The sequence below is a fragment of the Nicotiana tabacum genome, chromosome 24, assembly GCF_000715075.1.
Source record: "Nicotiana tabacum cultivar K326 chromosome 24, ASM71507v2, whole genome shotgun sequence".
NCBI lineage: Eukaryota > Viridiplantae > Streptophyta > Magnoliopsida > Solanales > Solanaceae > Nicotiana > Nicotiana tabacum.
The window spans coordinates 10115655-10187743 of record NC_134103.1 but is presented as its reverse complement, the minus strand read 5'-3'; the positions used below and the strand labels follow the sequence as shown (position 1 = coordinate 10187743).

Here is a 72089-nt window from a genome sequence, read left to right as displayed (position 1 = left end):
ACAAGGAACTCGTAGTGACCATACCGAGTCCTGAAACAGTCTTCGGTATATCTGGCTCTCTAATCTTCAACTGATGATAGCCTGAACACAAGTCAATCTTGGAAAACACTCTGGCACCCTGTAACTAATCAAATAGTTCATCAATACGAGGCAATGGATACATGTTCTTCAATGTACCTTTGTTCAACTGGCGATAATCAATGCACATACACATTGAACCATCCTTCTTCATCACAAACAAGACTGGGGCACCCCAAGGTGACACACTGGGCTGAATGAAGCCCTTATCAAGCAACTCTGGTAATTGTTCCTTCAACTCCTTCAACTCAGGAGGAGCTATACGATATGGAGGGATAGAGATGGGTTGAGTGCCCGAATACAAATCAATACCAAAGTCGATATCCCTGTCAGGTGGTCTGCCTAGAAGATCAGCTGGAAATACATCTGGATAATCCCTCACTATTGGAACAGACTCAACCGTAGGGGTATCAATACTGACATCTCTCACATAAGCTAGATACGCATCACCCCCCTTCTCAACCATTCTTTGAGCTTTAAGAAATGAAATAACTCTGCTGGGAGTATAATCTAAGGTACCTCTCCATTCTAACCGTGGTAATCCTGGCATAGTCACGGTCTTGGCGTGACAATCAAGAATAGAATAATGGGGCAATAAACAGTCCATGCCCAAAATAATATCAAAGTCTACCATACTAAGAAATAACAAATCGGCTCTGGTCGCAAAATTATTAAGAACAATCAAACATGACCGATACATACGGTCAACAACAATGGAATCACCCACGGGTGTAGATACATAAACAAAAGAACACAAGGAATCATGGGATATGCCAAAATATGGAGCAAAATAAGATGACACATAGGAATAAGTGGAGCCTAGATCAAATAAAACCGATGCATCTCTATGACATACCGGAACAATACCTGTAATGATAGAGTAGGATGCAACTGCCTCTATACGAGCAGGAAGGGCATAATATCTATCTTGGCCTCCCCCTCTAGGGCAACCTCTACCTACCCGACCTCCGCCTCGAGCTGGCTGAGCAGGTGGAGTGGTAGTTGGTGCTATAATCATAGCCTGGGGACCCGGTGGAGCACGCGGTGCCTGAGTAGTCTGTGGAGGTGCACCCCTCCTAAGTCTGGGTCAATCCCTCACCATATGGCGAGTGTCGCCACACTCAAAACAAGCTCTCGGAGGGCGTGGCTGCTGCGGCTGGCTCAGGCCAGGTCGGCTGGACTGACCACTGAAAGCACCCCATGCAGGAGGTACACTAGACACTGGCGGTGCATAATAAGGCTCCTAGGGCCTAGGAGAAGCTGGAATACCACTGGCGGCAGGAAGTGCTGAATGAACAGGGTGGTTGACTCACATAGCCCCTACCATGATGAACTACAGCTGGGGCACGAGCACCACTATAAATGCCAGACTCTCAAGACCTCTTGGCCTCCCTCTCCTATCTCTCCAGAGCAAGCATACCCTCCAATATCCTAGCAATCCCCACAACATACTGGAATACAATATCCATCTCCAACTCCCAGGCCATGCTAAGCCTGATACTGGGGTTGAGCCCCTCGATAAACCGATGTACCCTCTCTCGAACTATAGCAACCAAGGTTGGTGCATGCCTAGCCAAATCACTGAAGCGAACTGCATACTCTAACACAGTCATAGCACCCTGGCGCAACTGCTCAAACTCTGCGCGCCATGCATCTCTGAGACTCTAGGGAACATACTCCCTCAAGAACATATCTGAGAACTGAGTCCATGTGAGTGAAGCTGCCTCAGCCGGACTACCCAACTCATAAGCACTCCACCACTGACAGGTCGCTCCTCTAAGCTTGAACATAGTGAAAGAAACCCCACTCGACTTCGCTACCCCCATAGTACAGAGGATACGGTGGCACTCCTCAAGAAAACCATGGGCATAACGCCAAGCCACTGAAAGTAGAAGGGTGGTACTTCTTGTATCTCTCGAGCCTGAGCTGCTCCTCCTCAGAAACTGCTGCCCTACCCGAACTGGGGCTACAGGCTGCACTATTATGATCTCTAAAATGTGGTCAACCTGAACCCACTGCTCTGGGGTGCGGGCAGCGGGAGTCTGTGCTCCTCCCCCGGCCTGAGATATGGCAGGAGAAAGTGGGATCAACCCTGCCTGAGCTAGAGTACTGAACATTCTCAGGAACTGTGCAAGGGTCTCTTGAAGAGCTGATACAGTAACAGGCATCTCAGGTGCCTGCACTCCGACTGGAGCTATTGGTGGCTCCTCTGTAGTAGCTCGTGGGGGTGCTCTGGCTGCACCACGTAGACGTCCTCGGCCTTTACCCCGGCCCCGGCCTCTCACAGATCTACCAGGGGGCGCTGGTGCCTGGTCATATGATCCGCATGTACGTGTCCTCACCATCTGTGAGAGAATAGAAGACAGAAGTTTAGAATTCCAAATTCAACAATTTTGCACGACAAGGAATCAAAGAAGTGAAATTATTCCTAACAGTTCCATAGCCTCCCGAAGATAAGTACAGACGTCTCCGTACCAATCCGCGAGACTTTACTAAACCTGCTTGTGACTCATAACACCTATGAACCTAGAGCTCTGATACCAACTTATCACGACCCAATTCTCCCTCTGTAAGACGTCGTGACGGCACCTAGTCTCTACGACTAGGTAAGCCTAACAATTGAGGAAAAATCAAAAATAAAGACAAAACCAACAACTAATTTTCATCAGATAACTATATAACAGAAAAATGCCGCTCGGCATGCAAGTAACCAACAACTCGAGTATAACAATATTCCCAAAACCCGATAATCGCAAGTCACAAGCTCTAAGAATTTGTCTAATTGTTTCTATACATCAGTAATTAGAAGAAATAAAGGAGGAACAACATGAAAGGGATAGAGGGGGACTCCGAGGTCTGCGGAAGCTGGCAGATATACCTTGAAGTCTCCGGAGTAGCAGCAAGTACGCGACTAATAGCGAGGCTGGTAGGAGGTACCTGGATTTGCACACAAAACATGTGCAGAAGAGTAGCATGAGTACACCACAATGGAACCCAGTAAGTGCCAAGCCTAACCTCGGTAGAGTAGTGACGAGGTCAGGTCAGGGCCCTACTGGTATATAATAATTTAAGGCAGAAAAATACAGTAATGTAATATGAGATTGGAAATTTAACGAGGAGAAACTACAGAAAGATAACAGCACAGCACAGCACATAGGGATAAATAACGGGGCCACTCCCGATATACCGTCTCGTTGTCCCAAAAGTAAATGCTCAATAGGGGATCTCCCGAGGTACAGCCTCGTAGTCCCAAAAGTAAATATGCGGGGGGATCTCCCGAGGTACCGCCTCATAGTCCCAAAAGTAAATATACGACAGGGGATTTTCCGAGGTATCACCTCGTAGTCCTAAAAGTAAACACACAACTCAAAATTAATGGAAATAACAATTACAGCAAGAAATCCTACAGTTTATGACTAAATACAAGTCAAGAAAAAATAGGAAATCAACTAAGAATATTGTACAGGTTTCAAATAAGCAATTAAGACACGTAGACATGCGATATTAGGCTAACAGGATAACTACACATGCTGGTATAACTCAATTAAGATGTAACAGGCTACTGCTCAGTAAAAACCAAATTTTTCAACAATTAGCCAGTGTACACACTCGTCACCTCTCGTACACGGCGCTCACATATCACAGAAGTATCACAATAGTACCAAATCCTAATGAGATTTCCCCCACACAAGGTTAGGCAAGCCACTTACCTCGAACCAAGCTCAATCAATTAGTAAGAATGCCTTTTCCTCGACTTTCCGACTTCGGATGGCCCAAATCTAGCCAAAATCAATTACATACTATAAATACAAATTATAATAAACTAATCTAATTAATGAAATTAAGATTTTAACAATAATTTAGAAAATCGCCCCAAAAAGTCGACTCGGGCCCACGTCTCGATATCGGGTAAAAGTCACAAAATATGAAAACTCATTCAACCACGAGTTCACTCGTACCAAAATTACTCAAATCCGATACCAAAATCTCAATCAAAACCCAAAAATTTGATTGAAGAACTTTCCCACTTTTTCCCTAATTTTCTCAACCCAAAACCTTAATTAAAAGATGAAATTACCGATAGATTAGTGGAATATAACTATAAATGAGTTAAGAATCATTACCCAAAAGCTTCCTCTGAAAATACCTTAAATTATCGCCTAAATCCGAGCTCTCAAAGTCCCAAAGTGAAAATGAGATCAAACCCTCGTAATTTCCCTTTTTTCTGCTCAGTGATCTCACACCTGCGGACTGATAGTCGCACCTGCGATGCCGCACCTTTGGAAATTCCATCGCAGATACGGACTTGACTTACACACCTCGGTCCGCTTATGCGATCAAATGGTCGCACCAGCGAGTGCGCGCTTGCGAACAAATGTTTGCTTCTGCAGTTCACCCCTCTAGCTCACTCTCCGCATCTGCGGAACTTCAAGCGCATATGCGGGCTTCGCAGATGCGGCATTTTCCTCGCACCTGCTACCCCTAACCAAACCTCCCAACTCCGCTTCTGTGCTCCTCGATTCGCGCATGCGTGTCCGCACCTGCGGCCAACCCCACCGCAGGTGCGATGACACCAGAAGTTGTGATGCTTCAGCAATACTCCCAAGTCAAAATTCTAGATCCGTTAACCATACGAAACCCACCTGAGGCCCCAGGGACCTCAACCAAACCTACTAACAAGTCCTTAAACATCATACAAACTTTGTTTAACCTTCAAATCACATTAAACAATACTAAAAAAATGAATCGTACCCCAATTCAAGCTTAATGAACTTTGAAACTTCAAACTTTTACAACCTCTGCCGGAACCTATCAAATCACGTACGATTGACCTCAAATTTTGTACACAAGTAATATTCGACATTATGGACCTACTCCAACTTTTGGAATCAGAATCCGACCCCAATATCAAAAAGTCCACTTCCGGTCAAACTTCCCAAAAATTTAACATTTGTCATTTCAAGCCTAATTCAGCTACAGACCTCCAATTCACAATCCCAACACGCTTCTGAGTCCAAAATCATTTAACTGAGCTAACGAAACTGACAAATATCCATTTTGGAGTCGTCTTCACACAGTTCCAACTATTGTCAAATTCCTAGAACTTAAGGTTTCATCTTAGGGACTAAGTGTCCCAATTCACTCCGAAACCAAAAATAAAACTTCCCGGCAAGTCACATAAGCATAAAATGATACATGGAAAGCAGTAAATAGGGGATCAGGGCTAATACTCTCAAAACGATCGGCCGGGTCGTTACAATGAGACACAAGTTTAAGAACCTTTATTGGATGTTTTGAAGTTGACAAGGAAGTTGCCATCTTCAACGGTTGAAGTTCAAGAACTAAATGTAGTTCAAGAACATGTTAATGAACCAGTTCCAAACCAAATTGAAGAACAACCAAATCCAACACAAGGTGACCAAGTTGCACAAGCACCTCTTAGAAGGTCTACACGAGAACGTCATGTACCAACTAGATTAAATATAATGGTATAAGATTATGTATCAAATGAGGTTGATCATAATGATGATAACCCTAAGACCAATGAAGAGGATATACAAAGTTCTGACTATGAGAGATGACAAAAGGCCATGGAATACGAAATAGAATCCATGAAGGAAAATAAAGTATGGACTTTAGTTGAACCTTCAAAGGATATAAAACCTATAGGTTGTAAATGGGTTTTTAAGAAAAAGATTGGAGTAGACGGAAAGGTGGAGACCTACAAAGCCCGTCTTGTTTCCAAGGGATATCATCAGAAAGAAGGAGTTGACTATGATGAGACTTTCTCTCCCGTGGCAATGTTCAAATCAATTCGAATTTTGCTTGCTATAGCAGCATACTGCAATTATGAAATATGGCAAATGGATGTGAAAATAGCTTTTCTTAATGGTGAGCTAGAAGAGGATGTGTACATGACACAATCTGAAGGTTTCACATCTCCGCTTGATCATAATAAAATTTGCAAGCTACATAGATCTATTTACGGACTAAAGCAAGCTTCTCGAAGTTGGAATATTCGCTTTAATAAGACAATTGAAAAGTTCAATTTTGTTAGATGCGAAGAAGAGCCTTGTGTGTATAAAAAGGTTAGTGAGAGCACAATCATATTCTTAATACTTTATGTTGATGATTTATTACTCATAGGAAATGATATACCAGCATTGTAAAGTACCAAGAAAAATTCAGACAAGAAAAATAGTTTTTTTGTTCTTTTACTTTTGGGCTGCAATGTTTTGAGAAACAATTTTAGCATAAGTTTTCATTCAATTTATTCGTGGGTTTCATTGATCAAAGAGCTGATAGCAAAGATCGGTCTCGGTGTGGATACACATAGAGTCTTCATACTATCGAAGAAATTTTGAAACGAGACTCTCTTCATCAGGTACGTCTTAGATTCGATCTTTGACATGTAAATAAATTTTAAACACGAAAAGTTCTGCCTAGGATTGTTATTGTCTTCTACTGTGTGTTATGAACACCTATATGCAATCCTACAATTTGTAGTTAACGCTATTATCTAAGTATAATGAGTTTATACTTAGCCATCAAATTGGTTTGTTGCTCGGAGACATTCAGTTTGCCAAAAAAAAAAAAGAGATTCCAAATAAGGAACATTTGGTATATTTATGGGTAATTAAGATACACATTCGAGGAGTAATTCTTCTACTAGGTTCTTGCATGCCGTGAGACAGTCATTAACTTATCTTCAAAATATTATTTAAAAAAAATAAGGTAAAGCTACATCGTCCATTCTATTTAGATTAACACCTTCTTCATTAGCCAGGTCATACTTAACAATGTCTATTGGCTCCACAACGGTTACTTAAAATCCTGCCTTCAGGTTACGATAATCCTACACCTCGACAAGCTTTGAAGCAGGGGGCATTTATAGATAATTAAAATTTTGTTAAATTTTAATTCACAAGTAATTTGAATTTTATCATATATTAAATATATATTAGTCCAAATGATACTATGGGCTAGTATAATTGGGTCGATTATTTAAATCTAAAATAAAATAATTTAAATAAAGGTCCAATGTATTATTGGGCTAGCCCGTCAATTGATCTTCTATCAAATGGGTCGGTCCATAAGCCTCAAGCCCAATGACCCTCTAGGGGCTTTTTGGAGACTACTCCACCCCACACCTATATAACGGGGTCAAAGGAGAAGGCTAGAAGACAATCAAGTAAGCAGAAGAAAAGGTTAAAGAAGCTTTGAAGAATAGTATCAAATTGTCCAACCATATCTGCAATCGTCGTCTGTGGTCAAATACCAAAGGCGAACTCAAATCATAGGCAGACGGTTTCAAATCTTCCGTTCGTGATAACCTAACACCAAATCCTGGTTCGTGACGACCTTTAAATTTTTCGTGACGTACCACAAATCTAAAATTTGTCAAGTTCAAGATCAAGCTCTCAAGCTCTTGAACCATCGTTCGTGAGGAGAAGAATCAGAGGACTACATATCTTTAGATTTGAAATATTTTAGAGATTATAACTCCATCACTTGAAATCGAATAATATTTGTCACTATATTTCTTATCTTGATTATTATTTTTCAGGAACGAAATTTAGTTGTTACAGTAGGAATATAATATGTAGTTTTCCATAACGATATAATCCTAAAGTTTTCAGTTCTAACATTATATTCCACTATGCATGCTTTACCCTTGTGACTACCGAAGAAATAGCTAATTCCATCAATGCAAACTCCTCCATTAACAAAAATCAGAGATAACGAAGCGGGTGCACTTTTAATCTCTCTCCATGATTCAGCTGAGCCTAGTGTGAAAACCCAGTATCGCGGAGGTGCATTATGAACTTGTATAATCATCAAAATTTTGTACTTCTTTTTCTCTGGTTCGAAACCTAACGAACAATAATGAACCTCACATGCAGAACAAACCTTTAACACATAACCAAATCTTGGATATCTAGTTTCATTTATCTCCGCAATACGAAGAAAATAGGCCTAATATATGGTGTATAAATTTTTTCCATACCCTGAACTTGTCAGGAATTTAGTTTTATGAGAACGAGATATAGAGTGCCTTTGATGGATGTCTACAAAAGATGGATCCACTACAAGAGAGTTACAAAATTTGAAAACGCACTAAAACGCATTAAAGACTAACGGGAAGTCAAGAAAATATATGATAGATAGTTTCTTCAGGAATTAAAGAAGCCATTGGGGAAAGTGTTTGTTGACTGAAGTAGATACGTGAGTCTCGGTGTTCCGCAAAACTTTTTCCTACTAGAATTTGTATACCAGCTTGTTCCCTTTTCCTTTTCCTCCTAGTATTTCTATTTACTTATTATACCTAACCAAAATTATAAAGTTGAATTTTATTTTATTTTTAAAAGGAGAAGTTAATTTTAGTTTTATTTTTTTCTGTTTTGTGCGGCAAAACACTATATTCTGTAACATAAGCAAGAACCTTAGAAAAATTATTTTTTATATTTGAAAAAGGTCAATGTAACAACCCGGACGGTCATTTTGAGTATTATAGTCTCGTTCTCCCATGTACTGCTTATTCTATGTTCAATTATTGTTATGTGACTTGTCGGGGTAGTTGATTTGGTTCTGGGAATGTTTCAGAATGAGTTGAGACACTTAGTCTCAAGGTTGGAAGTTTAATTTGAAAAGGTTGACCGGACGTGGACTTGTGTATAAACGACGCCATAATAGAGTTTTGATGATTTCAATAGCTCTGTATAGTGATTTTAGACTTATGAATGTGTCCGGATATTTATTTGGAAGTTCATAGTTAAATTTAGCTTGAAACGGCAAAAGTTGGAAAACTTAGAAGTTTTAGAAATTGAGAAGTTTGACCGAGAATTGACCTTGTAGTTATCGGGCTTGGATTTTGGTTCCGAAAATTATAACATGCATGTTATGTCATTTATGATTTGTGTGCAAAATTTGAGGTCAATCGGACTTGATTTGATAGGTTTCGGCATCGAATGTAGAAGTTGGAATTCGTTAGTTTTTAATAGGCTTAAATTGGGGTGTGATTCGTAGTTTCGATGTTATTAGAGGCAATTTGAGGCTTCGAGCAAGTTCGTATCATGTTTTGTGACTTGTTAGCATATTTGGTTGGGGTCCCATGGGGCTTGGATTAGTTTCGGATGGGTTTGGCTAGTGTCGCGCTCTTACTTGATGTTTCAGCGTCGTTTCTTTTGGCATAAAGAGTACCACATTGTGTAAATGACATTTGATTTATGATTCGAATGAACCATCATATCCGTATCGCAAATGCGGAACCATAGCAACAAGAATCGTCGCATTCCGATGTCGTATGAGACAGTTATGCTCATTTCCGTGTCGAGAAAGAATGTTGTTTTTCTGGAGCAGAGGAAAATTGCAGGTGTAAAATGCAATTTATAAGTCTCATGTGTTAAATGCGACTTGCCTGGAAAGGTTCTAAAACTGGGGGTTTCGCCATTTTTGTTCATTTTTAGAGTTTTAAACCTCAGTGTTTGGCGATTTCAGAGGGATTCTTCACGAGTTTGAGTTGGGTAAGTATTCTTTATCCAAAATTAGTTATATTTCTTGATTTCATACTTATTTACATCATTGATTAGTGAATTGAATGGAAGAAAATGAGATTTTTGTAAAATCTTTCAAAAGTGAAAAATGAGGGTTTAAAGGCCGAATCGGAATCGGAATTTAGTAATTTTGGTATGGTTGGACTCGTGACGGAATGGGTGTTCGAAATTTATAACTTTTATCGGGTTCCAAGATGTGGGCCCCATATTGACTTTTGAGTTAACTTTTCGGCTTTTAATTTGGAAACTTAGCATTTTTATATGGAATTGATTCCTATAGCTTGTGTTGATTGTATCGAACTGTTTGTGGCTGGATTCGAGGCGTTCGGAGGCCAATTCGCGAGGCAATGGCATATTAGAGTAGGGATTTGTACGGTTTGAGGTAAGTAATAGTTCTAAACTTGACTCTGAGGGTATGAATCCCTGAAATACGTGTTATGTGATTGGTGTGAAGGTGACGCACATGTTAGGTGACGGGCGTGTGGGCGTGCACCATAAAAATTATATTCAAATTGATTATGTGGAGCTGTGTAGCTTAGTAATCTTGTCATTCTCAATATATGCTCCATGTATTAGAGCAAATGAGTAGTGATTTATGTTAGAGATCATGCTTAGTCTATATGCAGGTACTGTTGGGACCCACAAAGGTCGTATTGAGGCTAAATTACTTGTTTAATATGAAATTTTGTACTCACTCATATTTATCAATTTCATATCATATCGTAGTCTTTGTTTCCATATATATTAATACATAATATCATCATTGTTTGGGCTGATTATCATGATATTTGTGAGCCTGAGAGACTGGAGAGATTGATGACTGAGTGAGTCCGAGGGCCTGATTGTGAGAATATTTATGGGATCGGGCTGCACGCCGCAACATGTTTATTTGATTCATGCCATGATTGCCTTATTATCGCTTGGGCTGGATCCGCCCCTCCGGAGTTTGTACACCCATAGTGAGCGCGGGTACCTACTAAGTGCGAGTGCCAAGTGCACGTCATGACCCAAAATCCAACTAGTCATGATGGCACTTAACCCATCCCGCTAGATAAGCCAATTAACAACTATCTAATTTAATGAGATAAATAAATAATAAAATAATCAAACCTTTATACACTTTTCAAGGACTGGTAGTACAAATCATGAGCTTCTAAAATTCAGAATTTACAAAGCTGGTATGAAATAAAATACATCATCTGTTTGAAATATACATGAACAGATTAAAATTCTAATGCTACCAAGTTCAGGAGGCAGCTATGACCGAATCGCAGGTACATCTTCAATGCCAGCTCCCACCATACATAGTAACATCAGCATTTGAAAACTGCACGCAAGGTGAAGAAGTGTAGTATGAGTACAACCGACCCCAAGTACTCAATAAATAACAAACCTAACCTTAGGTTGAAAGTAGTGATGAGCTGAGATAAAGGTCAGAGTCCAACACCAATAATCACCAACAGTTCATAACAATATAATGAAAGTAACACAAGTAATAACTTAACAATAAAGATGCTCAGCTTGTTCACAGTTCCAAAAAAATAGACATGTATTTTCAAGTATAATAGTAAAACTCAAATCTTTTGCCGAAATCACCGAAAATATGAGTTCCAACTCCGTATCCTAACTCAGGGCAAATTATCTCTAGATGGCAAAGTAAAATAAGTCTGAAAACTGTGATTTTTCTCAAAACTTTCAACAACATATAAGAAATCATTATCAGATGGCATGAGAAAAAAATACTTCTCTATGCCTACATATCAATTATGCATGTCTAATTCAATGTAGCACAGTGATGAACTCATGTACTCACACTCTCAGAGTACTTAATCTCATTATACAGGGCAGATCCAGCCCAGGGAAGATCCATTCCTCACACTCAATCACTCAGCACGGTTTAGAGCAAATCCAACACAGGGAAGATCCATCCCACATATAAATAAATAATCATTCAGTTACTCAGTACTATATAGGGCAAATCCAGCCCAGGGAAGATCCATCCCAAATATAAATAGTGACTGACATCCAGTCACTCAATACTGTATAGGGAAAATCCAGCCCAGAAAAGATCCATCCCAAATATAAATGTTAAGCGCAAATCCAGCCCAGGGAAGATCCATCTCAAATATAAATGTTTGAGGCAAATCCAGCCCAGGAAAAATCCATTCCAAATATAAATATTAAGTGCGCTCACTGAGGGGTGTGCAAACTTCGGAGGGGCTCCTTTAGCCCAAGCGCTATAATAATCCAAATCCAGGCATAAATCAATAAAACATGTTGTGGCGTGCAGCCCGATCCCATAAATATCACTCACAATTAGGCCCTCGGCCTCACTTAGTAATCAATCTCTCCAGTCTTTTGGGCTCACAATGTCATGAAATTAGCCCAAAATGATGATATGATGTATCAATAAATAGCAACAGAGATTGAGATATGATGTGCAATGAATGAATATGATTGAGTACGAAATTACAATTTAAACATATAATTCAATAGCATAAATGACCTCAGTGGATCCCAATAATACCAGCATTTGCCTAAGCATGATTTCTAATATGAGTCACAGCTCAGTTTCTCTAACACATGGAAAAATACATGGAAAATAACAAGTTAATTGACTACACAACTCTACGGAATCGATTGAGTCATAATTTCTACGGTGCACACCCACATGCCCATCACCTAGCATGTGCGTCACTTCCAAACAAATCACATAACACGTATAATTAGGGATCATACCCTCAGCTCCAAGTTTAGAAGTGTTACTTACCTTGAACAAGCCGAATCCAATGCCGAGCAAGCTAAACAATGCTCCGAAAATTTTATTCTGCGCGTATCAACCTCTGAACGCCTTCCTATATCCTCAATTCAAGCCAAACGACCCGAAACTAGTCAAATAATATACAAATTAATCAAAATATACTCAAATGCTTACAATTTAGCAATTTAAAAAATTCCCAACACCGCTCAAAAAGTCAACCAAAAGTCAATAGTGGGTCCCACTTCTCGAAAATCGATGAAACTCGCAAATCCGACAACCCATTCAATTACAAGTCCAACCATACCAAAATTACTAAATTCTGACCACAACTCGGCCTTCAAATCCTCAATTAAAATTTATGAAATTTTCTACAATTTCCAACCCAAACGCTAATTAAATGACGAAAAAAATGATACATTCATGTATATTAACCAATTCCAAGTTAGAATCACTTACCCCAGCAATTTCCTTGCAAATTCCTCCAAGACTCGCTTTAATCCGAGCTTGAAAATCCGAAAATGAGAATAAAATGTCCAACCTTCGAAATATAGGATCTGCCCAGGTCTGCTCGCACCTGCGATCCAATTAGCTGCTTCTGCGGCATTGCATTTGCGACGTGGTGTCTGTTTCTGCGGAATCGGCAGGAGAAAAGGACCCCCACACCTGCGGCGAATCATTCGTCCCTGCGCAATCGCAAGTGCGCACAAATATCACACAACTGCGCTGCTTCTCATTTCTACGCACCTGGTCCTCGCTTCTACGAAGTCGCAGATGCGACTCCATTTCCGCATATGCGAAGCCCCCAAGTCCAGTAAAAATCCGCTTCTGCAATGCAACCTTCGCTTCTGCGGTCACGCACCTGCGACCAAACCAATCACAGGTGCGGTCGCACCAAAACTTCCAAACCAGCCTTAGCCAATAAAATCTGAACCTCGTCCGAAACCCATTCGAGCCACTCGGGACTTCGTCCGAATAACAAGTCCTATAACATAATACAGACTTACTTATAGCCTCAAATCACGCATAACAACATCAAAACGACGAATCACACCTCAATTCAAACTTAAAACTTTTTAAATCTTTCGATTTCCAAAACTCGTGTCGAACCATATCAATTCAATTTGGAATGAACTCAAATTTAGCACACAAGTTATAAATGGCATAACAAAGCTATTAACATTTTTGGAACCAAAATCCGAACCCAATTTCAAAGTAAATTCCCAGTCAAACTTATGAACATTCCAAACTTTCAAATTTTCCAGGTTTCGCCAATTGGTATCGAAACCTTTTAGAATATCCAAATGAAATTCTGGGAATACGCCCAAGTCCAAAATCACCATCCGGACCTAAAGGAATCATCAAAACTCTGATCCGAGGTCGAATACTAAAAAGTCAAACTTAGTCAACTCTTCCAACTTAAAGCTTCAAACATGAAATGCATTATTCCGAACTAATCCTGAAACACCTGAAAATGAAAACCGACAATTCACATAAGTCATAATACATTATACGAAGATACTCAACACTTCAAATAGCTGAAATGAGCATGAATGCTTAAAACGACCAGCTGTGTCGTTATATTCTCCCCCACTTAAACATACGTTCGTCCTCGAACGTGCCAACGGTTGTTCCTAAGCCTTCAAATCACTGTGCCACATTACCACTCACATACCCTGGGTGATATCACGTCACCCTCTTCCATATAGGCTTGACAATACAACATAACTGAAAATCATCAATTTAACCATAGCCCATAAACCTTGGAACCCAATTTCCAACACCTAGAATTCCTTACAAGTCCCGAATCTCACATCTACACATTATTTGAGTCTGAACCAGCTGTAGTAAGCTTTAACTATAACCCAAGATGTAATCACATGATACACCACACAACTCGCATACTCGCAATAATTTCTAATCATTGTAGCTGCTTAAAAACAAACCTGATATTGTGGTAAACCTCATATCAAATAAAACATCGTTCATAACCTTCGTACATTGTTGATGATGAAAGAAATACGCAAAAACTCATAACCACTCATCAGATCAACTAGTCATGGAGTTCTCTCGCCCTAACCCAAACCATAATCACTTTTTAAGCCGACTTTCGATATTATTCTCCCAAATATACCGTAATTAAATCCGATAGTACTCATTTTAGGTCCAATGACCTCATCTCATCAAACACAACCACTTTATTGACTTGCAACCCCAACATAACCTAATATTTACAACCAACTCCTCAAATTTCATGAAGAGGATAATTGTACGTACATGTGCATAATTTCTCAAATACCCCGTTCAAATAATTTTTATCGTAGAGGAAGGAAAATAATGAAACCAGATAAATTATCAAAGAAATGCAATTCCCACACACTGTACGGATAATTCACGTGCGACACAGGCAACTCACGTGTCAATGATATCAATATATAGATCTGCACGGACAGCTCACGTGCTGCAAGGATAACTCACGTGCCAATAATATCAAACATATGGATCCGTACGGATAACTCATGTGTTGCATAGATAACTCATGTGCCAATAATATAAATCGCCTGCCATGGTCACAGGCCTCCAGTCCAAGCATATCATACAGGAGCAATTAAACAAGTACACATGTATATGATAATGAAATATGATTCGCATGCTCCTAGACTGGTATAAATAACACGGCATAGTGCAGGCATGTGCAAAGTGTGCTATCACAGCTCAAATCGGCAAGTTATCGTAGAAATAGTAGCTACCAAGTTTATTCAGGGAATTAGCCTCTTTGTAAACTCATGTATGGCTCAGATAGTTCTCAACAAAGGTATGAATACGAGAACGTTATAACTGTAAGCTTAACCTTCAACTCTAGGCATATCATAGCCTAAGCATTTTTCCGAGCATAAAACTTGCCCTGGTGCTCGCACATGAGCTTAAACCCCACACATATGCGCACTGATAGTGCGTAGCTATCACAAATAACACACGTAACTAGTGCCTCCATCGAGTTTAAATAAAATACTCACATCAAACAGGCTGCAACCCCGAAACAATATGCTTCTAAGAACACCCAGTCTCCAAATTTATAGAAGACATGAATCACCGTAACTGATCCCAACTCCAGCACTCGAATGAATAACACATATTTCATGCACGATCATCCCACGAGTGATACTTCTATTTAGAAAAATTTGAATATCAGTAGTCGAGCAACCAGGTGAGTAACGCAATACCAATGAAACATCCGTAAGTCAAAACACAGTGTGCCTTCTGAAATGTGCACCCTTCTCAGGCAATACCAAGTAGTAATAGTATTCATCTAGTCATCTAGAACCGCCCATGTTGTCTAAGAATTCATGACCATCTCTTCAAAACTGAACCGTCACCTTATTCATGCAAATCTCAATCCAGATTAGTTAGAAATCTTCTATTTGATCTCATCCAGGAAAGAATCACAATACGCAACATACTCCTCATGCCGGTAGGAAAATATCCATCTCAGTCATGGTAGAAACCATCGAGAACTCTTCGAAATTCATTTGCACATAACCAAGCTACCAGAACTGAATTCCTCTAACTCGACCAAGCCCACAGGTCACCAAACCCAAGAATATTACCACCAAAACATCTGTAGAGCCTCACCACATCATAAGTACCCAAAGAATCGATCATATCCATTACCGTGTCGGTTTAACCTGTTACCAAGCTGTCCTATTTCTCCGAGTTCCTCCGACTTACTCACAAGTTGACACTTTTCCTTGCCGGAACACTACGATTCTTACCCAAAGCTCACTACAAGATATCCTAACATAAACCACACCGCCCTAAGGCCCATAAGTCGATGTATTCTTCTTAAGCATCCCCATAAATACCACAACCGAGACACCGCTCTAAAAGACCTTATGTGAATTTAAAATTGTTCCTTTTTCCTTTCTTATACTGAAGTGTCGAATCCATAGTCATACAGAATTACCGCAAGTCCCGGCACCATCCAGTGTAAATAACCGATTCTAGTGATATACAATTCTGAAAAATTCTCAATTGCTACATATAAATCTTTAACTCTTCAGAAACTTCTTGGGAGTCATCCACTCTGCTCAAATCTAAATTGCGCTACCCAAACGGGCCAAAAGACACGTGCCCCATTAGCACAACAACACTCAAAGAAGTGACCCCTACATTATCGCAACCGAGAAAAATCATACTCCATGCACATTGCATCCTTCACAAATAACAACTCAAATCATTCCATGAATTTCCATGTACTTACAAATTGCGATATAACCCGTATCCAAAAATTTCCTTACTCGAGTCATCCTCGATCTCAACCTCGGCAAGCCATATCTAATTCACAAGTATGCCTCAAACCGAAACCAATACAATACATAACAATGCAATCAAATCATCAATAGCAGACTCCCCTACTTGGCTTAAAGACACAGAACAAAACACTCAATAACCCACAACGACCATACTCTATTATTGCCATAATACCGCAGTGAAATTCAACCAAATCCTTCATAAACTCATATAACACAAACCATATAGTACCCCAAATCATATGTTAAGCTCGCATACATCCTCGTGACGGTCAGGTCAACCTTCTAAACCAATCAAACTCAAATCGCAACACCTATACCCACTGGTAGAAAAGAAAGCCTACATACAACATCGTCAGGATCACACATATGTAGACTACCCCACAGGTGATAGCCCACCTATTTATCCTCACACTTTCATCTTTATATACCCATTCGCATTCACAATTACTACGCAATCACTTAATCTTCCTAAGTTTGAAATCACCAACAAGACATGAGATTTTTCCCATAATTAAACAACATGAAAGATCCTTCAACACACTCATAACTCGAGACTATAATTCGAATTAAGACGGAAATAAAGCACCTGATAGTCCTTTTTACATCTCAAGCAAACTCTTTTCGTCACATTCAAACCATCTAAACACTTTCCGCAATCACATCTTACTCATCAAATAGCCATTCAACCACTCGTCGAGCCACAATTCCACTCATAGGGACACTAATGGACATATAAGTCCAAAAGTACATACTCACACAATGGATACCACCGAACTCAAGCTACGGTCTAAATTGGCCTCAAGTCCTCCAGACTGGCCTATCTCCAAAACACAGAAAACACATCTCGTACCTCCTTCATGGAATCACAAGTCGACAATACACAGCTAATACCGAGCGTTCACGTATGCATACATATAAGTGGAAGAAATTCAAAGATATACGCTTCAAGTTGAATCAATGTCGCACGATAAATAAAAAAAGATGGGAAATTTAACCTAAGTGCCATGTAGCCTCTCGAAGATAGGTATGGACGTCATCATACCAATCCGCAAGACTCTACTAGACACTTGCTCATGACTTGTAGAACCTATGAACCTAGAGCTCTGATAGCAACTTGTCACGACCCAAAATCTAACTAGTCGGGATGGCACCTAACCCAAGCCGCTAAGTAAGCCAATAAACAAATATCTAATTTAATGAGAAAAATAAATAATAAAATAACTAACCTTTATACACTTCCCAAGGACTGGTAGTACAAATCATGAGCTTCTAAGATTCAGAATTTACAAAGTTAGTATAAAACAAAATACATCATCTGTTTGAAATATATATGAACAGATTAAAATTCTAAAGCTACCAAGATCAAGAGGCAGCTATGACCGGATCACAGGTACATCTTCAATGCCAGCTCCCTCATACACAACAACATCAGCATCTGAAATCTGCACGAAAGGTGCAGAAGTGTAGTATGAGTACAACCGATCTCATGTACTCAATAAGTAACAAACCTAACCTTAGGTTGAAAGTAGTGACGACCTGGGATAAAAGTCAGAGTCCAACACCAATAACCAGCAACAGTTCATAATAATATAATGAAAATAACACAAGTAATAACTCAACAATAAAGATGCTCAGCTTGTTCACAGTTCCGAAAAAATAGACATTTATATTCAAGTATAACAATAAAACTCAAATCTTTTGCCGAAATCATCAAAAATATGAGCAAGTCTGAAAACTGTGATTTTTCTCAAAACCTTCAACAACAGATAAGAAATTTATCAGATGGCATGAGGAAAAGAAAATACTTCTCTATGCCTACATATCAAGTATGCATGTCTAATGCAATGCAGCACAGTGATGAACTCATGTACTCACACTCTCAGAGTACTCAATCTCATTGTATAGGGCAGATCCAACCTAGGGAAGATCAATCCCTCACACTGAGTCACTTAGTACGGTTTAGGGAAAATCTAGCCCAGAGAAGATCCATCCACTTCTGCAATGCAACCTTCACTTCTGCGGTCACGCACCTGCGACCAAACCCATCGCAGGTGCAGTCGCACTAGAACCGCCAAACCAGCCTTAGCCAATAAAATCTGAAATCATCTGAACCTCGTCTGAAACCCATCGGGACCTCATCTGAATATACCAACAAGTCCCATAACATAATACAGACTTACTCGAGGCCTCAAATCACGCATAACAATATCGAAACAACGAATCGCACGTCAATTCAAACATAGAAATTTTTAAATCTTTCGATTTTCAAAACTCATACCGAACCATATCAATTCAACTCGGAATGAACTCAAATTTTGCACACAAGTCATAAATGGCATAACGAAGCTATTGAAATTTCTAGAACCAAAATCTAAACCTGATTTCATCAAAGTCAACTCCCGGTCAAACTTAGGAACATTCCAAACTTTCACATTTTTCAACTTTCGCCAATTGGTGTCGAAACCTTCTAGAAATATCCAAATGAAAGTCTGGGCATACGTCCAAGTCTAAAATCATCATACGGACCTAACAAAATCATCAAAATTCTTATCTGAGGTTAAATATTAAAAAGTCAAACTTAGTCAACTCTTCTAACTTAAAGCTTCAAACATGAAATTCATTATTCAGAACTAATTCTGAAACACTTGAAAACCAAAAGCGACAATTCACACAAGTCATAATATATTATACGAAGATACTCAACACTTCAAATAGCTGAAAGGAGCGTGAATTCTCAAAACGACCTGCCGGGTCGTTACAGTGCCAGTGTTGAGCGCGAGTGCTGAGTGATTTGGAAGGATTGAGTGACTATGAGGCATGAATGATTGTGAGGTCTGAGTGACTGTGAGGCATGAGTGACTATGAAGATTGAGTGGATGGGAGGACTGAGTTAATTGATGCTCAGAGAGGATACACTTGATTATTATCACTACATTGCTTTACATTTTGCATGCATAATTAATATGCAGATATAGAGATGTATAATTCCTCATCCTAGTTATACTTGGTACATTTTATCTGTTTTGATCTTAAACTATTTTACTTTAAAGCTTGTCTATATTCCTGCTATGTTATATCCATATTTGGGTTATGCCTATTGAGCTTATCACTACTTTCTGCTCAAGGTTAAGCTTGTTACTCATTGAGTTGGTTATACTTATACTACACCCTACACTTCATGTGCAGATCCAGGTACTTTAGGGTATGGTGTTTGCTGATTTCGGAGCTTTTATCAGTTCAGAGATTCTCGAGGTAGTTTCTTTGGCATCCGCAGACCTTGACTCTCCTTCCTTTCAGTTATTTGTACTGTTCTATATCTCTAGACAGTGTTTTATCAGTTAGACGATGATCCCATTTAGATGCTCATGTACTCAGTGACACCCGAATTTTGGAGAATGTGGTATCACTATTTAGGAATTTTTCTCTTAAACTTATTTTATTATGTTTCCAAATTTAAGGAATTTCGTGTTTTATTGGAATTGTCAGCTTGCCTCGTATTGAGATAGGCGCCATCACGACATGTGCGATTTTGGGTCATGACAGTTGGTATGAGAGCCTAGGTTACATAGGTCTCGCGAGTCATGAGCAGGTATAGTAGAGTTTTGCGAATCGGTACGGAGACATTTGTATTTATCTCTGGGAGGCTACCAAACCCTTAGGAAAACTTCACTTTATTGTATTTTTGTCGTGCAAATTTGTTGATTCCGGAAACTAAACTTATGTTATTCTATTCTCTAACAGATGGTGAGGAGACGTGCAATCAGATCGGACGGTCGGGCATTAGTACCACCAGCTAGGGCCACGAGGGATCGAGGTCGGGGTAGAGGCCGAGATGCAGCTCGTATAGCAGCTAAAGCAGCACCTGTAGACCCACCAGTTGCTCCAGCTCAGGAGAAGACTCGAGATATAGTTGAGTCGGTGGGACCGGCTCAGGTACTAGTTGTGCCTATAGTGATTTCAGGCCTTCAGGAGACTTTGGCCCAAATATTGGTTGTTTGCACTAGCCTTGCTTAGGCGGTTTTAGCTCAGGCTGCACCAACAACTTCTCAGGCCGGGGAAGGTACTCACACTCCCGTTGCCCATACTCCAGAGCAGGAGGTGTAGGGACTTCAGGCACTGGTGGTACCACCAGTCCAGTCGATTGCAGTTGCTCAGGCCCAGGTGGGTCCTATTATGAGTGTTGAGGAGCAAAAGAGGCTAGAGAGGTTTGGGAGGCTCAGGCCTCCATCATTCAGTGGGGCAGACTTAGAGGATGCTCAAGAATTCTTGGATAGGTACCAACGGATTCTTCATACGACAGGTATTTTGGAGACTAGTGGGGTCTCCTTACTACTTTTCAGCTATCAGGGGATACCGTCAAATGGTGGGAGGACTATGAGAGGAGCAGGCCAGTCGATGTTGTACCACTTTCATGGAATGAGTTCTCCGTTCTCTTCTTAGAGAATTTTGTGCCACAAACCCGCATGGAGGAGCTGCACATGCAATTTGAGCAGCTACTTAATGAGGGTATGTCTGTGACCCAGTATGAGATGACGTTTTTAGAGTTGGCTCGTCACGTAGTTTGGTTGGTTCCCACTAAGAGGGAGAGGATTAGGAGGTTCATCGATGGCCTAAACTATCAGTTGTATTTTTTTATGACTTAGGAGAATGTAGAAGGTGTTAAGTTCGACGAGGTGATTGATATTGCTTGGCAGCTAGAGTTTGTCCGCAGTTAGGAGCACGAGGAGAGGGAGGCCAAGAGGTCTCGTGATTCAGGCAGTTTCAGCGGAGTTTTTTTTGGGGGACAGTCCTACCACAACAGGGGCCATCCTTATAAGCCCACTCAGATGACTCTTCAGGGTCATCGTGGTGCATCAGCTAGCCATGGTTCCTACAATGCTCGTCTACGTCAGCCATCTCTTAGTTCTCTCCTAGCTTAGAGTTCATATTGTGCTCCATCAGTTCAGGGTTCATCCGTACCAAGTCATTCTAGTAATTATTTTGGTTCTCGGGGTCTGATTCAGTCCCCTGCCACCAGCGGGGAGTTTGGGCATGTGTGGATACAGTGTCCCCGCCGATTGGGAGGTCAAGTTCAGCAAAGAGGTCAGGTGATGAATTTTGCACTAGTTACTTCACCGCCCGCTCAGCTAGCTCGGGGTCGGGCTCGGGCAGCTAGAGGTCTCCCTAGAAGGGGAGGACGATCAGGTGGTGGTTAGGCTTGATTTTATGTTATTCCTTCCAGGCCAGAGGCCGTTGCTTCAGATGTAATGATCACAGGTATTGTTTCAGTGTGCCACAGAGATGCTTCCACATTATTTGACCCTGATTCTACTTAATCCTATGTGTCATCCTATTTTGCTCATTATTTAGATATGTCATGTGAGTCCTTAGTCTCACTAGTTCATGTATCTACGCCGGTGGGCGATATAATTATTGTGGACCGTGCGTATCAGTCGTGTATTGTGACTATTGGGGGATTGGAGACTAGAGTTGATCTCTTATTGCTTAGTATGGTCATTTTCGATGTGATTTTGGGTATGGATTAGTTGTCCCCGTGTCATTCTATTCTAGATTGTCATGCTAAGACCGCGACATTGGTGATGCCGGGGTTGCCGAGAATCGAGTGGAGAGGTTCTCTAGATTATGTTCCCAGTAGAGTGATTTTATATTTGAAGGTCCAACAGATGGTTGGGAAGGGGTGTCTATTATATTTGGCCTTTGTGAGAGATATTGTTGCTTTCAGTCCTACTATTGATTCTATTACGGTAGTGCGAGACTATCCGAATGTATTTCCTGCAGACCTGCCGGGTATGCCACCCGACAGGGATATTGATTTTGGTATTGACTTGGTGTATGGCACTCAGCCCATCTCTATTCCTCTGTATCGTATGGCACCAGCTGAGTTGAAAGAATTGAAAGAGCAACTTCAGGAACTTCTTGATAAGGGGTTTATTAGGCCTAGTGTGTCGCCTTGGGGCGTACCGGTTCTATAAAAATTATGGTACTATGCATATGTGTAGCGACTACAAGCAGTTGAATAAAGTTACAATCAAGAACAAGTATCCTTTGTTGCGTATCAATGATTTATTCAACCAGCTTCAGGGAGAGAGGGTTTCTATAAGATCGATTTGAGGTCTGGGTATCACCAATTGAAGATTCGGGATTCGGATATTCTAAAGACAGTATTCAGGACCCGATATGGTCACTATGATTTTCTTATGATGTCTTTTGGGTTGACCAACACTCCAACAACATTTATGCATCTCATGAACAATGTATTTCAGCTATATCTTGACTCGTTTGTCATAGTATTTATTGATGATATCCTGATATACTTCTGTAGCCAGGAGGAGCATGCTCAACATTTGAGGATTGTACTACAAAGGCTGAAGGAGAAGAAGCTTTATGCCAAGTTCTCCAAGTGTGTGTTTTGGCTCAGTCCAGTGGCGTTCTTAGGGCACGTGGTGTACAGTGAGGGCATAGAAGTAGATCTGAGGAAGATAGAAGCGGTTCAGAGTTAGCCCAGGCCATCTTTAGCTACTGAGATTCGGGATTTTCTCAGCTTGGCCGGTTATTACCGTCGATTTGTGGTGGGTTTGTCGTCCATTGCAGCGCCTTTGACCAGATTGACCCAAAAGAGTGCTCCATTCAGGTGGTCGGATGAGTGTGAAAAGAGCTTTTAGAAGCTCAAAACTGCCTTGACCACAACTCCAATTCTAGTTTTGCCTTCAGCGTCAGATTCTTTTACAGTGTATTGTGATGCTTCTCGGATTGGTATTGGGTGTGTCTTGATGTAGGAAGGTAGAGTGATTGCTTATCCTTTGCGCCAGTTGAAGCCTAATGAGAAGAACTATCTGGTTCATAACTTGGAATTGGCAGTCATCATTCATGCATTGAAAATTTAGAGGCATTATATCTACGGTGTCTCTTGTGAGGTATTTACGGATCACCGGAGTCTACAACACTTATTCAAATAAAAAGATCTAAATTTGAGGCAGCAGCAATGGTTAGAGCTGCTAAAGGACTATGATATTACCATTTTGTATCACCCCGGGGAAGGCTAGTATGGTGGACGATACCTTGAGTAGAAAGGTAGTGAGTATGGGTAGCATTGCTTTTATTCCTGTTGGTGAGAGACCGCTTGCATCAGATGTTCAGGCCTTAGCCAATCAGTTCGTTAGATTAGATATTTTGGGGCCCAGTCGGGTTCTAGCTTGTGTGATTTCTCGGTCTTCCTTGTATGACCGCATCAGAGAGCGTCAGTATGGATGTTCCCCATTTTCTTATCCTTAAAGACACGGTTCAGCACGGTGATGCCAAGGAGGTTACTATTAGAGATGATTGGGTGTTGAGGATGTAGGGTCGGATCTGTGTACCCAATGTAGATGGGCTATGTGAGTTGATTCTTGAGGAGGCCCATAATTCGCGGTATTCCATTCATCCGGGTGCTGCAAAGATGTATTAGGACTTGAGGCAGCATTATTGGTGGAGTAAGATGAATAAAGACATAGTGGGGTTTGTAGCTTGGTGCCTAAACTGTCAGCAGGTGAAGTACGAGCATCAGAGACATGGCAGATTGCTTCAGAGACTTGAGATTCCAGAGTGGAAATGGGAGCGTATCACCATGTACTTTGTAGTTGGGCTCCCATAAACTTCAAGGAAGTTTGATGCTATTTAGGTGATTGTGGATCGGTTGGCCAAGTCTATGTATTTTATTCCAGTTAGGACTACTTACTCTTCAGAGCAATTGGCTGAGATTTATATCCGCGAGATTGTTTGCCTTCATGGTGTGCCAGTGTCCATCATTTCAGTTCGGGGCACGCAATTTACATCACAGTTTTGGAGAGCAGTGCAACGAGAGTTAGGCACACAAGTTCAGTTGAGTATAGAATTTTACCCTCAAATGGACGGACAGTCTGAGCGCACTATTCAGATATTGGAAGATATGCTACGTGCTTGTGTCATAGATTTCGGGGGTTCTTGGGATCATTTTCTGGTGCTCACAGAGTTTTCCTACAACAACAGCTACCAATCGAGAATTCAGATGGCTCCATATAAGGCTTTGTATGGGAGACGGTGTCGGTCTCCGGTGGGTTAGTTTGAGCCGGGTGAGGCTATGCTATTAGGTACTGACTTAGTTCAGGATGCTTTAGACAAGGTCGAGTTGATTCAGGATCGGCTTTGCACGGCACAGTCTAGCAGAAGAGTTACACTGATCTGAAGGTTCGTGATGTTGCTTACATGGTGGGGGAGAAGGTATTACTTAGAGTTTCACTTATGAAGGGTGTTATGAGGTTCGGGAAGAAAGGCAAGTTGAGCCCTCGGTATATTGGGCCTTTTAAGGTGCTACAGAGGATTGGAGAGGTGGCATATAAACTTGCATTGCCGCCTAGCCTATCGAGTGTGCATCCAGTGTTTCATGTATCCATGCTTCGGAAGTATGTTAGTGACCCGTTTAATGTTCTGGATTTCAATACGGTTCAGCTAGATGGTGATTTGACTTATGATGTGGAGCCGGTGGCCATTTTAGATCGACAGGTTCGGAAGTTAAGGTCAAAGAACATAGCTTCAGTGAAAGTGCAGTGGAGAGGCCAACCAGTCGGGGAGGCTATTTTGGAGACCGAGCGAGAGATGCGGAGCAGATATCAACACCTATTTGAGACTCCAGGTATGATTCTAGACTCATTCGAGGACGAACATTTGTTTAAGAGGGGGAGAATGTAACGACCCGGCCGGTCATTTTGAGTATTATTGCCACGTTCCCCCATTTACTGCTTATTCTATTTTCAATTATTGTTATGTGACTTGACGGGGTAGTTGGTTTGGTTCCGGAAATATTTCGGAATGAGTTGAGACACTTAATCTCAAGGTTGGAAGCTTAATTTGAAAAGGTTGACCGGATGTAGACTTATATGTAAACGATAACAGAATAAAGTTTTGATGATTCCAATAGCTATGTATGATGATTTTGGACTTAGGAGTGTGTCCGGATATTTATTTGGAAGTCCGTAGTTCAATTTGGCTTGAAACGGCGAAAGTTGAAAAACTTAGAAGTTTTAGAAATTGAGAAGTTTGACCGAAAATTAACTTTATGGTTATCGGGCTTGGATTTTGGTTCCGAAAATTATAACAGGTTCGTTATGTCATTTATGACTTGTGTGCAAAATTTGAGGTCAATCGGACTTGATTTGATAGGTTTCGGCATCGAATGCAGAAGTTGAAATTCGTTAGTTTTCAATAGGCTTGAATTGGGGTGTGATTCGTAGTTTCGATATTATTAGAGGCAATTTGAGGCTTCGAACAAGTTCGTATCATATTTTGGGACTTGTTAGTATATTTGGTTGGGGTCCCATAGGGCTCGGGTGAGTTTCGGATGGGTTTGGATTGTGTCGCGCTCTTATTTGATGTTTCGACGTCGTTGCTTTTAGCATAAAGGAATTGTGCAAATGACCTTTGGTTTGTGATTCTGTTGAACCATCAGATCCGTATCGTAATTACGAAACCATAGCAATAAGAATCGTCGCATTCCGAGGTCGTATGAGAGAGTTATGCCCATTTCCGTGTCGGAAAAGAATGTTGTTTTTCTGGAGCAGAGGCGAACCGCAGGTGTCAAATGCAATTTATAAGTCTCATGTGTCAAATGCGACTTGCCCGGAAAGGTTCTAAAATTGGGGTTTCGCCATTTTTGTTCATTTTTAGAGTTTTAGACCTCGGTTTTAGGCGATTTCAGAGTGATTCTTCACGAGTTTGAGTTAGGTAAGTATTCTTTATCCGAAATTAGTTATATTTCTTGATTTCATACTTATTTACATCATTAATTAGTGAATTGAATGGAAGAAAATGGGATTTTTGTAAAATCTTCTCAAAATTAAAAATGAGGGTTCGAAGGCCGAATCAGAGTCGGAATTTAGTAATTTTGGTATGGTTGGACTCGTGACGGAATGGGTGTTCGAAATTTGTAACTTTTGTCGGGTTCAAAGGCGTGGGCCCCAAGTTGATTTTTCGGCTTTTAATTTGGAAAATTAGCATTTTCTTATGGAATTGATTCCTATAGCTTGTGTTTATTGTATCGAACTGTTTGTGGCTAGATTCGAGGCGTTCGGAGGCCAATTCGCGAGTCAAGGGCATATTGGAGTAGGGATTTGTACGGTTTGAGTTAAGTAATAGTTCTAAACTTAATTTTGAGGGTATGAATCCCTGAAATACGTGTTATATGAGTCCGAGAGACCGGAGAGATTGATGACTGAGTGAGGCCGAGGGCCTGATTGTGAGGATATTTATGGGATCGGGCTGCACACCACATCATGTTTATTTGATTCATGCCATGATTGGATTATTATAGCGCTTGGGCTGGATCGGCCCCTCCGGAGTCTGCACACCCACAGTAAGCGCAGATACCTACTGAGTGCGAGTGCCGAGTGATTTGAGAGGATTGAGTGACTGTGAGGCATGAATGACTGTGACGACTAAGTGATTGTGAGGCATTAGTGACCGTGAGGATTGAGTGGATGGGAGGACTGAGTAAATTATTGCTCAGAGAGGATGCACATGAGTTTTATCACTACATTGCATTACAGTTAGCGTGCATAATTGATATGCAGATATAGAGATGTGTAATTCCTCATCCCAGTTATACTTGGCACATTTTACATATTTTGAGCTTAAACTATCCTACTTGAAGCATGTCTACATTCCTGCTCTGTTATATCCATATTTGGGTTATGTCTATTGATCTTGTCACTACTTTCAGCTCAAGGTTATGTTTGTTACTTAATGAGTTGGTTGTACTCATACTATACTCTGCACTTCATGTGCATATCCAAGTACTTTCGGGTACGATGGTTGTTGATTTCAGAGCTTTTATCAATTCGGAGATTCTCGAGGTAGTTGCTTTGGCGTCCACAGACATCGACTCTCCCTCCTTTCAGTTATTTGTATTGTTCTATATCTCTAGACAGTATTTTATCAGTTAGACTATGATCCCATTTAGATGCTCATGTACTTAGTAACACCAGAATTTTGGGGAATGTGGTATCTGTATTTTGGAATTTTTCTCTTAAACATATTTTATTATGTTTCCAAATTTAAGGAATTGCAAGTTTTATTGGGGTTGTCGGCTTGCCTAGTATTGCGATAGACGTCATCACGACATGTGCGATTTTGGATCGTGATAGTCAAAGACGTAAAGATGTATTAGGCTTATAGTAGGGTTGTGATAGGACATACTTTAAAGTCTAGAGCTGTAAAAAGGATAGGGCTAATTAATGACTCAAAAAATAAAAAATAAAAATAATATAAAGTTATTGTTGGAAACCTAAAACTAGAAAACTACACAAACAACCAAGTAATATATAATACAAACCTAAGGTTAAAAATAATTAAATATTAAACTTGTGAGTATTTAAGTATTAAAAAACTTATTAAGCAATTTGGTTTCTAGTTTTGGGGAAGTTCTCGGGGCATACGCCCCAAATAAGTATGCGGAAGGTTAGGATTTTATATGCTTTAGCGAACGCCCGAAAAGTTAGGACTAATACCCATAACACTTTTTTTCTAATTGAACCCACAGTGTTGAAATTTTATTCCAGATAAAACACCGTAATGAGTCCAGTTCCATGATACTTACGCACCGCTAGTCCGCTTTTGTACCTTTTTAGCTCGCCTTGCCCCGGGCTCGCCTTGAGACTCACCGAGAAAATACCCATGAAGACAATCACAATTATAGAAAAACTTTTGCACACATTAAGGAGGAGGCTAGTAAAGTTTTTATTTTAGGCCCCCTAAATTTTGGGGTCCCAAAAATATTTTAAGTTATGGATTTACTATCTTATTTTCGCTTAGACAATATTGAAATTTATAGAAAAAATTAAAAAAAATACTAAATCCTTATAAAAATGGAAAGAAAGACTATTATTTTTTAACAATAGAAATATTTTAGAACTTTGAATTAAGATACTCAAATCTGCATATTGATAAATAACATATTTTACAATATAATCCAAGATAACAAATTGTAAATACGTGACTAATATCTTATTAACTTGAATTTTCTTACCAATGTGAATATTATATTATATTTTATAAGATAACTACACTATAGACAAAAAGAAAGAAAGAAAAAAGGAACTAATGTAATATTAATACTATATTTTGCAAGATAATTATACTATAGAAAAAAATTAAGCCTCTTATTAAAATTTAGCTTTAGGCCACGAGTTTTATTAAGATGCCTTTGAATGAGAATAAGTAGTCTGATCAAATTAATAAAACCTTTTAAGTATAGCGCGTTATGATTTTCAAATAAAAGCAAAATCAATCCAACTATTACCTTCCAAATAAAATTGAATTACTCAAAATTTCTATAGGGAAAGAAAACTAATGTGTTCACTTCAAATTTTGTTGCAAGGAAAAGAAAGTACACAAACTCATGTAAGTAGATCAAGGACCATAAATCATAATAGTTGCACTCTACAAGGAATTCTTCAATTATTTTCTCCTCGGTGCTATCAGATTAAAAAACTTTACAGCTAAACACAATTGTAATGTTGAAATTCTGTTAAATCTTAAATGTAGAACCAAACTTCAAAAGATCAAATTAGTTGGATTTTGAAAATTTTGATCTCTTTTTTTCATGAAAAAAAATATATAGTATTATAGCCCTTTTTCTTGTGGCAAGACATTAAACGATGGTTCAATGGCAATTTCTATAATGAAAAACTTAAAAATGTAGAGTAGTTGTTTTAGCAAAACAATAATACCAATATGGTCCATCTCTTAGCATGCAAGATAGAGACTTTAACCGAATGAATAGGCATCAATCAAATGATAAAAAAACTTTCTTGAGGATGAACGATTTTGTTATTTGTTATTCGCTAATCGGATGTGTACTCGCATGACCATTCGATGGACGAGGAAATTACGTGAATGATGAAACCGGCCTAACCTAAAGTATAAGGCTCTTTCCTCTCTTGATTGACTGAAACTTACCATATACAGTCAAACCTAACAACATCATTTGTCCGGACGTTTCTGGCCACTATATCAAAATATTAATATAACCTAACATGAAAAATCAATTCTAACTTGGCCGTTATAATAAAATATTATTATAAAGGATGACCATTATAGTGAAAAAATATTCATATAACGTAACATGAATAAATTCTCTTTTGCCTCTTCTCCTTGTCTCAATTCTAATTGATTAGTTCCTTTCTTCGTGTGCAAGCCCTTGGTTTGGCCCTTGTTGTATTACATTTTCTAATGTTTATAATGAATTTAAGTCCTACTTGTTTTACATAAATTTTTATCACTTAATCATTGTATAGATTCTTATGGTCCGGCCTTTTTCCGAACCTCGAACATAGCAACTTAGTGTATCGGGCTGCCTAAAATTATTATATAAGTAATATGTATTATCACTTTAAATATAAGATTCTTAAACTTTAGCAAATGTTGAGTGTTAAAGTGGGAAAAATTTTCTTTTTAAATTTATTATTATTACTATTTTTTTTCCCTAGAGAAAGATGAGATGGCCATAACAGCTTGTTTGGATGATTGTTACCCCTTGTATCGTATTATATTGTTAGCCCAAAACAATGTTCGTTTTGATTATTGCTTGTATCATATTGTTAAATCCATTGTTTCGGAGCAACCAAAAGCCCCATTTTATAAAACAACCGATTTGGTGTGGTGGGATCGTTTTCTATTTTCTTTTCTAATTATGCCCTTACTTATTACTCCATAATTTTATTTTATCATTTAATTTTTTTTATTTTAACTCCAAATCTCCAATATATTAACCTACTTTGTCTTTTTTAATCTTTTCTAGAGTTGGTTTGCCCCGTTCTTTTTATTATCTAAGTCTCCGTTCGATTCTTTGTATCTTTTCATCGTTTTATTTTTTTTTTTTCTTGTATTGCTAATATTAGTTAACATTTGTTTTTTCAGGTTTTTGCTCTTGTTTCCAAGCTAGGTGATTAATGATAAATTAATAGAAAAGAGTTTTCTTAAATTAATTTTATGTGTAATTCTTGATAAACTTTATTTAAAATAATTGCGGGTATTTTAGTGAAGTACAATACAGTCAAACCAAATAACAAAAATATTATTTAACAATAGCAAACGATACAATCTATTCAAACGATATATCGATAAAATGATACGCTACAATACAGTATATTATAAAACAATGGTAACAATGATCCAAACATTAAGTAAATGCCCCAAAAACAAAGTCCCAATTTTGTTTCGGACCTTCCAACCTTTTTCTCTTTCGTTTGCCCAAACAACAAACCAGAAAAACAAAACCATCAAAAGATCAAAAACCAATCAAAAGAAGAAAAATTTCCCAAATCTTACAATCTTATTACAATGATGGCAGCAGCTAAAGCCAACCCAAATTCCCTTTTCCTTTCATCTTCATCAACCCCTTACTCTTCTTTCCCACCACTTCACCGGATTTCTTTAAATAAGCTTCCTTTTTTGCCCCGTTCTCAATGTTCAAACCTTATTTCTGCTTGTTCCAAAAAACCCATTTCGGGTTCTGTGAATTTGGATCCGAGTATCACTAGTTTCGGGTCCGGGTCAACAAAGGTTGATTCTTTGGATGAAAGTGCTGAAGTTTCGTCTTCTCCTTCTAATGCCATTGATTTTCTCACTTTGTGTCATAGTCTTAAGGTAAATGTATCATTGCATGTGAATAATTTTGTGCTTTTCATGTACTTTTTAATTTTTTTGAGCTTAAGTTCTGTACATTGACGGTGAAAATATATTTAAGAAATCCGATGCTTACAAGGTAATCACAGGTAACTCTATTTAATAGCATTGGTAATTTCTAATAAATGGTAAGTATCTTGTGATAACATTACACCGATGTGATATATTGTGATCTTTTAGAAATTTTACGTATTAATACACAAATGCGCATATTCATTAGTTTATGCTGCAGAATGGAGAACTGGGCATGCTTGTTAAGGGGTTAAAGTGGGGAAAACTTGGGAATTTGGCAACTTGGGCTGAATTTATTTGAAAGGTTATAGTTTGATGAAGTAAAAGAATGCACTTTTGTGATATCTAGGCTTTCAAAACGTCTAAGTATAAGGAATCCAAAAAAAAAAATACTCGGTTGATTTCTTCCCATCTGCCTAAGCGTTGGTAGGCAAATTACTCGGTACCCTGTGGGGGTGGGAAGTAACAAATTAGCAACTACCGGGTGGAATAGTTGAGGTGCGCGCATGCTGGCCTGGACACCACCATCTTAAAAAAGAAAAGTTTAAGTAATCAAAATCTAATAAAAGGTTCTTCAATGGGATGACTGAGTGGTTAAGACATAGAAGTAGCAACCTGGAGAACTTAGGTGTGAACCCCAGCTGCAACACTCAACGTGAGCCAATCTTGACAGGAAGTTTACCTAGAATCTCTACTTGTAGGCCATAGCAAGTTGTCGAGTGGATTAGTCGAGGTGTGAGAAGTTGTCCACGACATTACTATTATAATAAAAACGGTATTGAGTTTAGATGTTAGGCTATCCTGGTCAAATATGTATCAATACACTTAAGAAGTAAAAGAGGTCTCTTTTATGGGTTGCTTTGTGTTTGGTTTAGTGCAGTTCATAATAGCTTTCTTGCGCTATGCGGTAGATTGTAGCATTTGTAACCTGAACTCAATTTGGCTCAAACACTGATATATCTTGTAAAGTGGTCACCAGCCAAAACCAGAACCAGAACCACAAACTTAAGCTTTGCTAAATGAGCAGTTAATCTTTAATAGGAAAAGCCGAAGAGAGGGATGGTATATTTTTGGTTCCAACTGAAGAAATGTCTCTTCTCAGCAGTTTTCTCTGCCTGAAGCTATCTGATTCTTCAAACTCATGTAGGCAATTGAGTGTGTCGTCTTGGACAAAGTTTTAGTAGTACATTTTATAAATTGAGTTAGAAATAAGAATAATGTCATCCATTTTTCTCCTGCAGGTCTTTTTCAGTTGACTCTATTTGCTGTGCAATGCTGTCTTAATGATTGATTGTATTTTTATTTTTATTTTTATTTTTTGTATTGCATTTTGTCTGTGCTCTACATTCAATTTGACTAGGATGCATCCCAAGTTTGCCACAATGTTTGGTTGGGAAGTATAACACGCATCTCTACTTGTTTTGTAGACCCAAAAGCGGAAGGGATGGGTAAATCATGGGATAAAAGGTCCTGAGTCTATTGCTGATCATATGTACCTAATGTCCGTGATGGCTTTGATCGCTAGTGACCTTCCCGATGTTAACAGAGAAAGGTTGGATTTAATATAACTGATATAGAACTTGCTATTTTGATTCAAATTTGTTGATGCTTCTGCTATGTTGCTAGCAAAATGTAGGGGGAATAAGGGGGTTAAAGGTTGCTTACCGTGGTTTTCCAAACTTCTTCATTCTCAGATGGGAGCAGTTGTGACTGTCTCTGTTTTCTTGTGATGCAAAAGAAGAGGATAAGCAGCCAAGTGCGCATATGCCTAAATTTCTTTTCGAAACGTAGGGCAAAGAAATGTTACTTATATATAACTAACATTTTTCCAAGCATTTACAGTGATTAGAATGTTCATGCAGATTAATGAGAAATCTTAATGGAACTTATATCTGATTTCTCTTCTAATGCATCTGCTAAGAAAACCTAAAATACGGATAACTTCGTGGAGAATTTTCTATGTTGTTCTTGCGTTTTGATTGAAGTTTACTGAATTACATGTTACTAGAACAAGTTGAGAATATTGCACTAACCAAAGGGGTCTTTTAGCCCGTTGGTTTGCTAATTCGGCTGATAATACCATTAAGTGGTCTAACGAAATTTTTCGAAGTTTTTGTTTACCAAGGGATCATGGTGAAGTTATATGAGATCTGAATGATGTAATCTGCCGTATCTACCAACATAGAATTGCCTTGGTAGAACCTAGTACGCTGTTCGTGTTGATTGCTCAAATGTGGTGTGTTGTTCTTACATAGAAACCTGAAGTTTGTCCATGCAAACATGATCTCTATGCTCGTTCTAGCGTGTTACTTTCTTGATGCTTATGTTCATCTTTTTGCGTCATCCAAGTTAATTGCTACTCGATTTATGTAACAGGTGCATTAAGATGGCCATTGTTCATGACATTGCTGAAGGTATTTCCTCAAAACACAAAAGTATTTTTCTAAGAAAGCTTTTCTGTTTTCGACTTGTAGGCTAAATTATTTGCAGCGACTACATTTTTATATGATTTATCCAGTATCAAGATGATGAATATAGTATTCATTTCAGAAGCAATAAAAAGAAAAAATGAAATGATAAATCCAAGCATGCAAATTATGGTGCTTTTTAGCGGTCGCTGCTGCGAAAAAAGGCAACTATACCCACCAAGAATACAAAAAGATAAAGATGGATAAGACACCATAAATAACCATAGACAAAAGAAAGGAGAAAAAAGGGGCTTTTTTTTTTTTTTTTTTTGGGGGGGGGGGGGGGAGGGGGGAGGCGAAGCACCTGCTAGTGTTTAGTGTGTTTATTAGTTGATCTTTGTACACGTACTAGCAAAGTTCTAATTGGGATTGTATTCTTTGTTGTAAGAATTAGGTTTACCACCTTCTAAATTTTTCTCTGGTGTTTTCTATTGCTAGCTTTGTCTTCTTTTTCTTTTGGCTGTATGGGGGCTGAGGAAGAGGATTTTCACCATGTTTTCTATTTTTATTTTTATTTTTGCATTTGATGAGAATTTTAAAATGTTATAGCAATTGTTGGAGATATAACTCCATCTGATGGTGTGCCTAAGGCTGAGAAAAGCAGACGTGAGCAAGCTGCCTTGAATGAAATGTGCAAAATTCTTGGTGGAGGGATGAGAGGTATTCCCTTATGGTTTTTACATCTCAACAAGGTTTATTTGTATTTCGTATCATACTCATTTAAAAAAAAACATACTTTTTATTGCATTTTCTAATGTCATGCTTTATAATATTCCAGCTGAAGAGATTAAAGAACTGTGGCAAGAGTATGAAAATAATGCTTCATTAGAGGCCAATCTTGTAAAAGATTTTGACAAGGTATGAAAACTAGCTTCATCTTTTATTTGAGTATAATCTTCAGGAAAAAGTGTCACATCTCGGATATAATAATTTCTTTCTGGTCGAAGTTTGGGTTTCCAAAGTCAGTAGCATGCAATTCATTATTAAAATATTAATTTAGTACTCTTTATCAATCACTGGTTCTTTCAACTACGCCTTCTTTAAAGTTAGTGTATATCCTCCGCCGGAAACAGTTGGAGCAGCTGTGAACATGCTCATTTCATGTTGCATATCTCATCCTCCGGAAAATTGGTGTGTATGCTTATCTTGGTTACCAACGACCACACTTGATCCTATTCATGCATCTTTCCTTGTAGTGATTGTTGAATTATGTTCACTCACCGCTTCTGTGTTGTCTTCCATCCTGTTAGTCTTGCATCTGTAATTGAAAACTATCGAGTTGGTTCTTATCATTTCAGTAGGTCATTAGATCTTATAGTGTCTGATCATTTCACCATTTTCCCAATCTTATCCAGGTTGAAATGATTCTGCAGGCATTGGAATATGAATCAGGTAAATAACTCTTCTCCAATGAATTAAGTTAAAATATAAGAACCTATAAATTTTGCTGAAATTCTTTTTCTTCTTTGTGCTTCTCACTGATTTCCATATTGTCTTATGCTTTTGGCATACCTTGTATAATTAAGGATTTGTTCATATATTTAGATGTCATTGATACATCCTTTTCTCTCTTGAGAGTTAGATGTCTAAGACCCTCTAAAGTGATTTAACCATTCAAATTATTTGGGCTGCATGTAGTTGGCAGTTAAATGTCCGCTTTACTATAGCAATTCCTTGTTGGTTCATTTAAGACTGCCGATAGAAAATCGAAGTGAAAAGTTGATCCGTGTATCAAATGACAAAAGGGGCCGTAAAACTAATTTAACGGAGGTGTTTCTTCTCCAATTTGTTGTCAAACTAATTTTGCGAAGTTGTTCCTTCTCCAATTTGTTGTCTATCAGGACCTAGATAGTCATCATTTGGTTTTAAATATTTTTGCAGCTTACAGGTCAGTCTCACTGTCACCACATGTGTCACCCCTTGAGCGTTGAAGTACTAACAGAAATGCAGCTAAAAACATTTAATTTCTTTCTGCAGTAAAGTGTACTGAAATTTTAAAGGTTCCTGGATGAGTCATTTATTGGTACAGTCAAACTTCTCCATAACAGTCACCCTATATAACAACATTTTACTATCAAAACCAAGTTTTTTTTCGGAACTGATTTTTCATGTTATATTTACCCACTATAACAGCTTTTTACCTATATAACAGTATTACATTTGATGCAGCATGATTTTCTACAATCTTCTACATGTTCTTCTTTCTGTTCCTTTTACTGATAGACCTTCGTTTATGACAGAACACGGAAAGGTGCTGGACGAGTTTTTCCTTTCAACTGCAGGTAAATGACCCTTTAATTCAGCTTAGGAAAAAAAATGAGTTCTTTTTCTTGCCCGTCATTGAGTTATTTCTTGACATTGTATATATATATATTGACATGCAGGAAAATTTCAAACAGAAATAGGAAAAAGCTGGGCTGCTGAAATCCATTCCCGGAGAAACTCCAGATTGGAAAAGAGACTCAACTAATCCTTATTGATATTTTGCATTTATACAATCTTAGCGCCTTCCTTCTTCAAATAACTGAGAGATAGCCTAATGTGTTAATGTAATCGGAGAGTAAAAGTGTACTCGCTTCTTGTTCAGCTAAGCTCCGATTAAGCTGAACGTTTGAAGTAAAATTAAGGTAGGAGATGCTGTACTAGGGATATACTTACCTGTTGCATGCACTGGGAACTATTTTTCGAAAAATTCAGCAGTTTTTGCTATGATCGATTATACTGTTCTATGTAGAGTAATATGTGAATTTTACAACATTCCTCAAAGACAAGTGTGTCTTGGTTCGCCCCCCCCCCCAATTATCTTGATGGTTGCATATTAAATTGCTATTTGGTCCTTCAGGTTGGAGAGAAAAAACAGCTAAATGAGGAGAAATTATAGGATGGTTAAACTCTTTTTTTAATTGGTTTTCCCATCCGATGTCCCTTACCTGCATTGGGCGCCGGACTAATTTGAATTCGCGTTAAGGCCCATTGAAAGAGGGAAAGCATTTTCTACAAGGATGTTTTTTATTCTTGGGGTTCAAATCCGAGATCTCTTATTAAAGGCGGAGATTTGATCCGTCTCACCATAATCCTTGATTTTAAACTCTAATTCTTACTCTCCAATCCACGTGTCCCTCATACAGAAAAAGTTGAAACTTGAAGAGATTGCTACACAAATAGTCGGTCAGATTTAATGTTTATTGTTTTTAGCCGATATACATAGTTATACATAGATTATACATGAATTATACATATATTATATATTCACCAGATTAGGTGGACGGCTATTTGGGTTAATTCTTCAAACTGGTGAAAGCATAGGAGCTTAGGACAAGGAAGTTGGGCCTGTGTTCATCATTTGGATCCAATTTTCTATTAGCCCAGCCCAAGATTGAGTTAAGAATACTGGCCTATAGTATTGTGGGCCAAGATGAGTCAAACTGGCCCATAAAGATTTATATCATTTCACAATAGGAATCTTACATAAATGTCTCAAATAAGTTTCAACTTACCAACCTCTAGCCATTAATCATAAACTTATCAAAACTAGTCAAGCACATATAAAAATTGAAAACCCAAATAAATAAGATTTTTTCTCTTCAAGAATCACATGCAAAGATCTCCTTCCATATTTTTAAGGTTGATCAGCAACATTAGATGCAAGACGAAAATAAAATTTCATGGATGAGGTAGCAAACAAGGTGAAGAAATACAATATATATATATATATATATATATATATATATATATATATATATATATATATAAGATTCCAAAAATCTAAGCAAAAATGAACTTCTTTCAATGGGTATGGTTGAAATTCATTGAAAACATATAGATGAGTCAATATACAAATTTTGAGGAAGATTGGAGGTGATTTGGACTGATTTGGTATCAAAATTTATAGTTAAAATCGAGTTCAAAAAATTGTTCTGCGATATATGTATCACACATGTATCACATACACAGGTATACATGAATATACATGTGATACATATATGATACAAATATGATACACGGTATGATACACATCATTTTTTCATGTTTCATCTTCTACTTCGAATTTTTAATTCAAACCACCTCAAAACTCCGCCAAATCATCCCAAAACTAAGATTCAAACTCCTTAAGATGTACCCAATCTATTCTAATAACACTCACTCAAAAGAAAGCAAAGATTTTACTTTTTTTGGCTACAAATAGTAATTGGCTAATATTGATAACATTTGTCTAATATTTAATGAATTGACCAATTTTTGTAATAAGCAACTTATAAATGGACATAGCTGGTAGTTTCCCTTTCACGATTATCTCTCGAGATAATCAGTGCATTTTCATATATACCCAGTTTTGGGGTCACCGGTAGAGTTATACCCGCATTTCACAAAATTTTGTAAAATGTACCCGCTCAGATATGAAGTAATTTAATTTTTTTCAATGCAACTTCAGAAATCAAATGTGGAGTTCTTTTATCTTTCAAATATAACTTCAGAAATTCGAATCTGAGGTAGTTCAATCTCTTTATTGCAGATATCAAATTTGAAGTTCTTCTATCTTTCAAACGTAATTTCAAAAATTTAAATCTTAAGTAGTCCAATCTATTGAATGCAACTTCAGATTTCGAATCTTAAGTTCTGAAACATAAACTTGTTCTTCGAATTTCAACAATCCAATACACGATTCAATGCCCAAATCTACTCCAAATTAGCTCAAAGTTGAAACATAACTTTCAAATATCATAAAGAACAAATCTCAATCATCAAATTGTCAAAACAACAATAAAATTTAACAACCCCATTTTACAACTAAAAAGAAGAAGAAGAGAAAAGTGTATATATCTGAAATTATCCAAAAATTAGATTTCAATTAATTTTTTTTAAAAATGGGTACAAATTGAATGAGTGGCGCAAAATTGAGAGGCGACAGGAAAATTTTACGAGATAATTCCAATATTCTGCAAATGTAAGCAAAGATATGGATAACTTTGTTTGAACTTTGAATTTGAGAATGAATTAAAAAGTCAATAAGGACAATTAAACTTTGGAAAACGACGTTAAATCTTAAATACAGTATAAATCCTAGACTTTCTAGAAGGCTCTCAAAGTGGGACCATAATTCATTAGGGGAAATTTTCAGATTATTTTACCATAATCTTAAAGTTCTAGTTGAAAACATCAATTCTTTGTCTCATATCCAAATTATGTTTACCCAAATCATTTCTCATTTTCTGAAACGAAAACATCTAGATTAAGTGGGCGTTTGGAGACAAGAATTTTTTCACTTTTTTCGAAATCAGTGTTCGGCTATAAAATTTTCAATTTTCACTTGAAAATGAAATTCTATAATTTGGAATTTTTTGAAAATTTAAAAAATTCCAAAAAGTTGTTTTTCAAATTTTTCACTCATATTACTCACAAAACTTCAAAAACAACCCAAAATTATGTTCATGTCCAATACAACTCTAATTTTCAAATATCATTTTTACTTTAAAAAAATTTTTACTTTTTTTTTTTTTTATAATTTGTTCAATGGAAGTAAGAAGCAAATGGCACTTGCAAATTGGCAAAATGGCACTGTCGTGTGTGATATTTTCCTTGGAATACAACTGACTCCATTGCACATAGACAAAGGATGAGGAATTGTCCTCAAGGTTACGTGTATCAAAGGCAACTAAAACACTAGTTGATTAACCAACTTTTATATATATATATGTTCGGCTATCTTTACACGTACCTCGACTAATTTTATAAAACAAATATTGATACATTTAGGTATATATTTAAGGACCTATTCTCTAAATTTTAATCCGCCGCAGTTATGTAAGATCGTAAGAGAAATGCCAACAATATTGTTGATAGTTCTTCAATGAATTTAGGCAGGTATTACCAGGGGCACATGTAGCATCAAGGAAATTGAACACATAACTTTTGATGCGAAATATAAATTTATATGTAAAAATTTATGAAAATTACAACAAAAAGTACATATAAATCTATAGCCTTAAAAATATAATGAGTTCGATGATAAAAATCTTAAAGGTTGAACCCGTAAAATTTAAATTTTTGATACGCTTCCGTGTTACACACGGGGGTAGGGAATTCAAGATTCAAAGAAAGTGCAGAAATATTGTAACGACCCGACTGGTCGTTTTACTTTTTAAAACCTCGTTCCCCTAAATAAGACCCCCTGTACGTGCTTCTACTATTTTATGGCTTACGGGGATGGTTAGCTCGGGATTTGGAAGGGTTCGGGTTGAAATCGGAACACTTGGTTCCTTAAGGTTGGCTAAAAGGCTAAGTTTGACTTCGATCAACGTTTTGAGTAAACGACCTAGGAATCGGGATTTAACGGTTCCAATAGGTTCGTATGATGATTTCGAACTTAGGCATATATTCGGATCGGGTTTTGGATGAACCGGAAGCATCTCTGCGCCTAATAGTGAAAGTTGGTTCTTTGAAAGTTTTTAAAATTCTTTAAATTTGGTTTGAAGTAGGTTTTAGTGTTATCGAGGTCCAAATGGAATTTCGAGACCGGGAATAGTTCCCTAGCGTCATTTAAGATTTGCACGCAAAATTTGGTGTCATTTTGAGTAGTTTAAGTACGTTTCGGCGCGTTGGGAATAAATTAAAGAACTTGAAGTTCATATTTTGATTCAATTGGTTTGGGGTGTGATTCTTAGTTTTGATGTTATTTTGTACGTTTTAAGAGTTTAAGCGAGTCCGTTTTATGATTCTAAACTTGTTGGTATGTTGGGACGGGGACTCGAGGGCCCCGGATGTCGTTCGGACGATGCGCAGATTGAGTTTGAAACTAAAAAGGGCTGCTAGTTGCACCAGTACTGGTGTAACTGCACATGCGAGCCCGCAGATGCGTGGTTCGTGCCACAGAAGCGGGCTGGGGGCATTTGGCCATGGACCGCAGATGCGTGCGAGTTTGCGCACCTGCGAATGCGCAGGTGCGATTGGGGAAACCGCAGAAGCGGCTATGTCCGCAAGTGCGCGTCGAAAGTCGCAGGAGCGGTCGCGCAGGAGCGGCTCTAACTCCGCAGATGCGAACATTGGCCAGCTGGGGGAGGATTGCACCTGCGATATTTCCTCCGCAGAAGCGGCACCACAGGTGCGGCAGTGGCCTCGCAGGTACGAGATTCGCTGGGCAGCCGTTTTAAATACGGGACTTAGGCATTTTGCCCACTTCTTACGCTTCTTGGGGGCGATTTGGGAGCTGGTTAGAGAGGGGATTTTCATCAACTCATTGAGGTAAGTAATTCCTATCAAATGTGAGTTAAATACATAGTTTATGGGTAGATTATAATATGTAAATTAGTGAAAATCTTGGGGTTTAGGTGAAAATCTAGGTTTTGATAAAGAGGAGATTTAACCACGAAATTTGTTAAGGAACCTAGTGAAAATCATATATTTGAATTCATAATGTCATGGTAACAACCTTCTCCGAAAATTTTCAGAATTCGGGCACGTGGGCCCGGGGTAAATTTTTGGGATTTTTCAAATATGCTTGGGAAATCACTTTGATAATTAAGATATGAACTTTTGAACATGTATTGATCATTTTATATAATTTTTGACTAGTTTCGATTCGTTTGGCACCAAATTGAGGGTTTGAGCACAACCTTGGCCAGATAGTAGGCTTTGAGACGAGGTAAGTCTCTTTTCTAACCTTATAAGAGGGAATTATCCCCATAGGTGAATCGATTAACATGTGTTTCTATTTGTGGAGGGGCTATAAGGGTGGCAAGTGGGCCGGTCCCGGACCTAAACGGGCCAAGTGGTCCGATCCAAACGGTCCCGGTCTGGTCCCAAATTAAACGGGCCAAACGGTCCTGGGCTAAACGGTCTTTTTGTAGGAATCGGCCCGGGATCGGGACCGGGACCATTTGGTCCCGGGCTAAACGGTCCCGGCCCACGGGCTAAATGGGCTAAGTGGGCCCAACAGATTTTTTTTTATAAAAAAACTAAATAAATATTAGAGACAAAAGGATGTTAAAAAAAATATCTAAAGCGATGCTTTGTAAATTTTATTATAGAATTGTGACCTAAATTTTATTTAACATATATATACACTATACTATATATACATCTTATATCGAATATAACTATATATATATATATATATATATATATATATATATATATATATATATATATATATATATATTATACATTTAGTATATATACTATACTATACTATACTATATATACATCTTATATCGATATATATATATATATATATATATATATATATATATATATATATATATATATATATATATATATCTTTATTTGTTGCAGAAAGGACCAAAGTATGGTACTTTTTAGCTGGTATAAATATGGAATGATAGAAGATCAAGTTTTAGCTCAACTCAGATTACAGTTTCAACTAAAACTGAGTTGAGCTAAAACTTAATCTTCTATCATTCCATATTTATACTAGCTAAAAAGTACCATACTTTGGTCATTTCATGTTACTACTAAAAAGTATATATATACTAAGTGTATAGTATATAAGTTGTATAAGATGTACATATAGTATAGTATAAGCTATATTCGATATATATATATATATATATATATATATATATATATATATATATATATATCAAATAATATTAATTATTATACACTTAGTAACAATAAAGTAAGCAATAATAGCAATTATAGAAGGAAATTAGAGAGAGATTGTGATAGATTGATGATTTTGTAAGAAAAAATAAAAGAATGAGGGGGTATTTATAGTTGAAAATAGGAAAAAAATGTAATTATAAAAAGTTTGGGGTTAAAACAATGTGTGTGTGGGGGGGGGGGAGGGAATATTGGGGGTTAAATGGCTATTTTATAAATAGCCAACGGCTATTTTTGACAGCCCAACGACTATATTTTTTTAAAAAAAAAGAAAAAGGAACCGTTTGGCCCGCTAAGGGACCGGTCCGGTCCCGGTCCCTGGCGGGCTAAATGGTCCCGGGCCTGGTGGGCCCAAATCATAGGACCGACCCACGAGACCGGCCCAGGTCCACTAAAACCGGGCCAAACGGTCCTGGCCCATTTAGCCCGTTTGGCCCATTTGGCCTGCGGTCCTGGGCCTGGACCGGCCCACTTGCCACCCTTAGGGGGTTATGTACACACGAGGTGACGAAAGTCCGTACGTAGCTACTAATTATGCTATTGCCTAGGTAGTCTAAGACCCATATCATGCTATACTTGAGATGTTTGCACCCTTAAATGTTAATTTAATTGCTTAAGTTAGATTGAAAACTTATAAAGGAATTTTTAAAAGGTTAAATTTCATTTACTTGAAGTTGTGGATGAAACACTTGATTGTTATTGAGAATGTCTATTTCTTTAAAGTATTTTTCTTTATGGAGCGGGTCGAACGCCTCCGTAGAAGATAGATGCATCTATGGTTCGTGCCGTTCGACTCTCGGCAGTGCACAATTTAAATATTTATATTAGATCGGGCCGTACAACCTCGGCATAATTTGCGCATAATACATCTTTGGAATCATTTTATAATTGATATTGCTTCATTGGCTTGAGATATAAATTGTTAAATGATGAAAATAAATTCGGGACTTAGTACTTGTGAAAGAATTATTTATTATTTTCTGTTATTGAGTTTTCAGTATTATTTACGAAATCCATGCTTAGTTGTAAATTTTGACATATTATTGTTAGCCCATAATGAGCGTCAAAGTCGACCCCTCGTCACTACTTATTCGAGGTTAGACTGGATACTTATTGGGTACATGTTGTTTATGTACTCACGCTACACTTCTGTACTTAAATGTGCAGGATCTGAGGCAGGTGCATCTGGATATCAGTCCAGCGCGCACTTGATTACCACTTCGAGGCTTCACGGTGAGCTGCCTTCTGAGCCCGTTTTGCAGCAACCCGAGTCTTTTTTTGATTGTATTTTTCTGTCTATTTCACTTCGGACAGTAGACTAGTATTCTTTTGTATATTCTACTAGATGCTCATACACTTGTGATGCCCGGTTTAGACACACACTAGTAGACTTGCGGTTTTGGTTTTATTCTATCAATATGGTTGCACACAGTTGCTTTCGTGTTATTTATTTTAGATTTGTTATATCTCAAATTCTTTTTAAATTAAGGAAAGTGTAATTACTTGGAAAAGAATTTGTTAAAAAAAAAAAATCACGTGACTAGTTCACAGTTGGCTTGCCTAGCGACGGCGTTAGGCGCTATCACGTCCTATTATGAAGTTGGGTCGTTACAAATATGCTCCTAACAAAGTGCGTAAAAAGAAAGTGTGCAAAAATGCATTACTGTCTACATGCAATTAGACCCACAAATTCAGCCAATATTCAAATTTGTTATTATTCAAAATGAGAAAAAAGAAAAATAGGAGAAAGCCCACATTTTGTTCCACCGACAATTAACCACTTAACAAAAGTACGTGATTCCCATTTCGTTTTACTTAAGATTCCCCCCAAAAAAGCAAGACATAATTTGCTCAAGAAAACTAGTGAAAAATTATGTACTTTATTGAATAAGTAAAGTTACCTCCTTGTAGGAATCAGGTCAATGACTCGCTCATTTGACAGACACTCAATCGTGTTCCTTTCTTCGTCAAAAAAAGAAAAAAGAAGAGAAGAATGTCATTTTTATGCTTTTTTTCCTTAACTATTAACATGATATATGGGCATATGTTGGGCCATATGAAGTGATTTTTATAGAAAGTGAGTAAAATTGAGGAGTTTAACTTCAATGTATGGTCCGGCGAGTATAATATTTTTAGAAGAATTAATTTTAAATAATTATTTATCCAATCGTTTAAACTAAAAACAGTCGGTGAATGTATAATATATGAATAATATATGTATAACCATGTAAAATTAGAGTACAATCTATGTACATTTCTAAAAAAAATAAACACTTAATTAAGCTGGTTATTTATGTAAAAACCCATTTTTTACCCCATCAATTTTGTTCGCAATAACGCTCATTTAATCAACACTTCTTTAATTGAAAATAGATTTGGGAAAAAAAAATATTATTTTTGAAAACATAGTAATATACTTTGAAACAAATTTAGAATGTCAAAACGACTAATATTTAAAAATCGAAAAGCATTGATAATTTATTAGAGAAAAAGAACTATCTATAAAAAAGTTAGAATACCATGAAAGTGACATGATATGTTTGGATTTACATTAAAATACTAATTGGGTTTGTACTTTGTGCATGTAAAAGTTAGACTTTGACCGTCACTCACGTGCACAACCACGTATAGAACAAAGGTGATTTGAAAATAAACACTACAAGTTGTAATAAGTTAATCTTAAAATTTTAAATTAAATAATGTCACTATTACTAAGGATTTAATTAATTAATAGACTGTGAGAATCCCATGAGGATTTGTCATTTAGGGAATCAGGGAATAAATCACCATAAATGCTAACAAAAATCAGAACAAAAATAACGCGTTATAATATTTTAATAAGTTGATTTGGATAAATAAATAAATAAATTCCAGTCAAAGTCAATGAATAGAATAGAATAGAATAGTTCAACATCAACCAACTAGAAAACTTGTTTTTTGCTTTGTTTGTATTTGGAGGTAAAGGGAGCTTTCATCCCTTTTATTTTCTATTTATTTTAAGAGAAAGTCTCTTCATTGGTTGAAATATTATTTTCCCAATTTTTTTCTAATATCTTTGGAAAACAAAAATTGTAATTTGATACTTTGCGTATTTCTCTAACCTTTATAACCAACGTTGAAATTTTTGGGTCACATATAAGAATTGTGATAACTATTACTTATTTGATTGTTATAATCAGATTGAGACATCTAAGTTGTCCAAAGAAGATTACTTTTTTTTTTCTATTCAAAGTACATAATGTCTAAAATTCTAACAATTTGCTTACAAAAATTAAAACAACAATGTTCCAGCAAGTGGAATCTTTATTTAATACTAGAACATCATTTTAATGATATTCCTTCTGTAACTAAATAAATGAGTTTTAATTTTTTTAATGACAACAAGCATATAACTGTCAATTACTAGATTAAAGTAAAAAATAAAAACAGCCTTGAAAAATCAAACATATATGACCTGATTTAATTAGTAATTATCTTGATTGAATTTTTCTATACAAATTATTTTAAGAAAAACTTCTGTTTCATAATAACTAAGAATTTTAAGGAATCATCAGCACATAATTGATGTAGGACCATATTGATTAAAGCAACAAAAAAAGGTTTGACAAATTAATGTTTGCTTAGCTAAGCTAAGTAATGTATGATTTTTCTTAAACAATATGCAAATAGAGGCACCTAATACTAATAATTGAAGTCATGTTATCAATCAAATATTAACAGCATCCTTTGGCTCTGTGTGCCATACCAGAAATATTTTGAAAATTTTAATATTACTTGTATGTAATTAAAAAAATTGAAAAAAAAAAACTTCAATTTGGTCTCGCTAATTTTTCTTGAGTTTGCAAATGAAGCTCAGACTCATTAAATTTCAACTTTAAAAAAACCATTAATGAGCTCATATTTTATTTTCGTTTATCTTATTTTATTTTTATCTTTTAATGTGCCCACATTGAACGCCACATCTATTCGTTGACAAGGTCAAAGGGGCGATTTTTCTTTTTATTTAGTAATTATTTTGGCTTGGTAAACGGTGGAATTGATTTAAAGTTAAGTCACATAGTTGGAAAGATTTTCATAATAAGTAGTATATGACAATTTTTTATTTTAATTTTTAAGGCACAAAAGAAATTATTTATAGTAGTATTTATTGCATTTCACTCCAGTCATGATCGAAAATTCTCTTGGTTTATTGCAGTTTAGCCAGGAATGGAGTCTACGTACACCTAATTATATACTACTATCTATTTACAGTAAATTGTGATAAACAAGTATCACACTAAGAATTTTCTAAGTACTGGCATTTACAATGTTGACAACGAAAAAGAAGGAATTTTAAGCAAAGTATATATGACGAGTTAGTAAAAATCAAGTTTGGACAAAAAAATATTAATTTTTTTTTGTCTTGTTGTCTAAAAAATGTTATTTTTATCACCCTAAAAGTGAAAATAATTTAAGTTGCTCAATTATATAAAGAATCAAATTCGAGATTTCTAAGCTTGTTTCGTATGACATGTAGAAATAACCTGATTTATAACTGATAATTACAAATTAACCATCGTTTCAAAAGTAATAAAAATTTAGCCATTTTTTCATGTAAAAATAAAATCTGAACAAAAACACACTTAAAATACGAAAAAGTTCCAGCATAATATGCAAAAGTTTGAATTTTTTACATATGAAATTCCAGCATATTGTGTTGGAATTTCATAATCTGCTGGAGTAACATAATATACTGGAAGTTTATATGCATGAGCTCCATAATCCAGCATATTATGCTGGAACTTTTCGTGTTTCAGATAAGGTATTGTTGTCCAGATTTTATCTCCGCATAAAATAGTGGCTATTTTTCAATGACTTTATAATGCGAGCTATTGTTCAATTACCAGTCAGAAAATTAGCTACCACATACTATTTTTACTACATATTATGTACAACTATTAAAAAGAGCAAACGACTATCTATGAAAATGCAACATATTATTGATTTCTTAGGCTTTCAGCTTTCCTTAATTATACTAATTTTTGGTCTAGTATTTCTAACTATATGGATTTATTTAAGGTCTCGTGAGGATTCCTTGATACAAAATTATGCGTTACTGATATCAATTTAGTTACAAAAACTAATAAGACAAGAGAGATGTATTTAGTTGGTAAAATACATCGGCAATCATAATTTGTGGTTTAAGGTTAGTAAGTGAAAGTCAATTGTTGATTCTATTGACGACTGAAGTGGAGTTAAAAAGGAAAAAGATAATAACTCCACTTAGTTAAAAATAGATGTCGATGTAGTGGTAATAAAGACTAGAGATTTCATGCACAAGGGTGTTGACCTAAAGATAATATTTGAGTTTAAAAAAAATACTAGATGACCTTTTCATGTCTTAGTTGGCGTTTGGACATAAGAATTGTAAAATTTTAAAAAAAAATGAAATTTTTTTTCTAAGTGAAAATGCTATTTAAAAATTAGAATTGTGTTTGGACATCAATATAATTTTGGGTTGTTTTTGAATTTTTGTAAGTGATCTGAGTGAAAATTTTGAAAAACAGCTTTTTGGAGTTTTTCAAATTTTTAAAAAAATTTCAAAATTTATTTTCAAGTGAAATTGAAAATTTTATGGCCAAACACTGATTTCGAAAAAAAGTGAAAATTTTTCGAAAAAAAGAAAAAAAATTCATGGCCAAACGGGCTCTTAAGTATTTATAAATAGAGTTACTTAGTATTTACGCTAGTGAAAGATAGCAATCACTGGTATATGGAGAATATAAATTGGGTTTGTATGAACTTAAAATTATGGATACCGGACATAAAAATATATGAAAAAATTATTAAAATATTAATAAATCGTAATTTTTGACCTCATAATTTTAAAACTAATTAATTTAATGATAAAAATCTAAAGATTGAATCCATACTCCTTAAAATCAAAATATGTTATTCCGAACATAAAATAATACTACTAATATAGAGTAGAAAATTTTAGGCTTGTGAAAAAGCCAAAGCAACAAGTTTGATTATCATTAGCTGCAACGTTGCGCAACCTTACCTTTAAATGTTGTGCATTTTGATGTTGACGTTTTAAGAAGCAAGAAAAACTAATTTAATAATCATAACAAAAATGACTTTTATATGACACCATCTAAAACATCATATTCATATAAATACACATATAGTTTTCAACGTGTAAAAGGTTGTCGCTTTCACTGTTGGGGCACACTAGAAATTGGATTTATCTGACCCCACTTTCCGTGTTCACCCTTTGAGTCTGAACTTCCCAGGTTTACATAAATTTTCTTTTTTGTGGTTTTTGTATTTTAAAGATTGGTTCTTGCATTTGATCATGCCACTGCCATAAAAAAAAAAAGGTAAAAGAAAAGAAATTCCCTTTTTTGGTTTATCTAATTGTTATCTTCACAATTGGATTTACTTCTATGGTTCTTGCTAATTTAGATTTTTGGTTAGAAAGATTGAATTTTTATGTGTGAATTTACATTGGAAATATTTTTTTTATCTGTCTTTTCTTGATTTGGGTATTTGGGTTTTTGTAGTTTTCTATGAGGTGATCTTGGTATTTATTGATTCTACATTTGGTGATCTGGGTTTTTTCTTTTTTTGCTATAAGGGTTGTAAGTAATCTCAGTTTCTTGATTTGGTAAGTTTGTTCAAGATTGGGATTTTGATTCTGATAATAATTTGGTAATGTATCTTGAGCTGAGGGTCTTCTCGAAACAGCCTCTCTACCTCCACAAGGTAGGGTAAGGTCTGCGTACACACTATCCTCCCGACCACACACTGTAGGAATACACTGGGTATGTTGTTGTAGTATAAGAATTCGCTAATCTATGTATCTGATGAATTAGGTAAAGGTCAATATGAATTCTGATTGAATTTGTTTAAAGATCGAGTCTTTTTTGTTGTTTTTTGGCAGCCCACATGTTTAATGAGTTGAATTTCGTGAAAGTTTGAATCTTTTGTTGGTTTTTGTTCTGAAATTCCTAGGTGTTTTGCTTGGAACTGGAGTGGATTGCTTTATCTCTCTTGGGAGTGAATAGGTTTACAAATTTGTATCTTCTAGGATACCAATTTTAACATAGGAAAGACCAATTTATTGCATATTTGGATAACTTTTTGGGGAAAAATCAGTTAGAGCAAGTCTGAACTTCGAGTAGAATTCTTGGAATAGTGGTAATTTTCATTGATGTTTGGAGAGTTTGATAGTATCTAAGAGATGGTGTAAATTTAGCTAGTTTTGGTGGTGGTGGGATGTCAATTGTTTCTCCACCTCCAACTTCTGCACCATTTCCTGTTCCGCCAATTGTCTTAACTCCACCTCCTCAGCTTTCTTCTCCGGCCCCTGCATCTCAGCCTGATGCAACAGCACCACCCGTGTCTTCGATTCCTCCAACCTTGCCTCCTCAATCTGCTCCTCCGACAAATGCAACGTCTCCTTCCCCGGCCTCACCACCTCTACCGCAATCCCCTCCTAACGTGACATCGCCTCCTCCGATGGCTTCTCCACCAACAGCTTCCGCTCCTCCAACAAATGATACAACTCCGACTTTTAGTCCTCCCCCTTTACCTTCCTCGCCTCCACCTAAACCTTCTCCTCCGCCTGCTAGTTCACCGCCACCTCAATCTTCTCCTCCGCCTACTAGTTCACCACCACCGGTGTCTCCTCCGCCTACTAGTTCTCCTCCTCCATCCAGCCCACCAGTTAGTTCCTCACCACCTCCGAAAGTTGAGCCTCCACCTACCTCACCTCCTCCAGAACCAACTCCTCCAACAAATTCACCTCCACCGCCTCCAAAAGCTGATCCTCCTCCACCTATCTCACCTCCACCACAACCAGCCACTCCTCCAAGTTCATCTCCACCACCACCAAAAGTTGATCCGCCACCTACATCTTCTCCGCCACCTCCACAGAATCCGGATCCTACTCCACCACCACAATCTCCTGAATCTCCGGAAGGTTCATCCCCTCCGCCACCTTCGCCCGTGAATCCACCTCCATCACCAGTTTCTCCACCACCACAAGGTTCACCTCCTGCCCCAGCCTCTGACCCTCCTAAAATTTCACCCCCTTCACCACCCCCACCTGCGAATTCACCTCCATCGCCAGCATTTACGCCACCACGAAGTTCACCTCCTACACCGTCCTTGGAACCTCCTAAAACTCCACCTCCTTCACCACCAGTTCCTTCAGATGGCACCACTACCAATAGGTCAAGTAATAATGCAGCGGATAGCTCAAACAGTCCGAGTAGTAGCGGCATAGGGACTGGAGGTACAGTTGCCATTGGCGTTGTTCTTGCTGTTTTATTGCTTAGTATTATTGGAGCAGTGGGTTGGTGCATGTGGAAGCGAAAGAAAAAGGCTTTTCTCCTCAATGGCGAGAATGTCATGCCAACCTCTGTTGGCTCCACCCCACAATCTGGTAATTTTTCACTAGCTAGTATATCATTCATTAGCACGTCAATAAATGTTTCAGATGCTCTCAAGCAACATCAATGTAATATTTGTGGTTCAAAAATATAAATTACAATCTGAGAAGAGTGCAAATTATGTGCAGAGTCTGTCTTATTGAAGATACAAGAATCAACACCTGGGACTGGAAACGGAACTGCCTCCAATTTCCTAATTTCTCCTGCAGGATCTGGTGGATTGGGAAATTCAAAGATATGGTTTACCTATGAAGAACTAGTTAAGGCTACTAATGACTTCTCGGCTGAGAATTTGTTGGGGGCGGGCGGATTTGGTTCTGTATACAAAGGATATCTAGAAGATGGGAGGGATGTAGCAGTAAAGCAACTAGATATTGGTGGGCGCCAGGGAGACCGGGAGTTCAGAGCTGAAGTTGAAATCATCAGTAGAGTACACCATCGCCATTTGGTTTCCCTTGTAGGTTATTGCATTTCTGAGAGTAGAAGGCTCCTTGTTTATGACTATGTCCCAAATAACACCCTTTACTTTCATCTTCATGGTAAATACAAATCTTTTATTTTTCTTTCAAAACTTACTTTTGACATTTGGTCACTAAAACTAGATGTGGATACATGAAATTTACAGCGGCTGGAAGGCCTGTTATGGATTGGACAACACGTGTTAAGATTGCTGTTGGTGCAGCTCGTGGAATAGCTTATCTGCATGAAGATTGTAACTTTCTCTCTTCCTTTATTCTTATAGTTATGGTTGATTATATTCTCTTTGTTTATTCTATTGGTCTGATCTGTAATACACAACCCCTTTGTTCTTGTTGCCTGTAATATTTACGCGGTGCACTTATTCTATTTATCATTGTTTAACCTTTTTTTTTTTTTTTTTTGCATTCTTTAACTATGGATTTCATTATTATCACTCTTCTTTTGTGTTGTTCATTTCTCTTGGTGATAACAGGCAATCCCCGAATTATCCACAGAGACATTAAATCATCAAACATTCTTTTGGATAGTAACTTCGAGGCTCGGGTATGTCAACATCCTCAAACTCCATTATTCACATTCTTTCACTCGTAAACTGCCTTACAATTCTTTTTTTTTCCCCACAGGTTTCTGATTTTGGTTTAGCAAAATTAGCTCAGGATGCAAACACTCATGTTACAACACGTGTTGTTGGAACATTTGGGTATGTTCCTGCACCAAAATTAACACTAATTGGAAAATAGGAAATAATGCACTACATTCCTTCTTTCTATGTGTCTATTCTAATTCCTTGGATCCTTTCAGCTACATGGCTCCTGAATATGCATCAAGCGGCAAGCTGACTGAAAAATCCGACGTATATTCTTTTGGGGTTGTGCTTCTGGAGCTAATTACTGGACGGAAGCCTGTTGATACATCTCAGCCTTTAGGGGAGGAGAGTCTAGTTGAGTGGGTATGTTTGTAGCCAAACCAATCTCTTCTTTCTCTTAGTCCAAAGTCGCATGAGGTCTCTTTCATCAGCCTCTCTCCATGTTATGTGAGAATTATGTCTTGATTTTTTGTCGTAGTTACAAGTTAACATATCTGCATGCGCAGAGTACAAGTACTGTTTTTGTCCATTTCACTAGGATAACCTCTACATTTCATATTAAAACGGATATGTGATTCACCCTGTCATTTTCCACACTGTACGAAAACTTGGTGGATGATGTTTGAAGAAATCGCCATTGGTACTACACTGCTTGTATGCAGCAATTGTCTAGTCGCACCTCTTCGAAAATATTTTCTCTTTTAGGTTTCTTTGTTCTAGCACATTAGCCAGCCAATGTTCTGAGTAGCATGAGGTTTCTATGCTAGAAGTTCCTTTTAACGAAATTCAGACCTCTATCCTGGAAACATAGGGTGGAGAAACTATCAAAATATTTGCCTCTGGAAAGTATGTGTGTCCTTTTAAACTTTAGGGAATAGAGTGTTGCAACAGAACTTGTTACTGTATAGTTGCCTACTTAAACTTAAACAAAATTGCTGAAAAGCTTAATTTTTAAAACAATGACCAAATACAAATTGCTGAGAGTGCTGCTCTTCTTGTTCATGAAAAATAGTACTTTTTAATATCCTTTAGTGATATATAGAAGGCAAGAAAAGGGTGGAGACAGATTTGATGTTATAAGATATTAAGGTGCTCTGACTCTATTCCAACTTATTTGCAGCTTACTTGACTAAGTGGTTGAGATGAAATCTTAAGTCGGTTGTGTACTAATTACACAGATTTGGTGCTTCATTTTTGGAGTGTTTCGGTATTGTACGGGTACATTTGAGTCCATATAATTTTCCGTTTCTTATACCTGGCATGTTACCTAGAACTTTTTAATACGGCCATGCCCAGACCAGCCTGCACACACACTAGACTACTCCATTATTACCCGCATTAAAGTGTTACAGTTATTGTAAATCCATTTAATAATGTGTTATTCTAAAATACTTTGAATTGGTGAATTTCAAAACTTTGAATGATAAACTTTATACTTAAGCATAAGAGGTTAGCTAACTTTTGCTTAATACGTGCTTTTAGTTATGTTTTCCTATCAATTCGGTGTTGATGACATTTAAGAAATGCATAGTCTGTATATTTTGACAAGAGTGGGTTGCTCTAGTGGTAAGCACCCTCCACTTCCAACCAAGAGGTTGTGAGTTCGAGTCACCCCAAGATCAAGGTGGGTAGTTCTTGGAGGGAGGAAGCCGAGGGTCTATCGGAAACAGCCTCTCTACCCCAGGGTAGGGGTAAGATCTGCGTACACACTACCCTCCCCAGACCCCACTAGTGGGATTATATTGGGTTGTTGTTGTTGTTGTTGTTGTTGTTGTTGTTGTTGTTATAGTCTGCATATTTTCTTGGATATTACTCTGAGCAGAAGGCTTCCACTAAAAATGACACTTATTTCCGTTTGGTTTCATTTTTAGTCAGTAGCCTAATTTACAGCTGTATTTCCTAACTAAGTATGGCAGTCATTCTTCTATGTAGGAAGTTTCTGAAAAGACTAATTCTTTCAGTTAGAACTGAATTCTGGTACTAATCACAGGACCTAACTTCGAATCAGCCTAACATTGTTTTTGCAGTCGTATCAATGTAAAACTTTGTGAGTCATGCTGCAATTTGATCTTCTTTTCTTTTCCAGGCTCGGCCTTTGTTTAATCATGCACTCGACAAAGGGGAATTTGATCAGTTGGCAGATCCACGCCTAGAGAATAATTATGTTGCAACCGAGATGTTTCAACTGATTGAAGCAGCTGCAGCTTGTGTGCGCCACTCGGCTGTTAAGAGACCAGGAATGGGACAGGTAACCGATTCTTGATTTCACTAAAATCCTACACCTGAAACACCGTTAAGACTTGTCATGAAGAGGAATTTACGTTCCAATCGTTCTTATTCTTTGCAGATCGTGAGAGCTTTTGATAGTTTGAATATTTCTGATCTGTCAAATGGGATGAAAGTTGGTGAAAGTACGATATATAACACTGCAGAACAATCTGCAGAAATAAGATTGTTTCGAAGGATGGCATTTGGTAGTCCAGATTTTAGTTCTGATTTTTTCAGTCAAGGTACACACCATAGTGGAGAATCGGCTGAAGATAGGGTATAGTTACTATAGCACACAACCAAAAGGCCTTGCTAAAGCAAGTGTATGTATCTGTTTATAGATCAAAATCGCCTACGTTGAGAGGTATACCATTGCCCCTTCGAGGTTTTACTTAGTCGTTGGTTAGGTTTTGTAAGTAGATTCATTTTTTTGTTGACTTACATTTAGGCCCTGCTATTTTGGTAGCAATTTTTCCTGTAAGTAACTGGAATTTTTTTGTCTTCTCCAATATTTGTTCTTTCAAAAGGTTTATTCAATGTATTTGTTCCTCTCAAAATGGTGGAAATGTTAATTTTGATGAGACTTACATGTCTTGAGATTAAAAGCTTTACCACCCCCTTCTCCCCCGGTTTCCGCGAATAAAAAAAATGGAAAAATAGAAAAGCAGGGAAAAAACAGAAAGAGAGAGATAAGAAAATCAATATCTTTTATCTTTACTGTATTAAAAGCACGAAAACCCTTAGCGAAATATCGTTCGCTCTTTTTACTCTTTAAAATATGTAGGTAATATTGGACAATATAATAATTTGAGTATTTCATTAATATTTAAGTATAATTATTTAACTAATTTCCCTACAATTTAGGAATAGTCATTTGTTGTTAATACAATTTTGCCTAAACGTTCACTACACTCTAGGAAAGTGTCTTTCTAATTCCATTTATATTTTGGAGTACTAAATTTCTCCATTCTCCTTCTTAGGTTTAGGTTTAGGAGACTTCTTTTTGTAGTCAATAAAATTTTGCCTATACTAGAAAAGTTTGTCGTTCAACTCCATTTATATTTTGTATTATTAAAATTTTAATAAGATTTTGCCTAATTCTCACTTGACAAAATAGTCATTTAGTAATTTTTTTTTTTGATATATAGGATTTTAAGATCAACTAAAATTTTAAATGTTAAAATTTTTCTTATTTAAACTGTATAGTAATTAGGCTCTAATATTTAGGCCATCAAAACCGGTTAGATTTTACTATTCAAAATAAGGTGTACTAATCAAACTATAGACAAAAACTAAGAAGCGACAATTCCAAACCACTATTGGTACGTTTTTCTATTTTTAATGTCCTCTCTCAATTTATGTCTACAACTATGTGCATATTAATTCTTCTTCTTCTTCTTCTATATCCTTCCGCACAATAGCCAAAAAGTATTTATGAGAAAAAAAAATAAGGATTTGTTGTTCTAGAAATTTAACCTTCCAAACAAAATTCATACATATCGGAGATGTGTTTAAAACTTTCTAAAAGATATTATCCGTGTCAAACACTATAAACTTTTTGATAGGCGAATTTAATTTGAATACTATTTATTATGTATTTCTAATAAAATTGAAAATTATTTGAAAAATATTGTAATTATTCTTGGATGATTTGTTGTGTATACTTGTTTTATTTTTTGGTAATTATAGATATTTTATTACCAAGTAAATATTATATACAAAAAAAAAAAAAAATTGACAGAGAGCTGAACATTCCCCCAGACTCATGTAAAGTAAAACTCCTATAACTCCAAAAATAACTAGACAACAACAAACAATTATAAAGAACAATCACAACTCAGAATTCCTATGTAATAAGCAATATTCATCTAATATATAACCGTAATGTGCTAATAAGTAGCAAACTCCTTATATAACATATTTTGAAATATTTTGACAATTATAAAATAGAAGTTAAGTAAGGAATTTATAATTATTTTTCTAAATTTCTTATGAAATATAACTTTAATTGTATAATTAGCAATTTAAAAATACATGTGCTTTATTAAATCGTTAGAGTTATTATCTCAAATGCAAATAGTAGATGTGCAATTATTTTATCTAAGTCACTGCTAAAATAATAAAAATCTCTTCTCAACATTTTCAATTTCTTAAATCCAAATATATAAATTCACAATAGAAATGAAAAACTAAAATACTCAAGTTTCTTATTTAACAAATTATTTTGTTTTTCTTACAAAAGTATTTTAGAGATTATAAACCATTAAAATATTTTTAATCAAATGTGACTTACCTTAAATAAAATGAGAATTGTCTATAGACACATATGGAAGTTAAACATCGACCGAAAATTGATGAAAAAAAGAATTTTAATTCTGATTTTTAACATGTATTCCATATTTTGACTCCTTCTAAAATAATATTAACATACATATCCTTTCGAAGTCATCAACAGTAAGCAATTCAATTTTTGTCATTCAACTTCCGGATACATTGGGACGTAAAATCTAAAAAAAATTGTCATCTTCCTATGGCAGGAATTTCTATTAATCTATTTAAAGGCTGAAAGTTGATATACCTCCATGAATTTTTATTTCTCACAATCTCTGTTTGAGTTGAATGAAATGCATCATTTTTGTTTTTTGAGTTTTTCTTTCTCGTTCGAAAAGAGCAAACAAGAATTAAACTTCAATTGGATTTAGACCTGGACAACGTAAAGATATTAGAATTCAATGTGATTTAAATAAACTTGAAAGATAGAAATTTTATATTGAATAAAACTATCATTAATTGCAAAAAAAAAAAAATATATATTGATGAGAAAGTTAGAGATGAAATTTTTCATAATATAAAACATGAGATTTACAAAATAAAAAAAATATAAGGACTAATACCAAGGACTAATTACCCCCTCCCCCCTCACCCCCAAACATTATCAAATAAATATCATTTTTATAAATGATCACATTTATTTTTTCTAAAAATTTCTGTATTTTTTTAATACCACTATATCATCTGCTCAGTGGCGAATTCTCCTAAGAGTTAATATCCTAAACCCCCCTTAAACCCTCCCCTGCTGACCTGACATAACATGTGTAAACACTCGCTTGGAAGCGCGTGACAGCTGAAAAAACCCATCAAAATGGCTCATATGACAGAAAATAATGGCTAATTAGCCTAATCCTCTTTCACATTTGTTTTTTTAATAAATATTCTCCTTATTTCAGTTATATCCACCTTTCTTCCTTATTATTTTTACCTTTCTTCTTTTTTTTCACCTTCTCCTTCATTTTTTAACCCTTTTTGTTCAGTTCTCCATACTGGTTTCCTCTGAAAAGATTTCTTCCTCTTTTGTTTCCTCTGAAATGATTTATTCTCTTTCTTATTTTAGTCTTCTTTCGTGTCTTACACATATTGTTGAAAGAATACTAATTTAAATCTTCTTATTAAACTCAACTCCTTGTAGAGAATATAGTTGAGTATCTTGAACCTTCTTTATGTAATCTGCAATTAGAAAATGTAATTGTTGGCCAAATATTTTTTTATTTGCGAAATTTTATTTTGTGTAATCATTTTATGTATTATAAGATTATTTTTAAGAAATGCAACCATATGTGTATTTATTTATATTTTTATTGTGCTACAAAGTGAATATAAATAAGGACTTATTCAATTGAAGTTTAGCATAAACTACAATCACAATTAAATAAAAAATCAACACAATACATTAAATATTATTTTGGGCAAAACTCTAAAATTAATCATTCATCTGAGAGTAATACATCATGAGTAAACTATATATAAAACTTTTTACAAATCATAAGTTAATATAGTTAGACAGACGCACCTTTAAAAATCCAACATGAGGTTTTAATATATAGCGGAATATAGTTCAAGGGGGTTTTGGAGACACCGGATAGTTTAAGTAGGTAACTGACAAAAAAAATAATAGTTTAGGCAGGTTTTAGGCTAAGTTAAATAGCCACGTGTAATGCTACATGGCACATTTTTTAAATAATTAGGAGCGTGTACTACACGCACATCTAAGAATGTAATGAGGGGTTTTTAATATGAACGACAATATAGTTCAGGAAAGGTTTGGGGACACCGAATTATTTAAGTAGTAACCTTACAAAAACATGATAGTTTAGGGGGATTTTTGGATATTAACTCTAAAATCTAATGTTCACTTAGCGATGTCCATATACACTTAAGTTGAAAACAAGGGGTTGTTTGGTTGGAAACAAGTTATCTCAGATTATTTTGAAATTAGTTATTCTGGGTTTGTTATGATCTCAGCCTGCTTAAAAAGTCACTACAATCCCCGGATAACTAATCCTGCGATTAATTATACCGCGGTTTTATACCAACCAAACGTGGGGTAAACTCATCTCAAATTTAATTCTGAAATTATTATCACTTATCCCTCGTACTAAACGAGTCCTAATGGATGATCTTCTATGTGGCAGTTTTTTTCTTTATTGAATTTGATATATAGGATCAATATTTCTCATTTTTAGGAACTTACGGTTTTATTTATCATAACTCAAACATTAGCACCAAAAAATCATTTTTAATAAAACATTTGAATGATTTTTAATTTTTTTTCTCATTTAGATAGGTACAGGCGCAACGCGTGTATTCTAAAACTAGTAAGTATAAAAAAAAAAAAAAAAAAAGGCAACCCGGTATACTAACCTCGCGTTATGTGCAGGTCCGGAGAAGGGCCGGACCACGGGATTCAAAAGAAAGAGAAAAGGCCCTTTAAAGTTTGGTGATAAGTTTGCTAGTATTTCTTAGTTTTCATGGGAAGGTTTCTACTCCAATGATTAGCATTCACGTAAAGAAAATTGTAACTGGAAAGGTTTTCTTTTTGCTTTGCTTTGCTTAGTTTTACATCTATTGACACAAGGAATAGAACAAAAAGCAAGATTCAGAAAAGCTTATATCTTTCTTTGGAAGGTAAGTGCAAAAGTCAAAGACAAAGACCTCAATAATTAAGCCCGTTGAGTGAACCCTTCTTCTAGCTAACCATAAACAAACAAATAAGTATGCTTCAATCCCAAGTAAGTTGTGCTCGGCTATATAAATCTGCACTGTTCATATCGCTCCATTTAAGCACATCTTAATCCAATAGTGCCTAGGTGAGCACGTCTCAACTTATTCTGTATGGTAAACATACATCGTAAATTGACTCGTTTTATGTTGATTGTCAACCTATCGCAACCCGTCTCCTTTACGGGGATTTGAGACTGGCAATGTGAGCAAGTCACAACGGCAGAGCTCTTCTCCTAGCTATTCATGAACATATGAAATACAAGTCAACTAGAATAGGACAGCTTATGCTTCCTTCCACATTTTGCTTTAAGCTACCAGTTCCATTTTTAACTTTGCAAACCACATTTTCTCATGCTTCAAACATCAATATACCCTTCTTAAAAGAGAAGCAACCTATTCCTTGACAAAAAATGACTTCTATTTATAACCTTCTTCATTACCTTCTTCCTCTCCTTTCTCTGCTTCAATCTTGCGCAGAAAATGGTAGACAAAAACATTATCGCGGCCGATTGCATTGTCATATGTTGCTGCTGCCAATGCTTAATCCTCCAAATCATCATCTTATTCTTGCTTAACCTACCATGCAAACTGTTTAAGAAAACAAAAGAATGTATAAAGAAATTGAGAGATCGACGTCGGAACAAGAAAACTATGAAGATTGAGAATAGAAGATATGAAGATGAAATCTTGAAAAATCATGGGGGATCTTTGAGGGTTGAATTTCAAAGTTTGTGTTGTATTGAAGAAGTTGAAAAGGTTTTGGAAGAGTTTTCTCAAAATGGTGAATTTGCTTTTGGAAGTTTTTGGGGTGGGAATGAAGAGGAGGTTTTAGAGACAAAGTGCATTTCAACATGTATAAGGAAACAAACAGTTGATTATGATGTTTTTCATACTCATTTGATACAAGTCTTTGGATCTTTCAACTTGCAATGACACTCTTACATGCTCTTTTACAATGCTTATTAAATAAAAATACATGTAATTATTTTTTTTAAAAGTAGTGTATATATAATAGACACACTCACTCCAAACTTACCTACTCTAAATTCAGAATTCGCCTCTTATACTCTCTCGGTATATTTGACGTGGTTTTTGAGTATATATAAGATGTTTAGTCGCGTCATTTTAGTCTAATATGGCTTCTTTAACCACAGGCGGATTTATAGTTTAGATTATGGGACACGTGAACCCATAGTCTCTTCTGTCAAACTAGGTATTTTATGTATGTATTTTCTAGAATTTGTCTAATATTATCTACCGGCGCTCATGCGTCAAAAATGATGAATGGTGCATTTGGTTGAATATTGAGTTATTTATACAAAGGAATAGGTATCGATTCCCAATTTTTACTTTTTTCTCCTTTCTGAAATGGTGCACCCATATTCTAGAAATTCTAGATCCGACTCTGTCTTAAACGTTAATATATTCGTTTGTTTGATCAAATTTTAGACAATGATGGGGATGATATTTGACTAGGGCTGGTTAGTATTTATTGTTGCAGAAAGATAAAATATGTGCCCAGACTTGAGAGTTCAAATGAAATGCTCATTCTTTATTGCTCAAAAAATGTACAGATGATAATAACTTGAAAGAGAATATTGGGTCTTATAACTTAAAAACAAATCCAATCCTTCTCCTTATTAAAAGTAGCTTATTTGCTATGCTGCTTCTAGTGCTCAACAACAACAATTTTACTAGGTATAGAATGAAAGAATTACATACTATATTACCAGTACAAAATTTACAAACTTGAGAGGCATCTTTGCCCATTTAAGACATGGTACAGTAGTACAGCGTTGCGTCAACTGGACCTCGACGATGTAGCCTCCATGTATGTAGTTGTGTACAGAACCAGCTCGGAAAACATGTACAATGAGCAAGTTCCCAACTTTTGAACAGTGGTTATCTGTGGCTACTGCTCCTTTCTTTCCTATCTTCCAAAGGATTCGTTCTCGCCAATGAACGAGCAGTGAAACCTACGGTTGTGGGCCTTATCGATCTCTGTCTCACCACATGGCAGTATTCTGGGTCATCGGACTTCCCCTCGTACCTTATCCATTGAATCATCCCGTGATACAATGGGAAGAACCGCGTCTGAATAGCATTGTATATAAAGTAGGGAAGTAGAGCAGAAATTGTCACCAATATTATGATGATCCAGTAGAATGGGGCTGGAGCTAAAGCTTCCACGAAGATTTTGTACGCGGTAGTGGAAAATGTTGTAGCCATGGTTCCATAAATCAGAAGGAAAATGTACCAGAGAGCAATTCCACCCCAGATTACAATGTGCTGGATTAAGGTAAAATAACTGATAGCGAGTGCCATTTGGCAATTGGCAACCCAAACAACACATGTGTACATGGTTGCTCCAACAACTGCATATCCAGCAACTTTACCATCTTTTTTATAAGCTTGAGGATCTAATGCTGTTATGCATAAGAAGAAGATTATCACCGCACTGCAAGCGCCATTGACCATCCAGCCAATTATACGACGCCATCTGAACAGTAGATTCTGAACACCTTCTTGATACAGTAAAGGGAACTGCGACATAATACCATAACAATAATTAGAAAACTAAGAAAAAGTACTTAATTCCATGTCATGTCCGAGAAGTGTTTTTGGCAAACACTAGTAATGAGGCCTTATGCATTAAGCAAATATGAATACTGCATCAAGTGTTAACATACCTTAAGACACAATCGGGCAGATACATCTTGATCGAAAACTCCCAAAGCAATCACCGGAAGTGATGTGAAGAAGACGTTGTAAGTAGAGAGAAACCAATCATTATATGCTGGTTGTCCAGAGAATGATGTATATGCCTCGTATAAGAACACAGTGATTCCAAATACAATGTTTTTGTAGAAGAAGTAGCATATCTGCAGGGAAACAAATATAAAAAGCCAGTTACCAAACTGCTCCACAAAATATTTGCAAATATTTTCTTTGCGTTTTGAAACAGTTCCTCGGAAGGCAATAGATTTATTCTTTAAACACATTTTTATCTCATCCAAATAATGATGAGAGAACAAATTTTAAAGAGAAAATCAGAGGAGAGTAGATTACCATCGAAGAGATCCTTCTATAACACCAATGTCCATGCACTAAAAGCAAGCGCTCCAAAAATCGGAATTGAGCAATAGCAACATCACTTGACATAACAGCCTAATGAGTAAAACAAGAAAAAATTATGATAAGAACAATTAATTAGGGTGGGTAGAAGAAAAGAAGAAATTTGAAAATCATCAAAGTTGCTACAAAGGGGCAAGAGAAAGGTATAAGCTCTTGAACCTGCATTCCTTCAACGCCGCTGATTCCAATTCCAATATCAGCTTCTTGAAGCATTCCTACATCATTAGCCCCATCTCCAATTGCCAAAGTTATCTTTCCAGTCCCGAATTTGACTAGTCTTGTTACCTATATTTCCAAGGAATAGCCAGACTAAGCACTAGAATAGACTAGAAAGTGTAACTACAGATAAAATACAAGAGAGGATTGAGAGAGCCAAAGGACAGAAATGCAGAGTCTGGAGTGTGAAATTCAACTTACCAGTGCCTTCTGTTTTGGTGATGAACGGCAGCATATAACAGAGGCACATCTGATTGCAAGGTCCAAAAACATATTTTTTACGTCATCGTCTAGGGCATATGTAAGAGATTTCCCATCAATGATCAAAGCAAATGCCTCCGTGCTTGAAGCAGTAAGTAGAGCCTTCCCTTCAGTAATTTGTCGTAAAACATTTTCCTTTGAAGCCTGTAATAAAAATATATATCACACAACATCATGAATATGAAAAACTAAAATCTAAGAATCATTTCCATGTATTTAGTCATGTAGCTATAGCTACTACTTCAACAAGCAATGCAAAAAAAGTAGAGATGTATTTACCTTGGCAATTGCATTCTTTTCTCCAGTTTTCTCTATAGTTTTAATATCAGGGCTTTCCAGCGTTATGATAATTTGCTTCATTCCTTGTCTAAGCAAACTACATGCGTAACTGCAGAAGACGGTTTGGTCAGAATTGTTTGGACAAGCAAAGCTTGTATCAAATAAGAAATACAAAAACTCGCAATCCATTACTATACCCGATATTAATGGCTGTTTCCATCTTATCCCCAGTCAAAACCCAAATTTTTATGCCTGCTTGAGCCAGTTTGTCAATGCAATCCGGAACCTATAGCATGAATAGAAACAGAAAAGTCAATATACAACCAAATATGTCAATTATCAACCAATATAAATCAATCAACAATGTTCGGAAACAGTTATGTGGCTTCATAGAATTTACCCCTGGTTGAAGTTTGTCCTCCACAGCAGTAGCACCAAGAAGAATCAAGTCTTTTTCTATATTATCTGTTACTTCGTCAATGATTGTTTCACGGTCTTCACTGATTGAATTCTTGGCCTCTAAAAATTTTTCATTGAAAGTTTTGTATTCTTCTTCACTGAGTTTACGATAAGCCAGTATCAAGGTCCTCAAACCTGCATCGGCATACTCATTCACATGTTCCTTTGTTTCTTCTTCAAACTCTCTTCCATTTTTTCCAAGTCTTTCAAACATGATACTGCATTAAAACTAGGTCAGTAACTAAAATAAGAGTTTTAAGGAATTTATGGCGAATGCAAAGTTGCAACTTGACTAACCTGTCAGCACCTTTGGAGAGTAACAAGATCTTTCCATCCTCATCCTTTACTATGACGGACATCCTTTTTCTTGTACTATTAAACTCCAAAACGTTCAAAATCTTATATGACCTGTAAACAAAGATCTTTATGATTACTCTTAAGAAAAAAATTGGCTTATGTTCATACCACTGTATAAAATATCAGAAAAAAACATAATTAACATTCATTGTCTAAAGTGTTTCAGAGAGATTAAACATCATTTTGAAAATCACCAAGAAATGTCACCGGCACTAGGCTGCAAGATGCTATTCTTTCAGAAAACTAAAGATGCTGATAACATATATTGAAAAAACATGCTTTAAGTTAACTAACCTCTCAATTCTCTGTCCAGAAGCCAAATCCAATTCATGCACCGACACACTTGTTTGCGTCCTCTTATAGAATTCAAAACCAATTTCTCTAGCAGCAATGACAAAGGCTGCCTCATCTGGAGACTCGGCTTCATATGCAACCTTGCCTGTACCTTCATCTACTTCTGGTATGACTGTATGACAGACTGCTAATAAACGGAAGAACTTCTGTATTACATCTGAATGAGGCTCAAAAAGCCAATTCGCATTCATGATTCTCTCGTCTTCAAAATTGAAGCCTTTAACAGTGGACTTCCTAGGACTAACTGCACCATCCTCAACATGATCCTTACCTATTTTCAGCAGTGGAGATCCATTTCTTTTAGCCATGGCCCTTTCAACTTCTGTAATACCACGTCCATAAGCAGTTCCCGCTACAGAACACTTGACAAACTCCATTGAATTACAAGTCAGTGTGCCAGTTTTATCGGAAAGAATTGTGTCAACCTGGCCGAGTTCCTCAGTTAGATTTGAGGTGCGAGCATGTGCTGGTTTATCAGTTTCTTCATGGTACATGTTAATATCCTGATTAATGAAGATACTCTGAAGGACTTTAACAATTTCGATCGATACATACAAGGAGATCGGAATAAAGTAGCTATACAGCATTATAGCTGTCAGGAAATGGTAAACGGCAGCAGCAGGAGCTCTTCTCGGATCAAAGAAAATTTCTGATCTATCGGGTTGCAGGTACCACCTTTTATGTCCACCATCTAGATCCTCTTTAGTTACAATTCCAAAGTAGACTGATCCAACAAAAGAAATTGTGAACAAAACTGCAAATAAGAAGTAAATGATTCTATCCATTTTCCTCTCGATCTAGCTTCTTTTAGAAGGGGGATCTGTCGCATTCTGCATGACCTTAGTGTCGTGACCAGTAAAGATGACGGCCCCATATATGTATTCTGTGTTGCGCAATTTAGAGTCTCTGAGGAGTAATTGCTGGGGAGAAAGAGGATTCTGTTGTTCTTCGTATTCCATACTTCCAACGAAAGTATACAAATTAGCATTAGGATCTTCACATTTAACTAAAGCCTTAAAGTCTTTGAAGAGCGAATCTTCATGTAACGATGAAGTAACATCCAATGCCTGTTTAAGCTTCAAATTAGTTTCCCCATCTAAGTTCATGGTCTCAACATAGCAAATTGCATCATCATAACAAGATGAAAGCAAAAGAAGATCTGCCGGAAAGAATTGATCCTTCTCCACCTTAACTATATCACCGACTCTCAAATTTTTCCATTCAGAAAGATCAAAAACTCCATTTCCTTGGTGTACTTTAACCTTCCTATTATTCACCTCAATATCCTGAAAAGAAGAAAACGAGAAGACGAATGACAAACTGCGTGGTGCTGGACAGGGAAGCGGCAATAAGCAGAAGTATATTTATAAACTACCAATGTCTGTATATCAAAAGAGTCTCCACTACCAGAGAATCTGTATCATACATAACAAGTCCAGATAAAATGCCAGAGTATCAATTGAGAAATCATGAAACTGGTCCCAAAATGAAAAGAAAAATTTGAAAGTCAGTATCTAAGGGAATAATACTTTCACTGGAAAATGGTAACTTTACTATACTTGGGAGTCTCAAAAATTTACCATATACACAATCCTAAGAGATTTCATTAACTATCTTGTCTTCCACTTATAGTACAAAAAACAGAACTTTCACATCTCTGACAGTTGGATCCCAAGAATCCTAGATTATTCACACACATGGTCCAGTAACAAATTCATTATATCAGTCAAATCCTTATTAGGCAGAAACAAGCATCATCAAGAACAATTTTCAAACAACTATTATTAGCCAAAAAGCAAACTAAAAAAGGTTCGAACAAGTTGGGGCAGTGCTATATGAATCCTCACTTTTCAACTCATGTCATCATTATACTAACAAGAAGAACAGAATTTAACCCAAAAAAAAAAAAGAATCTTTTTTACCAGTAAGATCTGCTTTAATTTAAACTTTCCAAAACAAGAAAAAAAAAGTGAATACCTGTTGCTTTCTACGCCAGTCTTCAATACCCTCTTTAACCATAGTTGCACCAATAACAATTATCAAAGGAAGAATGGCACTGACAGCAGAGTAAGGAGCCAGTGGTGTAAAAGCCAAGATTCCAGTAACAAGAAAGTAGAAGTTAGCTACTCTTCTAAACTGCTCAAACAAAGACTTTGGCAAGAAAGTTGCTGCTGTATATTTTGTTGTGCTAACATAATTCCCTGCATAATCTCTAATCCCAGCCTCAAAACCACTTGGTTCATTACAAAATACTACTCTTGAAAATCCAGGTCCTCCAATTTGTGAATGATCATCACTTACAAATGATGCTTTCCCACATCTAAATGAGTAGATCTTGCTGAAATGTAGCTTTCTTCTCCTCCCAGTTCTCATTTCTTAACCAAATAAAAAAAAACTTATCTTTTTTCAGTAGAGAATCACAAAACTACCAAAAGGGTAATGCAGTTTTTCCAAGAAAGTGATAAAGATCACAACTTTATGACAAATTATGTTCCAAGATTTGAACTTTAGCTAAATCCTTCAAAACCCAAGAGAGAAAAGAAGAAATTAAACCAACCCAAATTCAAAGAATCATAAAATGAGAAGAAACTTGAGACCCAATATAGGCACAAGCTAGAAGAAATAGTAGGTAGTTAATTTGGAAGTCCTAAACCACAAGTTTTAGCTACAAAGTTGTAACCTTTGTACATAAAATGCAAATATGACTCAATATTCTTCAAGTTCAGCTTGAAATAAATAAAAGAATCAAAGTGAAATAATAAATGTTATGAAGAAGAGAGAGAGTATGACAGCTGATATATATATACATACATATTGTTATATACAAAAGAGAGAAGAATTGTTCAAATGTTTGATATTTCTTCCCCTTTGGCACAAAGCTTTGAACATTGACTTTGATTTAAGATTCTACACGCGCATATGGCTTCATTTTCTTCTCTCAAAGCTCAATTAGACATTAAACTATTCATTTAAACATAAAGAAATCAAAAACACAAAACCCCATTTGAAAAAAGAAAATAAAGGTAATTTCCCAGTAAAGTTTTCAAGAATTGTTTAAAACTCAAAAATTAAATAAAGGGAAGCTTTTTGACAGGAATATTTTCCATTTGTCTGTCTGTTGGATTTATCTTTGTCTGTGTTTTTGACATGTTGCTTTTGAGAAATTAAAGAGAAAAGAAACTACATTCATTTTTTATTCTGTAACAGTAATAATTATTTTTAAAAAATATTAAAAAGTACTGTAAAAAAGAGAGAGACAAGTTACCGTATCAAAAGGCCAAAAAATATGCCAACATGTTGCAGAGGCTGCAACGTGTTAATAAAGAGTCAAAACTTGGTTTAAAAATAACCTATTTTTAACTAATCTCTTAACATCAGCTCTTACGTAAGTCACATGCATAAATGATATTTAAAGTTTTTAACTGATAAATAAAAAAAAAAAATAATATATATACTGTACTTGTTAAAAGATTAAATGTTTCATTTTTATATAGGGGACTTAAATTTATAACCTTATTGAGATTGATTTTGTTGGAAGAAAGTCCGAAAAAAAAGGAACTAATTGATGATAATAAATTGATTCATTATAAAGTCTTATTTCGTAGAAGCTTCTGTTTCAATAATTGATTATAGTAAATTGAGCTATTAAAATCTCTTTTATATGGAATAATTTTTAAAATTTCTTGATTCACAAGAAAAAAATTATGGGAGAAAAATAAGGGGTATTGAATTTTATAGTAATATAAATCGGCGGCTTTAATTATTTTCCAACTAATTTAGGTGATGTACGGTCAAACATTCTAGAAACACCCGAGTCTTTGCAGCCAGTGCACTACTTGGCTTGATAGTAATGAGAAGTCATTCAGACATTTCGGATTGGATATAAAAATTTTGATTTTAATTTTAAATTTTTGGATTGAAGAGATGACAATCCAAATCTAATTCATATAAGTTCAGATTGGATCGAATCTTTTAAGTTCAATCTCGGATTATTTGGTTAAAAATTTCCTTAAAATATTTTAAATTTTCGATTTTGAGCTTATAAGTTGAATTAGTATTATTAATTATTATTGACATGAATAGACAACAGTCGTCCCCACATGGCCAAAAAAAGTGGCATATGATCAATTTGTTCAGATTTAGAAAGTTTATTTGTAGAAAATAAAATTAAAAAAATTCTTTTGTTTTCTCTTTTCTTAGTTGAAGGAGATCTGGATTTCAAGAACATGAAGGACAGGATCTATTAGAAATTAAATGTTGCACTATGAAAAATATTGACAGTACGTAGTTACCATTTGATTCTAATGCAAAAATTCTTCCATTCGGTAGGCGATTGTGTGTTTCGCTGAATTTTTTATTATTCATCTCCGCATTTACCTCAAATAACTCCTTATTCATATGTCATACAGTTTGCCTAAGGTACATAATCAAATAACGTAATATAATCTTAACATCATAAGACAATAAGAAAATATTCCCCAGTTGGCTTTCATAAAAATACAAAAAAATTAAATTCCTTAAGATCAAAAATTCAAAATTAATTTGGCTTTTGGTTATTAGTTGTCGAAAACTGCAATTTGGAAACTTCGTATTTTTTAAGAAACGGGAAAGAGGAATTTAAGAGTCATTAAAAATTATCATATGTCTCCATATTATTTAAGGAACAATTAATAAATTTTCTGAGTTCTTTCTTGATTTGATCAGCCCATCTTAATAAACTGAATATAAAATGAAAATGACTAATTTTTTCTTGTATTTCTATCTTCTTCTTTTTTATAGCTTTGTTGTTTTTTTTTTAAGTAAAAAACAATAAAGTTATATGTAATTTTCAGTCAATGTCACATGTCTTTTGAGTTATATGTAAAGTATATGTAATTTTTAACAGTAAAGTTATATGTAATTTTCAACAATAAAGTTATATGTAAACTGAATATAAGTCTTTCTTCGTCTAACTCCATTTCTTGGAATATTCCTCTGTCAACAATTTAAAAGAGAAAAACTCAGTTTCTTGGAATATTCCTCTTTCAACAAGTTTTGCTTGTATGATATTTCCAGTTTATCTTTTTCCTAGTATTTCTCACGACAAGCCTCTTGTGTTTTCTCGGCATGTCAAGCCTTTGACTGATCAAAATTAAAGTATGCACCTTCCGCCAATTCAGATTTACATCGAGAAGTAAAAACGACTTGATTTTTAAGTGCTTGAACCTAAAACGTCTTGTTAAAGATGGAGGAGTGTTTATTATTGCGCCATAATCTTTGGAGGTCAATTTACTTTTTACTTGATGTTTTTGTGCTAAAGGAATGGAATAGTTGTAGTTTAGCTAAGTGTAAATTGATTTATACTTTTTTCTCACTCTTTACAATCATGAAACGTTTGTGCTTTTTTCACACATTTGTTCTAAACATATGAATATCTTTTAAATACGATGCAAAAATATGAAATTAAATTACAGTTTAACCAAACTTTGGAGTATAAATGAGTAAAACATTACTACCCAACATGAGTTAAGCATTTATTCTGAATTTTTGCTGTCGTATTTTTTCACTTACATATTTTTTGCTTAAAGTGTCATATAATTGTGAAAATGAAATTACAACAACAAAAATTTAACATAGAAAATCATTCTTTTTATGAAGTAAAAGAAGAAAGGTGGAAAATGGTACACTTCATGCCCAAACCCCTCAATAATTTCCATGAATGCAACTATACATGCAAGATAATAAGGGACGGAGCTAGCATGTGTCTTACGGTTCGGCCAAACCTAATAGCTTTAGTTTATCCTTTGTATTATCTTTAAAAAATTAATTAAATATATAAAAATTATTAATTTATAATACAGTAAATTAAACAGACTACAATACTAAATCTATAAGCTTCAACTCATGTCTCGGCCTCTAAAAGATATGGTTCAATGCACATAATGAAGTGATTGGACTAAAATTTGACAGAAACGAACTCAACATTAATGTGGAGAATTTTTAGAACAAGAAAAGTCACGTGACCTTATCTTCTTACTATAACACATTCTTTGCATTTGTCTCAAGAAAAAGGAAGCAAAAGCCGCCTAAACCGTGAAAGAAACAAGTGGAGAGAAAAATGATATCAACAGTCAAATGAATGGAAAATTACACGAGAACATGGACGAATCCATAATTTAAAATTTATGGTTCCTAGAACAACCAATAATTATATATATATATATATATATATATATATATATATATATATATATATATATATATATATATTGAATTTTTTAATCTTATACGTGGTCTACTCAAAAATCATTGGGTTCCCGAGAACCTATATACAATGCTCCGATCCGCCATTGAGTACAACTGTTATTAGTTGAAGCTTATAATAAGCATCTTCGGTTCAAAAGAAGTGTCTCTTTAGGAAACAAAGAGAACATTTATTATTTTATTCAGATTCTCACTAGAATAAATGATCTAAAAGTTTGAGAAGCGATAAAAGGTAATTGAGTAAATTTAAAAAAATAATTTAGTCAAATAACACTTACGATTAATATTTTGTTTTTATTAGGTGTACTGTTAAAACCTTAAACGACACTTATTTTAAACGAGATATAGTATAAATTGAATAAAGCCAAAGGCAGTAGACAATTGACATTGGCCGCCCTTCCTATTTCATTGTTGCTTCCTTTGAAACAATGCAGTCCCTTGGCAAAAATTAAGACTTGTAATATGCCATTTGAATGTAGTTTGAAACGAGGAATTGTCTTTTGGGGGATTAAACTAGTTTAATTTTTAACCACTTCTATTGAATTCATTATATTTTTGTGTTTTTTATATGATTTTGTTGATTAATTATGTGATTTAGTGTTTACACTTGTTCGTCCAAATGGTCGACCTTACCATCAAATTGGCCATCAATCCTCGAGTGTTTCCTTAACAACAGCCAGCGTTGGATTTGTCAAAATAGCACGAGCTAGTTATTATTTTGGATTGGTAATCGAAAAATAGCCAGCGTTTGCGAAATTATTGAAAAATAACCATCATTTTGCTGAAACACGGAAAGTTCCAGCACAATATGTGGAATTATGAGGCTCATGTGTGTATAAACTTCCAGCATATTATGTTGGAACTCTAGGGCACGGAAAGTTCTAGTATAATATGCAGGATTATGGAGTTCCTACATATAAACTTCCAACATATTATGATGGAACTCCTGCACATTATAAAATTCCAGCATATTATGCTGGAAGCTCATATGTAAAAAATTCGAACTCCAGCATATATATTATGCTGGAATATTTCTGGATTTTTAATAGTGTTTTTGTTCAGATTTTATCTTTACATGAAAATTGACTAAATTTCTATTACTTTTAAAACTATGGTTATTTTTCAATTATCAGTTGTAAATTTGGCCTTTTTAAAATTTCATCAGTTGTATTTGGCTTACATATAGAGAGTTTATTAGTTGGGATTATGTCCGGATTAGTTATTAGTTAGGAATTATATCAATCTAGAAGAGAGATTATGCCTGAATTAGTTACTACTTACTAGTATTAGTTTTCTTTTCGTACCGGTAGGCTATCTGATATTTCTCATTAGACGTCTGCTTACAATGTTTGACCATAAATTCTAATAATATAATATAATTTCGTCAATCATTCACCAAATTTTAGGTGGATATTTCCATATCACAGCCAAATTTGGCGACTTCTTTTCAATCCTCTAA

At 36.1% G+C, this 72089-nt stretch overlaps 4 protein-coding genes across 4 annotated transcripts; 2 read left to right on the top strand and 2 right to left on the bottom strand.

Moving 5' to 3' along the window:
* Nucleotides 1-30888: 30888 nt before the first annotated feature.
* Nucleotides 30889-36643, top strand: LOC107832532 (uncharacterized). The gene is made up of 8 exons (XM_016660398.2): nucleotides 30889-31358; nucleotides 32837-32961; nucleotides 33786-33823; nucleotides 34427-34537; nucleotides 34656-34735; nucleotides 35233-35269; nucleotides 36118-36159; nucleotides 36262-36643. Exons 1-8 carry the CDS (start codon nucleotides 30900-30902, stop codon nucleotides 36345-36347), a joined length of 978 nt encoding a protein of 325 aa, XP_016515884.2. The 5' UTR covers nucleotides 30889-30899; the 3' UTR covers nucleotides 36348-36643.
* Nucleotides 36644-48682: 12039 nt separating this feature from the next.
* LOC107792710 (proline-rich receptor-like protein kinase PERK9) lies at nucleotides 48683-54825 on the top strand. Its single transcript, XM_016614948.2, has 9 exons — nucleotides 48683-48858; nucleotides 49493-50927; nucleotides 51063-51473; nucleotides 51560-51646; nucleotides 51887-51957; nucleotides 52038-52114; nucleotides 52216-52363; nucleotides 54087-54248; nucleotides 54348-54825. Exons 2-9 carry the CDS (start codon nucleotides 49757-49759, stop codon nucleotides 54549-54551), a joined length of 2331 nt encoding a protein of 776 aa, XP_016470434.2. The 5' UTR covers nucleotides 48683-48858; nucleotides 49493-49756; the 3' UTR covers nucleotides 54552-54825.
* A 6032-nt stretch (nucleotides 54826-60857) lies between these two features.
* On the bottom strand, nucleotides 60858-67517 carry LOC107792730 (putative phospholipid-transporting ATPase 9). Its single transcript, XM_075247217.1, has 11 exons — nucleotides 66365-67517; nucleotides 64328-65673; nucleotides 63974-64084; nucleotides 63618-63894; nucleotides 63415-63503; nucleotides 63218-63326; nucleotides 62879-63082; nucleotides 62621-62746; nucleotides 62396-62494; nucleotides 62017-62208; nucleotides 60858-61870 (listed from the first exon to the last, which is right to left on the bottom strand). The coding sequence occupies exons 2-11, from the start codon at nucleotides 65170-65172 to the stop codon at nucleotides 61229-61231; spliced, it is 2694 nt and encodes an 897-aa protein (XP_075103318.1). The 5' UTR covers nucleotides 65173-65673; nucleotides 66365-67517; the 3' UTR covers nucleotides 60858-61228.
* LOC142178010 (phospholipid-transporting ATPase 10-like) lies at nucleotides 65185-66760 on the bottom strand. The gene is made up of 2 exons (XM_075247324.1): nucleotides 66365-66760; nucleotides 65185-65673 (listed from the first exon to the last, which is right to left on the bottom strand). The coding sequence occupies exons 1-2, from the start codon at nucleotides 66758-66760 to the stop codon at nucleotides 65185-65187; spliced, it is 885 nt and encodes a 294-aa protein (XP_075103425.1).
* Nucleotides 67518-72089: the final 4572 nt, after the last annotated feature.

Excerpts from the sequence above, each read along its gene's own strand:
- LOC107832532 (XM_016660398.2), top strand. The coding sequence starts at position 30,900 with ATGCCCCAAAAACAAAGTCCCAATTTTGTTTCGGACCTTCCAACCTTT. Across the intron at positions 31,359-32,836 it reads CTTTGTGTCATAGTCTTAAG|ACCCAAAAGCGGAAGGGATG; the intron begins GTAAATGTATCA and ends CTTGTTTTGTAG. Across the intron at positions 35,270-36,117 it reads GGCATTGGAATATGAATCAG|AACACGGAAAGGTGCTGGAC; the intron begins GTAAATAACTCT and ends CGTTTATGACAG.
- LOC107792710 (XM_016614948.2), top strand. The coding sequence starts at position 49,757 with ATGTCAATTGTTTCTCCACCTCCAACTTCTGCACCATTTCCTGTTCCG. Across the intron at positions 51,647-51,886 it reads AGCTTATCTGCATGAAGATT|GCAATCCCCGAATTATCCAC; the intron begins GTAACTTTCTCT and ends TGGTGATAACAG. Across the intron at positions 52,115-52,215 it reads CGTGTTGTTGGAACATTTGG|CTACATGGCTCCTGAATATG; the intron begins GTATGTTCCTGC and ends GGATCCTTTCAG.
- LOC107792730 (XM_075247217.1), bottom strand. The coding sequence starts at position 65,172 with ATGGATAGAATCATTTACTTCTTATTTGCAGTTTTGTTCACAATTTCT. Across the intron at positions 63,083-63,217 it reads AAAAGAATGCAATTGCCAAG|GCTTCAAAGGAAAATGTTTT; the intron begins GTAAATACATCT and ends TTTTTATTACAG. Across the intron at positions 62,747-62,878 it reads CACCAAAACAGAAGGCACTG|GTAACAAGACTAGTCAAATT; the intron begins GTAAGTTGAATT and ends TTGGAAATATAG.
- LOC142178010 (XM_075247324.1), bottom strand. The coding sequence starts at position 66,760 with ATGAGAACTGGGAGGAGAAGAAAGCTACATTTCAGCAAGATCTACTCA. Across the intron at positions 65,674-66,364 it reads ACTGGCGTAGAAAGCAACAG|GATATTGAGGTGAATAATAG; the intron begins GTATTCACTTTT and ends TCTTCTTTTCAG.